Source organism: Suncus etruscus, chromosome 14 (assembly GCF_024139225.1).
Source record: "Suncus etruscus isolate mSunEtr1 chromosome 14, mSunEtr1.pri.cur, whole genome shotgun sequence".
In the NCBI taxonomy this organism is placed as follows: Eukaryota; Metazoa; Chordata; class Mammalia; order Eulipotyphla; family Soricidae; genus Suncus; species Suncus etruscus.
Genome location: NC_064861.1, coordinates 96,488,306 through 96,549,253, shown reverse-complemented (window position 1 = coordinate 96,549,253; position 60,948 = coordinate 96,488,306). Strand labels below are relative to the sequence as shown.

The 60,948-nt window shown below is 59.2% G+C and overlaps 5 protein-coding genes across 5 annotated transcripts; 4 read left to right on the top strand and 1 right to left on the bottom strand.

The window, feature by feature from the left end:
- The first annotated feature begins 1,593 nt into the window (after positions 1-1,593).
- Positions 1,594-7,657, top strand: DNAAF3 (dynein axonemal assembly factor 3). Its single transcript, XM_049787023.1, has 12 exons — positions 1,594-1,678; positions 2,111-2,253; positions 2,727-2,820; positions 3,571-3,728; positions 3,857-4,045; positions 5,030-5,155; positions 5,259-5,381; positions 5,549-5,678; positions 5,886-5,894; positions 6,049-6,160; positions 6,752-6,826; positions 6,914-7,657. Exons 1-12 carry the CDS (start codon positions 1,594-1,596, stop codon positions 7,545-7,547), a joined length of 1,878 nt encoding a protein of 625 aa, XP_049642980.1. The 3' UTR covers positions 7,548-7,657.
- Positions 7,658-8,540: 883 nt separating this feature from the next.
- On the top strand, positions 8,541-14,221 carry TNNI3 (troponin I3, cardiac type). Its single transcript, XM_049787645.1, has 7 exons — positions 8,541-8,551; positions 8,759-8,771; positions 9,660-9,701; positions 9,908-10,039; positions 10,594-10,683; positions 12,220-12,396; positions 14,102-14,221. The coding sequence occupies exons 1-7, from the start codon at positions 8,541-8,543 to the stop codon at positions 14,183-14,185; spliced, it is 549 nt and encodes a 182-aa protein (XP_049643602.1). The 3' UTR covers positions 14,186-14,221.
- Positions 14,222-17,302: 3,081 nt separating this feature from the next.
- On the top strand, positions 17,303-23,460 carry TNNT1 (troponin T1, slow skeletal type). The gene is given in 11 exon segments (XM_049787108.1): positions 17,303-17,335; positions 17,658-17,688; positions 18,014-18,038; positions 20,070-20,133; positions 20,314-20,430; positions 20,643-20,720; positions 21,258-21,371; positions 21,611-21,720; positions 21,992-22,082; positions 22,643-22,683; positions 23,415-23,460. Coding segments are annotated over 11 exon segments (750 nt in total).
- Positions 23,461-24,825: 1,365 nt separating this feature from the next.
- Positions 24,826-36,988, top strand: PPP1R12C (protein phosphatase 1 regulatory subunit 12C). Its single transcript, XM_049787123.1, has 22 exons — positions 24,826-25,176; positions 28,336-28,466; positions 28,572-28,690; positions 30,949-31,108; positions 31,211-31,355; positions 31,851-31,925; positions 32,520-32,590; positions 32,688-32,815; positions 32,915-32,988; positions 33,062-33,220; positions 33,289-33,356; positions 33,684-33,770; positions 33,920-34,010; positions 34,103-34,186; positions 34,261-34,321; positions 34,394-34,479; positions 34,568-34,608; positions 34,695-34,758; positions 34,859-34,963; positions 36,093-36,143; positions 36,273-36,323; positions 36,400-36,988. Exons 1-22 carry the CDS (start codon positions 24,826-24,828, stop codon positions 36,484-36,486), a joined length of 2,289 nt encoding a protein of 762 aa, XP_049643080.1. The 3' UTR covers positions 36,487-36,988.
- Positions 36,989-38,559: 1,571 nt separating this feature from the next.
- EPS8L1 (EPS8 like 1) lies at positions 38,560-52,115 on the bottom strand. The gene is made up of 21 exons (XM_049787644.1): positions 52,050-52,115; positions 50,879-51,023; positions 50,228-50,294; positions 49,045-49,085; positions 48,809-48,867; positions 48,405-48,566; positions 47,971-48,120; positions 47,027-47,109; positions 46,690-46,948; positions 45,990-46,116; positions 45,783-45,871; positions 45,608-45,682; positions 45,355-45,503; positions 43,379-43,520; positions 43,237-43,265; positions 40,596-40,740; positions 40,354-40,482; positions 40,101-40,209; positions 39,722-39,896; positions 38,877-39,009; positions 38,560-38,789 (listed from the first exon to the last, which is right to left on the bottom strand). Exons 1-21 carry the CDS (start codon positions 52,113-52,115, stop codon positions 38,703-38,705), a joined length of 2,421 nt encoding a protein of 806 aa, XP_049643601.1. The 3' UTR covers positions 38,560-38,702.
- Positions 52,116-60,948: the final 8,833 nt, after the last annotated feature.

Below are 60,948 nucleotides of genomic sequence, written 5' to 3'. Positions count from 1 at the left end.
TTTAAATTATTGCATTAAAATGAAATTTCTTCCAAACAAATATATGAATGTAAATAACTTTAAGGAACTTAATGATAGTAAAAACATTTGGAAGATGATGAATTTTGAGTGTATATATATATATATATTTGGGGGGGTCACACCTGGATGCGCTCAGGGGTTACTCCTGGCTCTGTGCTTAGAAGTCGTTTCTGGGGGCCGGGCGGTGGCGCTCGAGGTAAGGTGCCTGCCTTACCTGAGCTAGCCTAGGAGACGGACCGCGGTTCGATCCCCCGGCGTCCCATATGGTCCCCCAAGCCAGGAGCGACTTCTGAGCGCATAGCCAGGAGTAACCCCTGAGCGTCACCGGGTGTGGCCCAAAAACCAAAAAAAAAAAAAAAAAGAAGTCGTTTCTGGGGCCCGGAGAGATAGCACAGCGGCGTTTGCCTTGCAAGCAGCCAATCCAGGACTAAAGGTGGTTGGTTCGAATCCCGGTGTTTCATATGGTCCACCGTGCATGCCAGGAGCTATGTCTGAGCAGACAGCCAGGAGTCACCCCTGAGCAACGCCGGGTGTGGCCCCCCAAAACAACAACAACAACAACAATAAACAAACAAAAATGAAATTGTTTCTGGTGGGCTCGGGGGACCATATGGGATGCCTGGATTCGAACCAGCGTCCCTTGTGTTGGCCGCGTGCAAGGCAAATGCCTTACAGCTGTGCTATCACTCCGGCCCCTGAGTATGTATATTTTTATTTTTTGCTTGTTTGTGGGTCACACCTTGCAGTGCTCAGCAATTACTGGAGAGCTTGGGGAGCACATGGAATTCCGAGACTTGAACCTTGGTCAGTTGTGTGCAGAGCAAGCACTCGACCCACTGTCCTATCTCTCTGGCTCCTATTCTTTTATTGTAATGCAATGTGCTAAGTTGGAATTTTATTTTTAATAGTAAATTTCGTAAAAAAAATAAATAAAATTTTGTTTGGGAGCCTGAGCGATAGCACAGCGGTAGGGCGTTTGCCTTGCAGACGGCCTACCCTGGAATCGGGGTTCGATCCGTGGCATCCCATATTGTCTCCCATCCCTGAATGCAACCAGGTTTAACCCAAAAACCGAACCCCACCAAATAAAAATACACACACTCTAGTCTAGACAATCTCGCTTCATTTTGAATGACTCAAGCTTGATCCCTAATCTCACCAGCCCAGGCCTCCCCACATCTGCCACAATATTCCCAACTTCTTGCAGCTTGGTCCCTGCCAGGCCCAGCAGGTCGCCATAGCAACCGCGTCCACGCGCCCTCCGCAAGTGCCCGCCCCCAGCTGGATCTCGGCGTTCCTATTGGACAAAAGTTTGCTGGAGGCGGGCTTCTCCGCTCTCATTGGTCGGATGGCCAGTCCCTCGCGTTCCTATTGGTCGGCTGATGGAAGAGGGCGGGCCTACGGGCCGCGGTTGTGAAGCCGGAGCTGGAGGCTTGGCAGCCCGGCAGGGAGGTCGGGAGCCTCGTCCCGGGATCTTGGGAAGGAGGAAGGCGAGACGGGGAGACGGGATAGGCGGGCGGTGCAGGGGGTTCGGTTTCGGGGAGTCCTGCAAGTGTTTGTCCCTGCAGAGCCATGACCACTCCGGCGGGATCCGGCATGGGCTTCGGCGTGGTGTCCTGGTGGGGCCTGTCCCCGGCACTGGACCTGCAGGCTGAAAGTGAGTTTTTCTCCCCCCAAATGACATGAAATTAAATTTGAGGTCTCAAAAATTAAAATCAAAATATCTGGCCCAACCAACCCTGAGTCTCTGGGGCTAACGGGCGGGAGCGCCCTCTGAAGACTACATTTCCCGGGCCGGAGAGATAGCATGGAGGTAAGGCGTTTGCCTCTCATGCAAAAGGTCATCGGTTCGAATCCCGGCGTCCCATATGGTCCCCCGTGCTCGCCAGGAGCGACTTCTGAGCACGGAGCCAGGAGTAACTCCTGAGCACTGCCGGGTGAGACCCAAAAAAAAAAAAACACCAAAAAAAAGACTACATTTCCCAGAAGGCATTTAGGCAGCACAGTATCTTAAAACCGGATCCAGAGGCGCAAAGCCTGCTGGGAGTTGTAGTTCCCCGACTGGGCGCCAGTCCCATCCCTTTCCTAGGTCCTCCTGTGGATCCAAACTCCCGAGCTGATACCGAGCACGGTAGCCCCGAGTTAGATGTGCTGCTCTTGGGCTCCGTGGATGGGCGGCACCTCTTGAGGACCCTGGCTCGGACGGAACTCTGGCCTCCCAGAAGGATCAATGTGAGCTGAGATTTTTAGGGGTCAGGGGAGGTGCAGGAGGAAGATTCTGGGGGCCGGAGAGATAGCATGGAGGTAGGGCGTTTGCATTGCATGCAAAAGGGCTGTGGTTCGAATCCCGGCGTCCCATAGGGTCCCCTGAGCCTGCCAGGAGCGATTTCTGAGCGTAGAGCCAGGAGGAACCCAAGAGCTGCTGGGTGTGACCCCAAAAAACAAACAAATAAATCAATAAAACAAAAAAGGAAGGAAGATTCTGGAAGGGGAGGAAGGACATGGTTTCCAGGGAATTCTTGGCTTCCAATGGGAGGAAGAGATTCTTTGGATCTGTCCTGCTGGTGAGGAAGAGGAGGAGGCCAGGCTCGTGTTTGAAGCAGAGTCAGTCCAGTGGGAGGAGGGATCCCACTTTGCACCCTTCTGCCTCTCCTGCGTGCACAGAACACAGATCTCAGCCATTCTGCTATGGCCCATGATTTCAGTTCTTTGTGTTGGAGCATAACATAGAGGCCGTGGCCCGACACATACTCATCTTCTGCCTGGCCCTGGAAGAAACAGAGAAGATGGGGCTGCAAGGTCAGTTGCCCACGCTAAGGTCCCACTCCCCCCATTCCCAAATCCCAGTTTCCGCCCTGCTCTCTGAAGGACTTCAGGTATTTTGCTGGTGTGATGACAAGCTGGAATCACTATTTGATTGCCTAGCAATCTGTCTTAGACAAAAGTTCAGTTGTCCACACCTGGGAAGTGGACTAAATGCACTACCTCCTTGGACCGGGTCAGAGCATTTTCACTGTCTGAATCAGCTTGGACAGAGTAGAGGTGCGAATGATGGGGGAGAATGCCAAGAGATGCAGGGACTCGGTCAGTTAGTGAGCCCCTCCAGTGTAGTGAGGAGTTACCCAAAGGGGTCCAGCTCGAAGTCTCTCCCACTTCATGGTATGAATCATGGGAGTCTGGCGGGTAGGGTTTTTGCCTGCATGAAGCTGACCCGGGTTCGATATGGCGTTTCATTTGGGCCTCCGAACTTGCCAGAGGTGGTTTCTGAGCTCAGAGCAGCGAGTAACCCCTGAGCGACACCGGATGTGGGTCCCCAAAAACAAAACAACAAACCAAACAAACCTAGGAGTCTACCTAGGGAGGCAGAAAGAAGGAAGTGGAGACAGAAAATGGCCATTTCCCAGCTTGAGTGCTGGAGCCAGGCGGTCCAGGTTCTGGCTTTGGTTCCTCGTGGTTTCTGGGCGTTTTCGCATGGACAAAGTGGGGTCCCCCCGGCCGAAATGAAGCGCCTCTGCTTCGTCGCCCCTTTCCCTCCCCTTTCCCCCGCAGAGCGCACCGAGGCCTTCCTGGAGGTGTGGGGCAACGCGCTGCTGCGCGCCCCGGTGGCCGCCTGGGTGCGCGCCCAGGCCGAGCGCCTGGCCCGCCTGGTCCCGGAGCCCGAGCGCATGGCGGGCCGGCTGCCCTGGCTGCAGCTGGGCGCCCTCAAGGTGCGAGGCCCGGCCCGGCCCGGGGTGGCGGGGCGGGTCCCTGGGTGGGCTCTGGGGCCCCGGGAGCGCGGGGATCCCCGCCCCGGGCGGCGCCCCGCAGCCCAGCCGCCCTCCGCCCCGGCCCGCAGTTCCGCGAGCGCGACGCCCTGGAGGCCGTGTTCCGCTTCTGGGCGGGCGGGGAGTCGGGGCCCGGGGCGACGCCCTTCCCGCTGCGCCGCCTCTGGGACGCCCGCCTGCGCCACTACCTGGGCGCCCGCTACGACGCGCGGAGCGGCGTCTGCGACTGGGACCTGCGCATGAAGCTGCACGACCGCGGGGTAGGGCGGGGTAGGGCGGGGCATCCCGGGGGCGGGGTCTGCAAAAAATGGGGTGGAGGGGCGGAGCCGGGCCCCGGATGCGCGTGGGCGGGGCGGGGCCTGTGCCAAAAAAGGTATGGAGGGGCGGGGCCTGTCCCAGAAGAGACTTGGAGGGTTGAAAGGGCGGGGCCTGGGCAGAAAGCCGCTTGGAGGGGCGGGGCCTGTCCCAGGAAAAGCGTGGAGGGGCGGGGCCTGTGCAAAAAGAGTTGGAGGGTTGAAAGGGCGGGGCCTGGGCAGAAAACCGCTTGGAGAGGCGGGGCCTGTCCCAGGTAAAGCGTGAAGGGGCGGGGCTTTGCAAAAAAAAAAGGCTCGGAGGGGCGGGGCCTGGCCCAGGAAGAGACTTGGAGGGGCGGCGCTGGCTTGTCCGGGAAGAGGGTAGGAAGGGCGGGCCCTTGCAGGAAAAGTTTGGAGGGGCGGGCCTGTCCAGGAGGGGCGGGGCCAATACGGTGTGCTGGGGCGTAGTAGGGGCAGAGCCTGTTCAGGGAGAGTTGGAGGGGCGGGGCTTGAGCCAAAAAGGCTCGGAGGAGGGGGCCTGTCCCCAAAAGAGCGTTGGAGGGGCGGGGCCTTGCAGGGCGGGGCTTGTCCCAGGAAGATAGTTGGAGGGGCGGGGCCCGGACCGGGAAAAGAGCTGGAGGGGCGGGGCCTGTTCAGAAAGAGGGTAGGAGGGTGTGGCCTCTTCCCCAAAGGCCTTGGGGGCGTGGCTTATCCCGGTAGAGGGTTGGAGGGGCGGGGCTTGTTCAGAGAGGGGCTGGCCTGCTCAACGAGAGGCGTGTGGGTGTGGCCTTTCCACAGGGGCGTGGCCTGTCCAGGAGGCGGGTTCTTTCAGGGGCGTGGCCAGCCGGTCCATCCAAACCCTCTGCAGGCCTGTGTCAGGAGAGTCTGGGGGCACCCAGCAGATGGGACCCCCGGCAATGCCCCTTCTCCCTCCCCCCGGCCCCACCCCAGGCCCGAGTCATCCACAGCCGCGAGTACCGTCAGTGGAGGGACACGGGGGTGGCCTTCGAGCTCAGGGATGCCAGCGCCTACCACGTGCCCAACCGGACCCTGGCATCGGGGCGCCTCGTGACCCACGTGCGTGCCCCCTCCCCACGTTCGGGACCCCTTTGCGGGGAGCCTGCCTTCACCCCGACATTGTGATCTCGACCCTGTCCGTCCTGTCCCCCCACTTCTCCAGTGCGGGGAGCGCGTGGCCGCGCGTGGGTACTGGGGGGACATCGCCACGGGGCCCTTCGTGGCCTTTGGCATCGAAGCGGACGACAAGAGCCTCCTGAAAACCAGCAACGGGCAGCCGGTCAAGGTGAGGGGGAGCCGGGGTCCCACCCTCGGCCTCCCCTTGCCTGCCCCTGAAGCTAATTTTAGGCTGAGACTATCAGCCCGAACTCCTGCCCGGGGGGGGGGGGGACACAGCGGGCTGGCAGGGGCTGGCCAGCTGCCCAGGCCTGTCACTGCTCCTCCCTGGCTCAGACTTCAGGCCAGATCACCCAGCACAACGTGACGGAGCTGTTCCACGCTGTGATGGCCCATGGGCGCCTCAGAGCCGCCCAGGGAGACCCGGAGCTGGAGCGAGGACCAGAGGACCCAAGCCCCGAGCCAGGTGGGTGTCCCAGAGCACGTCGGTGACACCCAGCCCCCAGTCAGTGTCAGGTCCAGGAGCCTCGTGTGACAGCTTCCCTTTTTCTATTCTCTGGGCCCTTTTCATGGTGATGAGGACTTGGGGGGATGGGTACTTTGGGGGGCCACACCTGACTGTGCTCAGGCCTGACTCTTGGCTCTGCACTCAGGTATATCTGGTGATCCACAGGTCCCCCTGGTGGTTTTGGGGGGACGCTATGAGACACAGCAGTAGAGTTCACATACCCCCACTGAAATCTGGGGTACAAAGGGTGCCTGCCAGGTAGGTAAACCTGGGGTCCCCTGACATCAGCTGTGCCATAGCCAGCATTCACATCTGTCTCCTTCTGCAGTCGACTGCCCAGAGCCCTTCACGGTCCATTTCCTGCCCCTGGGTTCCGCCCAGACCCTCCCACTCAAGACCTGCTACCAGGGCCGCTTCCAGCTTCTCTACATGGCCTGCGGGTAAGAGGGCTGATGAGGTCCAGGGCTGTCTCCCCCACACCCAATTGGCGAGTCTAGGCTTCCAGCCCCATGTTCAGACACGGGGGTCAAGATTGAAGTCCCCAGGGTCAGAGCCATAACACAGCCAGGAAGGTGTTTGCCTTGCATGTGGCCGACCTGGGTTCGGTCCCTGACATCCCATAGGGTCCTCCGAGTCTTCCAGGGATGATTTCTGAGCACAGAGCCAGGAGAAACCCATGAGTGCCTCAGCTGGGTTTGGTGTGACCCAAAAATAAAAAAAGAAACAAAAGGGGCCAGAGCCCCGGAGCCCCGGAGACCAGATAGCACAGCGGTAAGGCGTTTGTCTTGCACGCGCCCAGCACAAGGAATCCCTGTTTGAATTTAGGCAATCCCATATGGTACCTCGAGCCTGCCAGGAGTGACATCTGAGCGTAGAGCCAGGAGTAACCCCTGAACACTACAGGGTGTGGCCCCAAAACAAACAAACAAAATAAACAAAAGATTGCAGCCCCTCCTCACTCAGTCTTTCGGATCCAGGCTGCACTCTCCTCCCTCAGACAGACCTGACATCCTCCCTCTTTCTCTCCGCAGGATGGTCCACCTGCTCACCCCTGAGCTCGGAGCCTGCGTGGCCCCCAGAGGCCACCTGACTGTGGAACTAGCCCAGTGAGTCAGGGCTGTGCAGGGCCAGGGATGTCCAGGCTGTGCTGGGGGCCTGAAGCCGCCCCCTGACCCTCTGATGGTCCTTCCCAGGTACATGGTGGACCTGCGGCAGGAGCAGCTGCAAAAGTTCTCGGCCCGGGTTTCAGAGCTGGCTGCGGCTGCTGGATTCACCCCAAGACCTGGGGCCGAGCCCTCGGAGACTTTCTCCCGTTTCTACAAGACTGAGGACTCAGCTCTGGATGGAGTTTCCCCCGGCCCACCCTCAGATGCCTTGACCACAGCCCTTGGGGACCAGGCCCTGCCCCCAGAAGCTCCGACTCCACCCTCTAGTGACCAGGCCTCACCCCCAGAAGGCCTGGCACCACCCCCTGGCAACCAGACTCCACCCCCAGAAATCCTGGTCTCACCCTCTGATGACAAGGCTCCACCCACAGAAGCCCTCACCCGCCCCTCTAGTGACCAAGCTCTACCCCCAGAAACCCTGACCCCATCCCCAAGTAACCAGGCTCCCGCCCCAGATGCCCTGACCCCACCCTCTGGGGACCAGGCCCAGTCTCTCGAGAGTCAAGCCTCCTCACCCTCAGCGCCCCTTCCGCCTCCCTCAGAGTCCCAGGCTTCCCTCTGCGAGGTCCTGTCATTGGCCTCCACTCACAGGGCATCAGACCCTCTTGCCAGTGAGTCTGACAGGAGCCCCAGAGACCCAGGGCCCCTCTATAGCTTCTAATGTCAACTCCTGGAACTAAGCCCCTTGGGCCTCTGAAGCTGCCTCTAGAGTTGTCGGTTTTGCTCTCAGAGCTCAGTCCTAGCGGCACCTGCGAGGCACAAGTAAAGAGACCGGCAACAACCTCCCGTGTCCCTGCGTCTTTTGTGCATGTGTGTGTGTGTGTGTGTGTGTGTGTGTGTGTGAGTGTCCCCAGAAGTGCTCTGCCTGGCAGTGCTCAGGGGACCTTCCATGGTGCTGAGATTCAAACCGGGCTCTGGCCCCTGATGCCATATGCAAGGCCACTCGCAGCCTTCCTCTGCGCCTGGTCCCCAGCCCTTATCTCCGCATCTTTCTTGCTCTCCAGGGCTGGGAGGAGAGGCCAGGAGAGAAGGCCACCGGCTTCTGGGTTCCAAAGGGCCAGGCCGGGCTCCTGTGAACCCTCTGCTGTGCACCTGAGCACCCCACCTGGTCCCCAATAAAATCAGAAGCTGACAGGGACCAGAGCAACAGCACAGCAGCCGACCTGGATCTGATCTCCGGCATCCCAATAAGCTCCCCCAAGCACTGCCAGGAATGACACCTGAGCACTGCGGGTGTGGCACAAACACCAAAACGAAAAACCCAACTACCAACCAGCAGCTGACATATCTTGGGGCGCTGAAAGTGAGACTTGGTAGAAAAGATTGACAAGCTTCCTTTGTAGAGCAAACAGGAACCACACTAGGCCTTGAGGGAGGTGGGGTGCAGGCCTGAGCTCCAGGCCACCCTGTGGAATGGTCCAGCTGGAGCCCAGCCCAGCTGAGGGCAAGGGGTGCGTCATACGCCCCTTTATCTCCGTCGGGCCAGGGGGAGGAGGCAGCCGCAGTATATTTAGTCTCTGTCCTCCCCTTTATCTCAGTGTCCTCCGCGAGGCTTGAGCTGCCCAGAGGGGTCTAAAGCCTGGGACTCCCAAGGTCACCCCGGACGCCCCTCGCAGCCGACCCAGCACCCCTCAACCTCTGACCTGACCTCACCATGGGGGATGAGTGAGTGTGGGATCCAGGCCTGGGTCACAGCCACGATAGGATGGGACAGGCCTTGGGGGTGCCAAGGAAGGGTTGGGAAGCCGAGTCCTCGGACCCGAGGGTACTAGTGGGTACTAGTGGGCAGGCCCTTCTGGCTGCAGGGTGCCTGGGAGATCTGGGTCAGTTTGAGGCCTTGCCCTGACCCCTCGCCCCTGTCTTTCTCCCCAGGCGCAGTGTTGCGGTGAGAAGCAGGCATGGGCTGCACCATGGGCCAGGACAGCCATGCAGGGGACCTTTGGGGGCCGGGGAGGGCCTGGGGGCCAAGGATCAGGCTTGGAGAGGGGCCGGGTGGGTCAATGGGGACGCGGCCCAGCCTCCACCCTGGCAGGATGCTGCGCTCTGCCAGGAGGACCATTCCACTGAGCCTTATAAAGGGATGAGCCAGCTGTGGGCGGGGCCAGGCACACATGGGCGTGGCTTTACACATGAGGTGGGTGGAGCCAACGTCGTGGAGGGGCAGAGGCAGACCTCTGTGGGCGTGGCTTGGAAACGACCTTTGCAAACGAGGTGGGTGGAGTCAAGGCAGTGGATGGGCGGAGTCTGGTTAGTAGGCGGGGCCATACGTCTATGGGCGTGGCTTGGACAGGACTTTTGCGTGTAAGGTGGGTGGAGCAAAAGCCAAGGAGGGGGTGGAGTTTTGCTCATGGGCGGGCCCAAACTCCATGGGCGGGGCTTCATGCAAAGCTCTAAAGGTGAGTTGCCTGTGGGCGGAGCTTGTTGGGGAGGAAGGGCGGCGCCTAGCTAGTGAGCCACTCCGATTGGTGGATGTGCTTGGGGGCGTGGCTTCCATGGGAGGAGGGAGGTCCACATTTAGTCTACAGGATTTTTATTGGTGGGGGAGAGGGATGGAGGGAATTTTGGGCCACACCAGCAGCTCTCAGAAATTGCTCCTGGCAGTACTGGGAAGGGGGACTCTGCTATGGGATGCCAGGGATCAAACCTGGGTCGACTTCATGCAAGGCAAAGTCCCTCCAAGCTGTGCTTTTGCTCTGCCCCCTCCCCATAGTCTACACTTTTCTTGGGGTCTCCTCGTCCCTGATCTTTCCTTGCTCCTTCACACCCTCCACAGAGAAAGTCTAAGATCTCGGCATCCAGAAAACTACAGTTAAAGGTGCGGATGCGTCTGGGGTGGGCCCCAGGGTGCCTGCAAGGGGATGGGGTTGGTCATGGCATTAGGGGCCTGGTTCCCCCATTATCATTGGAGGAGCTGGAGTGCTGCCCTGGAGTGCTGGGCGTGCAGGGATGCACCTTGGGAAGACCCGGGGGCCCCAGGAGTTTTGGGGTCCTCACCTGGCGCCCCTGCGTGCCCTCTTGCAGACCCTGATGCTGCAGATTGCCAAGCAGGAGCTGGAGCGGGAGGTGGAGGAGCGTCGAGGGGAGAAGGGCCGAGCGCTGAGCTCTCGCCTGCAGCCTCTGGACGTGGCTGGGCTGGGCTTGGCCGAGCTGCAGGTACCAGCAGTCTGCTCTTGAGTCCTGGCCAGCTGGGCCCCACATGCTGTCCCTGGTCTCCCCCCTGCTCCGGGCCCTGGGGTTCAGTCTCTGGAGCCCAGCAGGTCAGAGTTAGAGCTCCCCTCTGCCACCTAGTCTCAGCCCCAGAGAGTCATCCCATAATTCTGAGCAATTCTTTTTTTTTTGTTTGTTTTTGTTTGGCGGTGCTCAGGGGTTACTCCTGGCTCTGTGCTCAGAAATCCCTCCTGGCAGGCTCCGGGGAGCCGGGCATCAAACCCAGGTCTGTCCCAGGTTGGCATTGTTCAAGACAAACGCCCTACTGTTGTGCTATTGCTCTTGCTCTGATTCTGAGCAATTCTCACAACTCCTGGATTGAGATTTCCGCCTCTTGGATTGCCTGACGAGGTCCCCAGTCTTATATCCATCAGATCCAGGGCTAATGGCTCCAGGTCTCTGCCCTCAGACCATGAAGCCCAGAGCCCTAGCCTCCCCTATCAGACTGAGGGGTTCAGGTCCCCAGCTCTCTCGCTGCACACACTCTCCTTCCTTCCCAGGACTTATGCCGGCAGCTGCACGCCCAGATTGACAAGGTGGATGAGGAGCGTTACGACGTGGAGGCCAAAGTCACCAAGAATGTCTCCGAGGTGGGGTGTGTGTGTGTGTACCAGCATCTGGGGTCCTTCAGGCTGGGGAGAGGACTGGGGCTGAGGCTTCAACCCAGCCCCTCGCGGCTGCTTGCAGTGGAGACACTGGACTCCTATACGGCTGTGAGCCTGTGTGAGGTAGAGGATCAGACAAAGATGAGAAGGTTCCTGAGGCCAGCTGGAGCGAGAGCACAGAGGGAGGGTATTTGCCTTGCACGTGGCCAATCTGGATTTCATCCCTGGCATCCCATAGGGTACCCGCACCTGAACCTGCCAGGAGTGATTCCAGGAGTAAACCCTAAGCACTGCCAGGTGTGACTCTCAAAAACAACAACAACAACAATAACAAAAAAAAACAAAAACAAAAAACAAAAAAACAGGGCCCGGAGAGATAGCACAGCGGCGATTGCCTTGCAAGCAGCCGATCCAGGACCAAAGGTGGTTGGTTCGAATCCCGGTGTCCCATATGGTCCCCCATGCCTGCCAGGAGCTATTTCTGAGCAGACAGCCAGGAGTAACCCCTGAGCACCGCCGGGTGTGGCCCAAAAAACAAAAACAAAAAACAAAAACAAAAACAAAACAAAACAAAAAACAAAAATAAAATAAAAGTCACACACACACACACACACACACACACACACACACACACGGAGCCGAGTGATAGCACAGCGGTAGGACAAATATTTGCCTTGCAGACCTACCAGGATGGACCCGGGTTCGATCCCTGGCATCCCATGGAGTCCCCTGAGCCTGCAGGAGCAATTTCTGAGCGTAGAGCCAGGAGCAACCCCTGAACACCGTTGGGTGTGGCCCAACCCCTCCCCCCAATTTTTTTTTTGTTTTTTTGGGCCACACCCGTTTGATGCTCAGGGGTTACTCCTGGCTAAGCGCTCAGAAATCGCCCCTGGCTTGGGGGAACCATATGGGACGCCCGGGGATCAAACCGCGTTCCGATCTTTCCTTGGCTAGTGATTGCAAGGCAGACAGACACCTTACCTTTAGTGCCACCTCGCTGGCACCCTCCCCAAAATTAAAGAAAGAAAAGAAAGAGAGAGAAAGAAAGAAAAAGAGAGAGAGAAAGAGAAAGAAAGAAAAAAGAGAGAAAGAAAAAGAAAGAAAGAAAGAAAGAAAGAAAAAGAAGAAAGAAGGAACGAATAAATAAAGAAATAAAGAAAGAAGAAAGAAAGAAAGAGAGAGAAAGAAAGAAAGAAAGAAAGAAAGAAAGAAAGAAAGAAAGAAAGAAAGAAAGAAAGAAAGAAAGAAAGAAAGAAAGAAAGAAAGAAAGAAAGAAAGAAAGAAAGAAAGAAAGAAGATGATTTTAGGCTGAGGGAATGAATGGCACACGCCTGCCAAGCTGGGGCAGGGGACAGGTGGCTGTCACACCTAGAGCTGATTCTGGGGTGTCCCAGAGACAGATTGGGGAGAGAGAGATCAGGATCCAGTTCCCTGCCTGAAAGGGTCCGATGGGCTGGAAGAGAGAGGCAGGGGGAAGCAGAGGGCGGCAGGGGTCCCCACAACTTCCATGTCCCACCCCAGATCGCCGACCTGACCCAGAAGATCATCGACCTTCGCGGCAAGTTCAAGCGGCCCACCCTGCGCAGGGTGCGGATCTCGGCCGACGCCATGATGCAGGCACTGCTGGGCACCCGGGCCAAGGAGTCCCTGGACCTGCGGGCCAACCTCAAGCAGGTGAAGAAGGAGGACACGGAGAAGGTGAGCGTGGCCGGAGCGTGGAAACGGGGTGCTTTGGGATGGGGGAACGATGTGGTGACAACATGCCAGGGGCCAGTTGCAGGGAGAAGAGACCCGTAAGGAACTCAAGAGAAAGTTCAGGGGGGCCAGAGTGATAGTACAGGGGGAGGGGCTTTTGCCTTGTATGCTGCCTATGAACCTGCCTAGACAAACCCAGGTTCAATCCCCGGCATCTCATATACCAGGAACAATTTCTGAGTGCAGAGCCAGGAATAACCGCTGCGCACCAATGTGTGTGGCCCCCCAAAAAACACCAACAATATGGGGCCGGGCGGTGGCGCTGGAGGTAAGGTGCCTGCCTTACCTGCGCTAGCCTAGGAGACGGACCGCGGTTCGATCCCCCGGCGTCCCATATGGTCCCCCAAGCCAGGAGCGACTTCTGAGCGCATAGCCAGGAGTAACCCCTGAGCGTCAACGGGTGTGGCCCAAAAACCAAAAAAAAAAAAACACCAACAATAAAAAAAGAAGAAAAAAGGAGAAGTATGGGGGAACCTCAGGAAATGCAAGGGAAAGGCAGGAAGTGAATAGAGAAGACAGGAAGAAGCTTGGAGCAAGGACTTGGACTTGGGGACCAGAATGCAGCACAGTGACAAGAGGTTAAGAGAGAAGAAGGGGAGACAGGAGACTAATAGGGAGAGGAAGGAGGGAAAGTGAGGAAGTGAGGCAGAAAAGTGAGCTTTGGGGCCAGAGAGATAGCACAGCACAGCGGTAAGGCATTTGCCTTGCAAGCAGCCAATCCAGCATGAATGGTGGTTCGAATCCCGGCATCCCATATGGTTCCCCGAGTCTGCCAGGAGTGATTTCTGAGCGCAAAGCCAGGAGTAACCGGGTGTGACCCCCCCAAAAGTGAATATGCTAGGAAAGGTAGATATTTGCACGCAAACAGGAAGTGCAAAGGGAGATAGAAATTGTGAATTGGACAGGAAGTGTGGGGAAGTGAGTGGAGAGATGAGAGGTGTGGAAATAGGAAATGTTTGGGGGAGGTGGAAAGCATGATGGAGGGGCCGAAGAGATAGCATGGGAGTAGGGCGTTTTCCTTGCATGCAGAAGGATGAGAGTTCGAATCCCGGCATCCCATAGGGTCCCCCGAGCCTGCCAGGAGCGATTTCTGAGCGTAGAGCCAGGAGGAACCCCTGAGCACAGCCGGGTGTGACCCAGATACAAAAAAAAAAAAAAAAAGAAAGAAAGAAAGAAAGAAAGAAAGAAAGAAAGAAAGAAAGAAAGAAAGAAAGAAAGAAAGAAAGAAAGAAAGAAAGAAAGAGGGAGGGAGAGAGGGAGGGAGGGAGGGAGGGGGGAGGGAGGGAGGGAGGGAGGGAGGGAGGAAGGAAGGAAGGAAGGAAGGAAGGAAGGAAGGAAGGAAGGAAGGAAGGAAGGAAGGAAGGAAGGAAGGAAGGAAGGAAGAAAAACAGTGGGTACTTTCAGAGATACAAACAGCCTACTGGGGTTCAATCCTTTGGGAATGATCCCTGAATGCAGAGCATGAGTAACCCCTGAGCATGGCCCAGTGTGGCCCCCAAACAAACCCAAAAGACTCATTTCCAGAACCAGAGCTGGGCAGGCAGTGGAGGGGAGCTGCCTCAGACTGGGCCATGCAGCAGAAGTGAGATGAAGGAGAGCACTAGCCCAGGAGAAGCTGGTAACCCTGCACCCCACCCTGTCCCCTCAGGAGATCCGAGAAGTGGGGGACTGGAGGAAGAACATCGATGCGCTCAGTGGCATGGAAGGCCGCAAGAAGAAGTTCGAAGGCTGAGTGCCTGCCCTGGCTGTGTTCTCTGCAGAATAAAGCTTCTCTCTCAGCTTCTGAGCCTCGTATTGGGGTGCCAGGGCACGGGGAGGTGGCGCTGGGAGGGACACCCCCAAAGTCATAGCAGAGTAGAACCAAGTGGCCTCCCTATGTCATATTCTGAGCCCCTCTAAGCCCCCTCTATGGGGTGATATGAACACTGAGGCTGAGAAGAGAGCACCCCCAGGGGTCAAAGGGGCATCACGGGGTGTCAGGGAGACCCCCAGAGACATGAGCCCCGGGGAGACTAAAAGGACGGAGAGACACAGCTCCAAAGGGTGACTCGGAGACATGAACAGCATAGAGAGACCCTGAGACATGTGACAACCTCCATCGGGAAATGCAATAGGAAGGACCCAGGTTCCATCCTGGCATCCCATAGGGTCCCCCAGCACTGTGAGGAATGACCCCTGAATACCGCCAGGTATGGCCCCCAAAACAAAGCAACAACAATGAAAAAGAGCGACCCCTAAACACCACCTGGTGTAGCCCCAAAACAAAACAAACTCAGGTCAGAGCAATATAGCACAGCAAGGCGGGCTTTTGCCTTACACGCGGCTGACCCAGGTTCGATCCCTAGCAACCCATAGGGTCTCCCCCTTAGCACTGCCAGGAGTGATTTCTGAGCACAGAGCCAGGAGGAACCACTGAGCGCCACGGGGTGTGAGCCAAAAGCAAAACAAAACAAACAAAAAAGAACAAACTGGGGCCAGAGCGATAGCACAGCAGCAGGGCTTTTGCCTTGGATACGGCCGACCTGGGACAGACCTGGGTTCAATCCCGGGCATCCAATATGGTCTCCCAAGCCTGCCAGGATTGACTTCTGAGCACAGAACCAGGAATAATTCCTGAGTTCTGCTGGGTGTGTCCAAAAACAAAAACAAAAACAAAAACAACCAAACAAAAACAAAACAAGGAAACTGTTGGAGAGACAAGCAGGGTGGATGAAGAAGAGGTGTGGGGAGAGGCAGAGAGCCCCAGACAGACAGACAACCCGAGGTGCAGAGAAGCATCTAGATGGTGGGCTGGGGACAGTCTGAGAATCTAGCAGGCTGGCACCCGCCCACCTTACCAGAGAAGCTTCAGACAGAGCAGCTGCAGGCATGGGGCGGGTGTGTGTGTGTGTGTGTGTGTGTGTGTGTGTGTGTGTGTGTGTGTGTGTGTGTGTGTGTGTGTGTCACACTCCATCCCCTCCCCTCCTCCAAACACCTGTTTCCCAGCTTTAGTGCCTGTTGTCACCAGGGTGAAATCTGGGGTAGCAAACAAAGGGGTGAGGGCTGGCGGGGAGGGGGGAGACCCAGGGCATGTGGCTGAGACAGCTGGAGGGAGTCCTGGCACCCTGGTTCTCAGCACGTCCCTCGAAATGCCAGCATGCTACAGCAGCGGGGTCCCCAAGCCCAAGCTCCATGATGACATGAGGGGGTTGGATCAGAGCAGCCGGAAGGTGGGGTAAGGGGGCAGAGAAAGGGGCCAGAGATAGCCCTGTCTGGCTCAGACAGGAATGTGGGTCCCGCCCCTCGCTGCCTTCCGCCCCTGGGGTGGAATATAAAGGGGTGTCAACTCCCCTGCAGACTGGCCACACCTCAGCCTCTGCGGACACAGCATTGTTAGGTAATGAAGAAAGATGGGGGGTACTGGGAGGGGGAACCAGAGTCTGGAGTTTGGAGACTCAAGCTGTAGGGGAACGATGGAGGGAAAAGCACAGGATTTGGGGGTGTCCCTGACAGTTCCAAGGGGATCTCAGGAAGGAGAGGAGGCTGGTCTTGGCCGCCACGTTAGAGTGTGGGTGTCAGGAAGAGCTTTGCAGTTTGGGAATAGGGGACTTGAGAGCTGAGGACTTGTGAGTGAGAGTGCAGAACTCAGGGTGTATTAACACGGGGTGTCGTGATCTGGCCCCGAGTTTGGTGTCTGGGCCAGGTTCTTGAGGCTGATTCAGGGTCTAGGAGAGGCAAAGACAGAAGGGTCAAGAGCTCAGAGGTTCCAGCTGTCAGGGAGTGCATTATGGGGAGCCCTTGACTGGAGGGGTGAAGCCTTGCCAAGTGGGAGATTCATCACACAGTGTCATTGGCACCTGGGATAATCTTCAAGAGTGGAGCTGGGAGTAGCCCCTGAGCTGTCTGGGTGAGACCCCAAAACAATAGATACTCCAAACCAAGAATGAGGGGCTCAGCGTCAGAGATAGGAAGACTTGCTCATCCTCAAAGCAGGGATCATCACAAATAGCCTTAAAATTTGGGGGTTCGGGGCCAGAGAGATAGCATGGAGGTAAGGCATCCAGAAGGTCGGTGGTTCGAATCCCGGTGGTTCGAATCCCGGCATCCCACATGGTCCCCTGAGCCTGCCAGGAGTGATTTCTGAGCGTAGAGCCAGGAGTGGCCCCTGAGCATTGCTGGGTGTGACCCAAAAACCAAAAAAAAAAAAAAAAAAATTGGGGGGATTCATGGGACCAAAGCAATAGCATGGCTGGGAGGGTGTTTGCCTTGCAAGGTTCAATCCCTGGCACCGCATAGGGTCCCCCGAGTCCACCAGAAGTGATTCCTGAGTGCAGAGCCAGGAGTAACCCCTGAATGCCACTGGGTGTGGCCCCAAAACAACAAAAAAAGCTTTGGGGATTCAGCCTGGGGGCAGGAAACTCAGAGATTGGGGGTCCAGGCAGTAGGATAAAGGTCTGAAGGTGAGGCGTGTGGAGACATGGGGGGTGATGGGCTGAGAGGGGGACTGATGCTCCTGGTCACTCCCCCAATCCCTTCTCTCTCGGTGTCCTCTATGGCACCATCTGTGACATCCCCCCAGAATAGCCATGGGGGTGGGGCGGTTATTGTCTCAGGCCACTGTCTGTCCCCACATGCCTTCTAATCACCCCAGATCAAGTTCTCCAGTCATCACCAGATTGAAGGGGACAGCTGGGGAGCAGGGACTATGCCCCACTAGACTTTAGCGCCTGGCCTGGGTGGAGACTTGGGGGTCCCTCAACTCCAGCTGTCAGAGCCCAGCCTCTTCTCCCAGACCCAGCTGTCACCCAGCTTCCTCCATCAGACCTTCCCCACCTTCTTCTCTGCTCTCTGACCCCCGAGATCCTCCACCATGTCAGACTCAGAGGCTCCAGAATTTGAGTGAGTGATGGGGCAGGTGGGTTGGGGGTGGTCGTGTAGAAGTGGGGACCCCCATCTCACCCCATCTTTCTATTTTCCCCATCATCTCCAGGGATCTGTTGGAAGGTAAGTGGTTCATGCGCTGGCTGGGGACCCCAATGAGGCGTGAATGGCTCTTACCAGCCAAAGAACGAGTTTGAGTTTTGTGCTCCTGGCCCCTGTGAGGCCAGGGGAAAGCTGCCCACGGTCCCCAAAAGATGTGGCTGTGCCTTGGGAGCTGGCCATCCCCAGCATCCCGTCTGAATCCAGTGGCAGCTCCTGACCCTTCTCTTCCCTGCCCAGCAGAGGAGGAGGAGGAGGAAGAAGAAGAAGAGGAAGGTGAGCTCAAAATGGCAGGGCTGGGGGCTGGGACCTCTTATCCTGGGCTGAGGGGTGGGTGTGGGGACTAACCTAGGCTCCTCTCATAGCGTCTCCCCTCCCTGACACTCCCAAATCCTTGCCTCTCTCCCAACAGAGTGAGGTGAGCACGGCTGCTTTTTTGGGGGACCCGGTCTCCTCATCTCTTTCCCTTCTGGCCATAACCCATAGAATTGAGCAGCAGGGGGAGTCTGGGGTCATTGGGGTGTGTATACCCAGGGTTTGGGGTTCCTTCCTTATTGCCTGGCAGAGCTCTTGCTAATTCTCTCTCTGTACCCCCAACCAGAGGAAACTCGGCGCCCCAAGCCAAGGTGAGAACCAGAGGCACCGGGTCCCCCCACATGGGTTCCCCTTCCAGAGATGGGTTATGAGAAAACAGCAGATGGGGAGATTGAGACCAAGACCAGCACCTTGGGGCCTTTTTCTGACACACGCTCCCCAAACCCCACCAATCTACCCCTGGGCTGGGTACATTAGAGCCAGGCTGCCGTGGCTTGGTATGGGTAAAACAGACCCAGATCCGGTTGGTCTGTGTCCTGGGCTATCAAGGCAGGCTTCCTGGGAGAGGTGCTGCCCCCATTTCCAGGTCAGAGGAGGAGGAGGAGGTCAGGGTGTGGGACCCCTAGTTTGAGTCTGGCTCCTCCATCCCCCCCTAGGTGAACTTCTCCTTGAGGGACTGAAGAGTCAGCCTCAGTGGCAGAGCACGTGCCTGGGACACATAGTTTAGCACAGAGCCAACCCACCAGGAGCCCCGAAACCCTGAGGGGAGGGGGCCAGGCGGATTTTAGGGGGAGGACACAGGCTTTGCATGAAGGATACCTAGGTTTGGTCCCCAAGCACCACTGAGAGCCCCTCCCTCCCTTCTGCCAGCAGCACTGCAGAGGGTGGTCCCAAAACCCCCAAACTGAAGCAACAGCCCCTCTAGAAACAGACCTGAGGGTACTTCAAGGTGGTAAAATATTTGCTGTGCAGAGCAAGGCCCCGGGTTCCACCCCCAGTACCGCGAAAACACAACTTAAGCAATAGAACAATGGCAGGACGTTTGCCTTGCTGACCCAGGATAGACCCAGGTTTGATTCCCTTCATCCCATATGTCCCCCTGAGCCTGCCAGGGGTGATTTCTGAATGCAGAGCCAGGAGTAACCTCTGTGGGCTGCTGGGTGCAGGCTTTGCAGGTAAAGGCTTGGATTCCATCTCATGTACCCTGTGGTCTCCTGAGCACTGAGTCAGGAGTAACTCCCAAGCATCTGGGGAGGGCTCAGCAATAAAATATTGGGGAGAAGCTTGTCTTGTGCATAGTCAACCTGGGTTCAATCCCCTGCATTCCATATGGTCCCCCAAGGACCACCAGGAGTAAATTTTCTTTGTTTTTGGTCACTCCCAGCGGTGCTCAGGGCTTCCTTCTGGATAAAAAAATCTTGGACAATAAAAAAAAAGAAAGAAAGAAAGAAAGAAAGAAAGAAAGAAAGAAAGAAAGGATAAAAGAAAGAAAGAAAGAAAGGAAATAAGAAAGAAGGAAAGAAAGAAAGGAAAAAAGAAAGAAAGAAAGAAAATAAAAAATAAAAAAAGAAGTTTTGCTCAGTGTGCCCCAAAAACCAAAGCAAAAAAGATAAAAATTAAAATTAAAAAGAAACAAGAAGGAGAAGAAAAGTGTCCAGGAGCTAGCCCAAGGGGTGGGCAAGTCGGGGTCCACCCTCACCTAGCGAGTCAGGGGTCCTTCGTGTCCACAGAGGCCGAGCCTTGCTTAGCACCCACCCCCAGCTTCACCCCTGAGAGCAGGTAACAGAGGAGAGACAGTCACAAAGATGCTCCCAGTTATTTTTTTAAAAGTAAATTATTTATTTATTTATTTATTTATTTATTTAATTTTTTGGGCCACACTGGGTGTCGCTCACGGGTCACTCTTGGCTCTGCGCTCAGAAATCGCACTTGGCAGGCTCAGGGGACCATATAGGATGCTGGAAATCGAACCCGGGTCCCTTGTGGGTCGACTGTGTGCAAGGCAAATGCCCTACCGCTGTGCCATCTATATGCTTTATAAGGAAGAAAAACTTTATGTTGTTGTTGTTATCATTATTATTATCTTGGTGCCACAAGAGGTGCCACACCCGGCACCTCTCAGGGGTCACCCCTGACTCTAGGCTCAGAAATCTCTCCTGGCAGGCTCGGGGGACCATATGGGATGCTGGGAATCGAACCCGTGTCTGTCCTGGCTTGGCCACGCGCAAGGCCAACGCCCTCCCGCTGTGCTGTCTTTCCAGCCCTGATGCTCCCAATTAATGGGGTACCCAGGGATGGGGGGTGTTTTGGACCAGCCCCTGACCCTCCACTCTGCCCCGCAGCCGCTCCCTGGTGGCCCCGCTGCTGCCCCCCAAGATCCCTGAAGGGGAGCGCGTGGACTTCGACGTGAGTCCGGCCGAGCATCCTTCGCGTCCCTCGCTGTGGTCCTGATGAGGGCGCGGCGCCGTGCTGTCCACTGCTGGACGCCCCGCGCAAGTGCATGGTCCAGCGCGCATCCTGGCTGGGGGGTGCCCGGGTCCCGGGGCGCTGGCTTTTGGGGGGTCAGGACTGGCCCCTCCGTTCCAGGACATCCATCGGAAGCGCGTGGAGAAGGACCTGCTGGAGCTGCAGACGCTCATCGAGGTGCACTTTGAGCAGCGGAAGAGAGAGGAGGAGGAGCTCATCGCGCTGAAAGATCGCATCGTGAGTGGGGTCCGGGGGTCCCCAATTTGCTCCCGAACCCCGTCCTTCTCTGTCTGGTTTGTGCTGAGGTCTTGGAGGGGACTCCCCCTGTTGTCCAAGGGACAGAGTGGCTCAGCCCCCCTGCCTGGCTGGGCCCCATCCACCCAGGAAGGGTGGCGGGCAGGTGGGGTGACCGGGGCCTGCGCCCCTCACTCGGTGGATCCCAATTCCAGGAGCGGCGCAGGGCGGAGAGGGCAGAGCAGCAGCGCGTCCGGACCGAGAAGGAGCGGGAGAGGCAGGCGAAGCTGGCGGTGGGTGTCCCCGGCCCCCAACCCCTCCCAGTCCTTCTGCCACTAGGCACCCCTGGACCAGAACTGTGTACCCCTTCACCTGTGCTCCCCTCACCTGCACCCCTCATCTATACCCTTCACCTGTGTCCATCCCTTTCATCTACACCCCCTTATCTGCACAGATGCCCTAGTATAAATTGGGGGGGTCTCCAGATCAGCCCACAGTTTTGGGGGAACTACAGATTTAAGTGTGGCAACCGGCATCCACACCTTAGAGCTCCCCAGTTGGTTCTTCCTCCTGGTCCAGACCCCGAAATATCTCTGGCTGCTCCAGGCTTCTCCCAGCTCCCCATTACTCCTCTTACCACCCTCACCCACAAAAACTGGCACTTGGGAGCAGGGCGCAGTGGCCCTCCCAATGCTGTGTGGTGCCACCATGTGCCAATCGCCAGAGGAGCGGGGCTGAAGGTGGAACTTGCTGGTCTGATGCTGGGCCCCCAAGACCCCCCGAAGTCACACCCGACTCAGGCAGCAGGCTGGTGACCCCTTTTCCTGCAGGAGGAGAAGATGCGGAAGGAGGAGGAAGAGGCCAAGAGGCGGGCGGAGGACGAAGCCAAAAAGAAAAAGGTCCTGTCGAGCATGGGCGCCCACTGCGGGGGCTACCTGAGCAGGGTGAGTTGGGGGCCTGGTCTGGGGGGAGGCTGTGGGGACCCCCTGGCTGCAGGCGGAGGCTGGGCCTGGAGCTCCTGATCTGGGGCAGGGGGCTGAGGCCCGGCGTCTGGTCTGAGGAAGGAGGCCGCGGGAGCCCCTGGCTGAAGGAGCCAGTGGTCAGGAGCACAGACCTACGTCCCGATCTGGGGCGTCCTTTGGAGGGGAGTACCCCCTGTCAGGACACCCCTTCGTTCTCTCAGGCGGAGCAGAAGCGGGGCAAGCGCCAGACGGGGCGGGAGATGAAAGTTCGGATCCTGTCCGACCGAAAGAAGCCTCTGGACATCGAGCACCTGGGGGAAGAGCAGCTCAGGTAGGCCCGTGGGGACTCGAGCATTCGGGGACACTCACCCCTCGGGGGTGCTGTGGGGTGCCCGCTTTTGCCGCGCTGTGTGGCTTTGGGCAGTTGTCTGTCCTTGACTGATGCTTGAGATAACCTAGGAACACCTTGGCAGGTGCAGACACGTGGGGGTACGGGGCAGGCAGACAGGGGCGCCCCTAGAGGGGAGATGGGCCTCACAAACCTTGACTGTGGGGTCACACGCCCCACCGGCCACCCACCCCTCACCCCTCACGCCCCGCAGGGAGAAGGCGCAGGAGCTGCTGGGCTGGATCCACCAGCTGGAGTCCGAGAAGTTTGATCTGATGGAGAAGATGAAGCAGCAGAAGTACGAGGTGGGCGGGCGGGGCCGAGAGGGGGTGGGGCCTGAAACTGGGCGTGGCCAGAGAAGGGCGTGGCCTTCCCTGGACAGGGGCTTGTGATAGGATGGAGCTTGTTGTGTGGGCGTGGCTTCTGTGGGGCGGGGTTTCCTATTGGTATGTGTTTCTCTGGGTGGGGCTAAGGACGGGGCGTGGCCAGCATGGGCAGAGCTTGAGATAGGGCGGAGCTTGACATCTGGGCGTGGCCTCGTTAGGACATAGCGCCCATGGGGCGTGGCTTCTATGGGCGGGGCTAGAAGAGGGCATGGTCTTTGCTGGGCAGGGCTTGTGATAGGGAGGAGCTTGACACCTGGGCGTGGCTTTGTTCAGATGGGACTTCTGTGGGTGGGGCTTTCATATGGGCGTGGCTTCTCTGGGACATGGCTCAACGAGGGGCGTGGTCAATGCTGGGCAGCGCTTGTGATAGGGTGGGACTTGCTACCTGAGCGGGGCTTTGCTGGGGGCGTGGCCTGTGGCTGGAAGTGGCGCTCTGGAAGGGGCGGGGCCTCCCCAGCATCACATTCTTGTTTCTGCAGATCAACGTGCTGTACAACCGCATCAGCCATGCCCAGAAGTTGTAAGTGTCTGGAGCCTCAGCCCCAGGGATTACTCCTGCCTCTGTGCTCGGGAATCACTCCTGCCACACTCAAGGAAAATGTCCTCACCGTTGTACACTGCTCTAACTCTGAGTTTTGCCGGACACCGCAGTTGGCCAGTGCCCAGCAGTCTTAGACTGGCCCGTGTCTGTTTTCCTTGTGCATTGGTCTACTACCCTCTTGAATAGCAGTTGCTGGAATGCTGAGGAGTGGAAAAGCCGGCCTACAATTGCACCTCTAGAACTGAACCCCTGTAAATGCGCTCCTAACTGCGCTCCTGTAAATGCAACCCTTATAGCTCCACTCCTCCAACTGTCTCTCTCCATGTGCCCCGTGACTATACTCCTCCCTTATAAGCACAACCTTGCAGTTCCTGCCAAGGTCAAAGTCTGTTTCTCTGCTGCAGCTCTCTTACTCATCTGGCCTCTCTGGCTTCTGTCTGTGGCCTCCCTTTTCTGATCTTTTTCACTCAGCCTTGCATTCTTGGATTAATCTATCAGCCTCTTATTCATTTCCAACCCCAACCCCCAGCCCCTGGCCATCATGCTGACCTGCATCCCCATGACCATCGGAAATCACCCCAAATACTGAATCCCCCTAAGGTCCACTACCTCACCTCTAGGTGGGCGGGTGTATTTTGGGGGTGCACTACTTGAACTGGGGCAGGCATAGTTATTGGGGACTAACTGACACCCAATTTCTTTTCCTGCAGCCGGAAGGGAGCAGGAAAGGGCCGCGTTGGAGGCCGCTGGAAGTGAGGATTCCCAGCAGACCTCAGGGCCATCAGAAGGTGCCAGAGCCTGGAGTATTCATCCCATCAGAAGCTTCAAATAAAGGCTGCGCCATAATCTATCTGCACACAGACTGATCTTTTATTTTTTGGGGGAGAGTTTGGGGCCACCGCCAGTGGTACACACCACTGACTCCCAGCTCTTTGCTCAGTGTGATCTTAGTGCTGCCTGTGGGAGCATATGAGGTACCAGAGACTGAATCCAGGTTATTTGTGTACAAGACAAACAACCTACCTGATGAACTGTCTCTCCTATTCCCTTCTCTTACCTTTTTTTGGGGGTGATGGTGTTGTTGCTGTTGTTCTCTACCTTGTACCAAATGAGTCTTTGGCCAACTGAGGCCAGGGACCTGCTTTAAAATCCCCAGCGTGCTTTGAAACTATTCCCTGTGTCATGGCCTTTGAGCCTTAAACCTGGAGAGCATGCTCTAGGTTTGGCTGTGGGTTTGCACTGAATTTGGGATTTCAGACTCAGTTTTGCACACCGTAGGAGTCCTTGCATTTATTCATTCATCGATTCACACTTTCACTCTGAACCATTTTCCATCCGTATCATGGGGCTCAGTTATCTACAGGCACCCAGAAGATCAAAACCAAACCAAAACAAAAGCAAGCAAACAAACAAACAAATTAAAACAAAAGCAAAAACAAAAAACTCCCTATATTTTCATGCTTATGGTGGCCTGGAACAGAGTTTGCAAACTTCCAGGCTAATTTTCACGAGGCGAAGAAAACCGACTAGGCTGCAGCCTGAGCGATAGACAGCCCAGAAGTCTGCACGCAGTAGACCCAGGAGGGGTTCTATCCTTGACATCCCATGTGCTCCCCCACCCAGCAAGCACCGTTAGGCTCGAAAGCACAGCCAGGAAGTAAATAAAGAGACTTGAGCATCGCAGGGTGCGGCCCACCCCCTAAGAAAACAAACCAAAAAAAAAAAAAAAACCCCAAAGACATATTATTCCCCGTAGCCGCTTACTTATCATTCTATCCCTATTCATTTCTTAATTCGTTCCTTTTTGCTTTATTTATTTAGGGCGCAGAGCCTTCCAAATCCTTTCCCTTCCAGGACCTATCTTTTTATGCGCCACCGCCTAGAAGGGAAGACAAGGCGAGCGAACTACAACTCCCGGCATGCTCTGGGCCCGGAGCGCGCGGCCATTGGCCCGTCGTCCACCGAAAGGACTACAAATCCCGGCGTGCCCCGCGTCCGGGCGGGCGCGGCGTGATGACGCGACACGCCGGGCGGTGACCGGGAGGGAGGTTTCCCTGCGGGGCGAGCGAGGGGCTCGCTGCGGGCCGGGCCGCCCGGGCGGGCGGGCGGGCGGGCGGCGCGATGTCGGGCGAGGACGGCCCGGGGGCGGCAGCCCGCGAGCGGCGGCGGGAGCAGCTGCGGCAGTGGGGGGCGCGGGCGGGCGCCGAGCCGGGCCCCGGGGCGCGGCGGGTCCGCACGGTGCGCTTCGATCGCGCCGCCGAGTTCCTGGCGGCCTGCGCGGGCGGAGACCTGGAGGAGGCGCGCCTGATGCTGCTGCAAGCGGCCCGGCCCGAGGCCCAGCCCCAGGCCCGCAGCGATGCCCAGCCCGCGGCCCACGTCGGCGCCAACCCCGATGCCAGCCCCGGTGCCAGCCCCGGTGCCAGCGCCGTGCTCGACTCCACCAACGCCGACGGCATCAGCGCCCTGCACCAGGTCAGCGTCGACCCCTCGCCGGGTCAGCACCCCTGGACCCCGGCTCTCCGGCCCCGGCCGCCGCCGCCGCCGCACCAGCTGCACCAGCTGCGCCAGCTGTGCCAGCTGCGCCCTCCCGGGAGCCCGCCTTGGCCGCCCCGGCTGGGCTCGTCCGTGCCACTTGTGCTCTGCCTCCGAACGCTGCCGCCTCTTTCCGCGACGCCCTGGCCGGCTGGGCCGCCTCTGCTGGCCATACTGTGTCACCCCCTTCCTCCTGTCGCGCTGGCTTGCCCTGCCAGGCAGGTACCGCTTCTCTCTCTCTCTCTTCTCCTGGAGACACTGACGCGGCCCCCCTGCACCCCCCAAGCCCAGCCGGGCCCTGCCTTCACCCGCACCATCACCCCATTGCAGCAGCAGCACACCCGGCCTTCTAGCCTGGCTGGGCTTCCCCCTTTCACACCGCCATCCAGATCCATCTCCTATCTCGCCATCTGCACCCCATTTTCACACCACGTCTTCACCCTGGCTTCCCCACATCTGTCGCTGTTTTAGGGACACGCTGTCCTCACTGTCGCTTCTTCCGTGTCAGGTGGGGTGGAAGGGGATGGGAGGGGGGATTGGAGCCACAGTTGGAGCTGCCCAGGGTGGCCCCTGCTGGCTCTGTCCCCAAGGGATTCACTCAGGCTCTGTTCTCAGGGATCACTTCTTTTTTTGTTTCGTTTTATTTTTTGTTTTTGGGTCACACCCGGCAGCGCTGAGGGGTCCCTCCTGGCTCTACACTCAGAAATCGCCCCTGGCAGGCTCTGGGGACCCTATGGGATGCCGGGATTCCAACCACCATCCTTCCGCATGAAAGGCAAACGCCTAACTTCCATGCTGTCTCCCCGGCCCCAGGGATCACTTCTCTGCTCAGGAATCATTCCTGGCTCTGTGCCTAGGGATTACTCCTGACTGCCCAAGAATCCCTCCTGGCCCTGTGCTCGGGGCTCCTCTCCTGGTGGGTCTCGGGGGACCCAAAGTTTGGATATTTAACTCCACTCAGTTGCCTCCCCCTCTGCTGTCTCGCCCATCCCTGTGCCCCCTCGTTAGGATCTGCACCAGCTTGTGCCCCTGATCCAGGCGTTCCTTCAAATGAGGACACCCTGTACCCTCTTAATTCTCAGCTCCTTTCCTTCTCCCAGGCCTGGGAGGGGGTGATGTCCTAGCCCTGCTGCTCCTGTCCAGCTCCCGTCCTCCGTTCTGCTCTGCCGCCCTCCGACTGCCCCTTCTTCCTGGCAGTCGGTGCACCTGTGTCTGGCTGTGGGCCAACCTCTCGCCTCTGCCTGCACCCCGTCACCTTCTGGGGGCCTGGCCGCCTCTTGTGGTCTGCTCTCTTCCCTTTCTGACCCCTGTCCACTCCCACAAAGGGGCCTGGCCTCCTCCGGATGGCGCCTTGTGTTGTGCCCCAGAATCTGGGCTTATCTGCCAGAGACTCAGACACCACTCCTCCCTGCCATGCCCTGATCCCCCACACCCCTGGATCCCGTTTCAGATGGGGTGTTGGGGATGGTGGCCACAGGCCTTTGTCAGAGCCCGGGAACAGTCCCTCCACGACATTGTGTCCCACTGAGGTCTTTTGTGCTCTGTGCCTCAGTTTCCCCATCCCTAAGGCAGGACTGTCATCAGCCCCTCCCTGGCAGGGCATGGTGGAGAAGGGGCGCATGTGTGTGGGAGGCCATTTCTAGGTCCTGGTTTGTGGCCCCCCATGGTCCTCTGTTATTGTTTCCCACCCAGGAGGGTCTGTACCCTGGGTCCTTGTTCACCTGCCTGTTCGGGGTACCCCATCCAACTTTGCAGGTGGCCTGCAGGTTTGGGGGGGGTTGAAGCTTCAGCAGGGCCTGGGGTGACCTGCTTTGGGTCACTGGCCACTCGCTGACTTTGTTTTATTTCCAAGACTCTGGGACACCAGGGTCCGTGCTCAGGGGATGAGTGTCCTTGCTAGCCCCAGCCTGGCTCCCCTGGTCAGCTGGGCAAGAAGTGGGGCGGTGCGTGCGGGGGACAGTGAGCAGAGTCGAGGGCCAGAGGTCCTCCCGGGAGGCCTGGGCAGCCACAGGCCCTAGAAAGGGAAGGCCGCCCCCCCACCCGTCGCCATGCCGACCGCGTGGAAATAAACGGAGCCCAGAGTTCATCGTGTTCCCAGGGCACGCGTGCCCCCCTCCACCGCGAGTTTCCATGACTTCATGTTCTTGGCCCTCGTCGCTTCCTCCCCCTTCCCCGGCCGGGAGAGGTGAAGGTGTGGGGGGGGGGGGCGCATCCCTCCCTCGGGGGACCTGCCCCGGGGCTCCCCAGCTTTGCTTTTCCCCGGAGCTGGAGCCTGCCCGGGGCCTGGGTCTCTGCGACCCGGGCTTGATGGGACGGTCCCGGGAGGCCACTCCCGCTGTCCCTTTTGCTCGCTGGGCTCCAAGGTTGCGGGGGTCACTTGGGTGGGGACTGGGCCTGCCAGCCCAGGAGATGCCCCAGCTTCGCCCGCTGGGTCCAGAGGTGGATGGGGGCGGATTCTGGGCCCTCCTGGGCATCGCTGGCATTTCTGGCTCTGCCCCTTAGGGGGTCAGGCTGCCCTTCTGGCCCCTCCCACCGAGGGCGGGGCTTCACTTACGGTTCCTCTCATTGGCAGGACTGCCCCTCCTGGCCCCTCCCTTTAAGGGCGGGACTTCACCCCTACGGCTCCACCCATTGGCAGGACTGGCCATCCTGGCTCCTCCCAATAGGCGAAGACCTTTTAGCCCCTCCCATTGAGGGTGGGGCTTCGTACGGCCCCACCCATTGGTAGGGCTGACCAATCGAACTTCTCCCCATAGGGAAGAACCTTTTGGCTCTTCCTGCCGAGGGTGGGGCTGTCCTTTTGGCCCCTCCCATTGAGGGCGGGGCTTCTCCATACACTTCACTCATTGGCAGGCTGGCCATCCTGGCTCCTCCCCATAGGGAAAGGTCGTTTGGCCTTGCCCACTGTGGGGCAGGGCTTCCCTTCTGGCTCCTCCCACCAAGGGCGGGGCTTTCCCATACGGCTTCACTCATTGGCTGGGCTGGCCACCCAGGCTTCTCCTCATAGGGCAGAGGTCCCTGGCCCCTCCCACTGAGGGTGGTGCTTTCCCCTTTGGTCCCTCCCACGGAGGGCGGGGCTGACGCTCGCCCCGCCCCCAGGCCTGCATCGACGAGAACCTGGAGGTGGTGCGCTTCCTGGTGGAGCAGGGCGCCACGGTGAACCAGGCGGACAACGAGGGCTGGACACCGCTGCACGTCGCTGCCTCCTGCGGCCACCTGGACATCGCACGGTGAGCGGGCCGGGGGACTGGGGTCCAGCCGGCGGCAGTGGGGGCCAGATCGGCCCTGCTGACCCCTGCTCCCATGTTTCCCCTCCCCTCCCCTCTGTGCCCCAGGTACCTCCTGAGCCACGGCGCCAACGTGGCCGCCGTCAACAGCGATGGGGATTTGGCGCTGGACCTGGCCGAGGCCGACGCCATGGAGGGGCTGCTCCGCGCCGAGATAGCCCGCCGAGGTGGGCTCCCGACCCCGACCCCGGGGTGCGGGTGCAGGGTCCCCCCGAGAGGTGTCAAGCCAGGCCCGACTTGCTCTGTCAGCGAGGCCAGCTGGGAACTCGGGGACCCACGGGTGACAGTGAGGCGGGGAGTCCTCACCTGCCTCGAGCTGGATGGAGTGCAGGGATCATAGGGACCCCCGAGGACGCCCTGAGAGTGTGCCCGCTGGCCATCGAGCACTGCCAGGACTGAGCACTGGGCATTTGACTGGCTTGAGCACCACCAGGGAGGGTCCTTGTCCACGCAGAAGTGGGCACAGACGGGCTGGAGCGATAACACAGCAGGGAGGGCGTTTGCTTTGAAGCAGCTGACCTGGATTCAATCCCCCAGCGTCCCAAAGGGTCCCCTGAGCCTGCCAGGAGTGATTAATCCCTGAGCGCCTCATTTTTGGTGTGGCCCCAAAATGACACATATACAAACACACAAAAGTGGGCACAGGGATTGCTCAGTGGACTGAAGCACTGGCTTTGCACGTAGGAACCCGAGGTTTAGTCCTCAGTGGCATGTGGTCCCTGGAGCACTGGGCTGGGAGCAGTTCTGAGCACCACTGGGGGTGGCCTAGACGGGTGAGACAGGACCCAGGTTCCATCTGTCCAAGTGGCTGTGACTCTACTAGACTCTGGTAGATCAGTGGCAGAGGAGGTGGTTAGGGGACTAGGAGTCCATCACAGGGTCCAGGGGCTGGATGGTAGGTTTAACATGGACATTTGCCCCCATTTAACAAATATGACCAGCACCCCACAGTCGGGTGGGCTGCAGGCACAGCCTGATCCGGGGGCCTTGTTGCCCTGTCATGCTCTAGGGCTCCTTTATCAGGCATCCAGCAGCTGAGCGTGACCTACCCTTGGCACTCACCGGTGGCCTGACTAACCAAGCATCGTTCTCCAGACCCCCATCACAGTCAGAGCCTTTCACTGCAACCGGGAACGCTGCCACCCTGAGCTAAGCCAGACACTAGTGGCTCAGGGATGTCCATGGAACTGTAGCAATGCAGGCAGAGGGGCCAGGTGACAGCCCTGGTCATTGGGCCTGCACTCGTGTCCAGCTCTGAGAAAGGGGAGCAGTGCTTGTCTTTAGGAACTGGGCAATCACGAGAGGCCTGCTCATCGCTGTGGCCGGCCTGACCCTGCCAAACGGGGCCTGCTTGGAAAATGCCACCTGCTCGCTGGGACCCGCCCAAGCAAAGGGTTTACAAACGGGTCCTTCCGGGACTGACCCAGGGACAGGAAGGGGAGTGAGAGTGGGCGAGGCCGCTTCCCCAGGATGGGGTTCCCTGCGGCGCCGAGGAAGTTGGCAGTTGGATACCTCCAAATGAACAAGGGCAGTGGTGGGCAGTGGTGAGCTTGGGCGATGGGTACCCTCGCAGCATTGCCTGGCCAGGTCCATCCCAGTTTCTCCGGAGGCCCCGAGGAAGTGGCTGGTCTGGGCTCTGGTGCCAGCAGATGGCGCACCTGTCCCGCCTCACCGCTTACCTGGGCAGAAGGTGGCACTCTGCCTTTCCTGGATTCCCTGTCACCCCGTGGACAGCCAGTGGGGAGGAGGGTCAGGCTGCAGAATTGGGGGAAAGGCCTGCAGCCGGCCTCAGTCTGGGCACTTGGAGGGCGATGCGTGCCCTCTGCTAGACCCCTACCGTGGGCAGCCCTGGGCCTGGCAGCCATCAACTTCTGGGGAGGGCAGCCCCCAAGGCTGGGCTGTACCCGGTGACTCAGGGGTCATTCCTGCTGCGCATCACCCATTCCCTAGTGAGTCCAGGCCCGGCGTGTGGCTTCCTGAGCACTGTTGGGGTGTGAGAAGAGTGTGACCACTGCAGCCCCACACTTCCTTCCATTCCTGGCACCAGGTGGTCCCCCCGAGCCTCGCTGGACGCTCATGACCCAGAGGGCCGAGAACTGCCCCTGGGATTTCCCAAGAAAAGACTTTTGGGGGCCACACCCCGCTCTGTGCTCTGGTCTTGCTCTTGGCTCTTCTTTGTGGGCTTGGGGTGCTTGCCCGCCCTGGCCTGGGCAGTGCCTGCTTGGCTCTGAGTACCTGGGAGGGGCCCCGAGGCCCCTTCTGTGCCGGCGGAGGCTTTGACAAGGCCCCTGGGGGAGGCGTGACCCAGCTGCCGGGTGACAGCGCTGCTTCGGTGGTCGTGGGAGCTGGTGGCGCCTCGCCCAGGCACGGTGACGGCACAACCCCTCCCCCGGGCGGACCCTGATGCCCCCGCCCGCGCCCCCAGGGGTGGACGTGGAAGCGGCCAAGAGGGCGGAGGAGGAGCTGCTGCTGCGGGACACGCGGTGCTGGCTGGACGGGGGCGCCATGCCCGAGGCCCGGCACCCCCGCACGGGCGCCTCCGCGCTGCACGTGGCGGCCGCCAAGGGCTACATCGAGGTGATGAGGTGAGCCGGGCCGGGCCGGGCTGGGGGTCGGGCAGGAGCCCCCCTGTCAGTGAGCCCAGCGGGGACCGTCCTTGCGCCTGCCGGCCGCCCCCGGGCCCCCAGGCTGCTCCTGCAGGCCGGCTACGACCCCGAGCTGCGGGACTGGGACGGCTGGACCCCGCTGCACGCCGCCGCGCACTGGGGCGTGGAGGACGCCTGCCGCCTGCTGGCCGAGCACGGCGGCGGCATGGACTCGCTCACGCACGCGGTGAGGACCGGGCGGCCCGGGGGCGTGGCCTCGCGGGAAGGGGCGGGGCTTCGGCGCTGCGTCCGCTGGCTCTGGTCTCACGGTGGGCGTGGCCTCGCGGGAGGCGGGCAGTGGGCGTGGCTTTCCTGATAGGCTTCTCTGTCGGGGAGCTGGGCGTGGTATCGTGGAAGGTGGGCTTGGGGGCGTGGTCTCGCTGGTGTGGGCGGGGCTATGAACTTGCTCTAGGAGAAGTTGGATTGGGCGACACCTTCCAGTGGGCGTGGCCTTGGCGCACTCCCCGAATGTGATGGAGGGCGTGGCCTCTCGGTGGGCGTGGTTTACGAGGGGGCTGTCTTGCTCAAGTGGGTTTGCATTGGGGCGTGGCTATGCTAATTTGGGCAGTGGAGGCGTGGTCTCACCCGTGTGCAGCTGTCCAGGGGTTCCCCTGGTATATGTGTAGTAGGAGCCGGGACCCCCCCCATCCCACATATCCAGCGTCACCCTTTCGACCCCCAGGGCCAGCGTCCCTGCGACCTGGCTGACGAGGAGGTGCTGAGCCTGCTGGAGGAGCTGGCCCAGAAGCAGGAGGACGTGAGTGCAGCGGCTCCTTGGTGGGAAAACCCCCCCCCCCCCAACACACACACCACCCATGGCTGCACCCTGTGTCCAGCTGGGCAGGGTGGGACAAGGCGGGCCCAGCGCCAAGCCACCTTGGGTGGACCGGGGGTTGGTGTATGAGGTTTGGGCTAGGCATCATCACCCTTGGACCCTTCCCTCACACGACCTCCAGCGCAGGTCCTATTGCCGGGTTGCAGAGGGAAGGGCGGGCAGCGAGGGGTGACTTGGCCCTGCCCGGGTGCTCTGTGTCATCCCTAAAATGGAGACCTGTCCATTCTGAGCAGCTCTCGGTAGTGGTGCGGGAGCACCTCGCCCTGTGTCTCAGTCAGTGCCTGGAGCTTCCAGGAGGACCTTGAGCTGGGCAGTGACCTCTGGGCTTGGCTCTGACTTGGGGGGACTCTGGGCAAGGCTGCAGCAGGCAGGTTCCCAGCCAGTGCCCTGTGGAGGGAATCCGAGACCGTGAGAACGGAGATGCATGTGCCCTCTCTAGACTGAAGGGCTTTTGCAGGGAAACTGAGTCACAGCTTGTGTGGCCTGTCCTCCCAGCACACCCCTGTCCCCTTGCAGCTACGGAGCCAGGACGCCTCCCAGAACCGGGGCCAGGAGCCCCAGGGGCCCGGCGGCATGAAGCACCGAAGGTGGGGCCGGTTTGGTCGAGGGTGGGGGAGCCCTGGCGGGTGGACGGGTGGGTGGGAGTGGGCCAGCCGGGCATCACCCCCTGCCCTCCCCTGCCAGGAGCTCCGTGTGCCGGCTCAGCAGCCGCGAGAAAATCTCCCTGCAGGATCTGTCCAAGGAACGCAGGCCCGAGGGGGCTGGGGACGCTTTGATCCGGGACGATGAGGAGGGGGAAGAGGGACCAAAAGGTAGGGGTACAGCCAAGACTCCCAGGTCTGAGGGATGGAACTCCAGGTCTGAGGGAGAAGGCTGGCCTTTTTTCTGACCCTCCGTGTTTCCACCCATAGGGCCATCTCCTGCAGAGTCCAGAACCCTCAATGGTGTTTCCCCCGTAGCTCCTGCAAGCCCCCAGAGCCCTGTGGTGAGTTTTGGTGGCAGAGGGCTCCGGGGTCGGGGTGCCCAGCCCCTATAAGTGTTTGACCCCCCTTCTTCAGCCTCCTCTCGAGGCCTCCCCCTCAAAGCGCTTTGGCCTTCGGAAGACGGGGAGCGCAGGGACGCTGGGACTCTCGGACCGGACGGGCGTCTCGGACATGCTGGGGACAGGCCTGCAGCGCTCAGCCTCATCCTCAGGGCTGGAGACGAGCCCGGCTCAGGTGAGTCGCGGGAGGGGGCGGCCGGGTCTCCAGGGGGACACCTGCCTTTCCTCCTGTCTTCTCCGCAGGCCAGGGAGCCCCGTGTGGCCAGAATCTCCCCGAGCCCTGCCCAGAAGGAGCAGGAGCCGTCTGCCCCGTGAGTAGGAGCACGTGGACCCGAGTCCCTCCATGCGGTGCATCGGGCCCCCACATTCGGCCTTGGTTTGCTCCCATGGCTCAGTTTAGAGCTCTGTGAGGCCCCAGGCTCTCTGCAGTCTCCACACACCCCACCCAGGGCTGTGCTCCATGACACTTCCTCCAGGCAGCCTCTCTGACCACCTCTGTGTTGTGTGGCACGCACAGCCCTGCTCCCCAGCCTTGCACTCTGGTGGCCTGTGATGATATTGGTCTTGACTGGGGGCAGGTGGGTGGCTCTGGAGACTGCGGCCCCATCTTCTGACCCCACTTCCTTCCCCTACCCCAGGACTCCAGAACCCGAAGCCCCAGCAGAGCAGCCAAACATCCCTGCGGCCGCCCCAGCACCCTCAGCGGACTCCCGGGACCGGTGGAGGTGAAGAGCCGGCCCCCCAACATATACCTTGTCTTCTACCCCAGGCATCCCTCCAGGGCTCAGTGGTCTGCTCCTAAGGGAATGTCCCCACAGGGTGGAGGGTGTTCCCGAGGCCCAGTGACCCCCAGACTTTGGGGCTCCCCCCACAGGTCCTACCAGATGCCCGTCCGGGACGAGGAGTCTGAGTCGCAGAGGAAGGCTCGGTCCCGCCTCATGCGCCAGTCCCGGAGGCCCACCCAGGTGCCAGAGCTTGGTGGCAGCGGGGTCTTGGGGGGACGGGGCTCCTGTGGGCCGGGCCTGGCCTGACTGCTCAGACGGTCTCTCCCATACAGGGTGTGACTTTGACCGACTTGAAGGAGGCGGAGAAGGTGGCCTCAAAGGCCGCCGAGCCAGACAAGCTGAGCCAGCAGAGCGAGGTGAGTGGGCAGGGCGCACCCAGCGGGGTGTGGGTGCTCGAGGCCGCCTACTCTGACCCTGCGGTTGCCCACAGGACCCCTCTCGGCGGCCGCGAGTGCCTGGCCTGGATGTTTTGGATGGCCCCAACTGTAGAGGTGAGGTCTGGGTACCGGGGCATGTTTGGGGGACCCTCCACCACCTTGGCTGACCCCACTCCTCCCCTGCAGAGGTGCCCGACGGCCAGGGCCAGGGACCACAGGCTGGCAAGGAGCAGCAAGAGGGAATCGGCAAGGACTGGAGGGGGCCTGCGGAGGTGAGGGGTGGCCGGACATAGGGGGGCTGGCCAGGGCAAGTGGGGTGGACCCCCGAGGGCTGACCTGCTGTCACCCCTTCACCTGCAGGGGGAGGAGGCCCAGCTGGCCCGAGACGGCACCGAAAGCAGGTAAGGGGCATGCATCGGGAAGGACTGGTGCGGTCCGAGTCTGGTGGACGACCCTGCCCGCCTCCACCCGGCCTCTCCTCCCGCAGGCAGCCGGACCCAGACCCCCCGGACGCCCAGTCGGAAGAGTCTGATGCAGAAAGCTTCCGGAAGGTTCGCCTCCCAACCCCGGGGTGTCCCCAGAGGCCTTGCCCTGTGCGGCTCTGCCTGACCCCGGCCCCTCCGTTCCCTTCCCCTCCCCTCCCGTGCCCAGCTGTATGTGGAGCTGCGCCTGGAGAACCAGCGCCTGCGCGAGGCCCTGACCGAGACCACCCTGCAGCTGGCCCAGCTCAAAGTGGAGCTGGAGCGGGCCACCCAGGTGAGGGGCGCGGGGAGGGCAAGGACTAGCCAGTGTGGGTGGACTACTCGATAATGGGTGTGGCCTCCTGCTGACCAGTGCCCTTTCGGGGTGGACCCATCAGTCAGGGGTGGAGTTATTTGATGGCGGGTGTGGTCTGTAGCTGACCACGCCCTTCAGGGGGGGGACTAACACTAGTAAGGGTGGAGCGATCCAGGGAGGGTTGGGGCCTGTCACTGGTTCCTCCCTTTTAGAGTGGAGGTCTCCGTGAGGGGTGGGGTTTGTCCTCAAGGTGCACTGTCCTGGATTCTTTTGTTTGGTTTTTGGGCCACACCGCAATGCTTAGGGGTTAGTCTTGGATCTGCACTCAGAAGTTACTCCTGGTAGGCGGGAAGACCATACAGGATGCCAGGGTATCGAACCTGGGTCGGCTGTATGCAAGGCATTTAAATGCCCCGTCCTTGGGGCCAGCAAGGTGGCGCTAGAGATAAAGTATCTGCCTTGCAAGCGCTAGCCAAGGAAGGACCTCAGTTCGATCCCCCGGCGTCTCATATGGTCCCCCCAAGCCAGGGGCAATTTCTGAGCGCTTGGCTAGGAGTAACCCCTGAGCATCAAATGGGTGTGGACGAAATAAAAACAAAACAAACAAATGCCCCATCCACTGTGCTATTTTCTTTTTTTAATTTTTTGTGTGGCTGGAACGATAGCACAGCAGTAGGGCATTTGCTTTGCATGCAGCTAACATGGGACCGACCCTGATTGGATCCCTGGCATCCCATGGAGTCCCCTAAGCCTGCCGGGAGCAACTATTGAGTGCAGAGCCAGGAGTATCCCCTGAGCGCCGCCAGGTGTGGCCCAAACCCCACCCTCCCGATTTTTTTTTTTTTGTTTTGTTTTTGTGCCACACTTGGCATTGCTAAAGGGTCATTCCTCCTGGCACTGCACTCAGGATTTACTCCTGGCGGTGCTCCAGGGACTAAAAGGGATGCCAGAGATCGAACCCCAGCCAGCCATATGCAAGGCAGCTGCTCGCCCCACTGCATTCTCTCCCCAGCCCTGACACTGATGGGTTCTCAACAAGGCCGCCTTGTCCCCCTCTGGCCTTTTCCGGGCCCTCTGACCCTTGGGCTTTCTTTCTTTTTTTTTCCAGAAGCATGAACGCTTCGCAGAAAGGCCGGCCCTTCTGGAGCTGGAGAGATTTGTGAGTCAGGGCAGCTGGGAGGGCCTGGGGTCCCCCCCCCCCCGAACAGCCACCTAGGCCTGGCAGGGGTGGGGGCAGCTACTCTGCCCTTCCCCGCCCTGACTGCCCGCCCTCTCCTGTCCACTGCAGGAGCGCAGGGCCCTGGAGCGCAAGGCGTCGGAGCTGGAGGAAGAGCTGAAGGTGAAGAGGAAGGGGGTGCTGTGGGCCTGGGGTCAGCCTGCCCAGCGCCCCCCGCTGACCCCCTGCCACCCCACAGGCCCTGTCCGACCTCCGGGCTGACAACCAGCGGCTCAAGGACGAGAACGCAGCCTTGATCCGCGTCATTAGCAAACTGTCCAAGTGAGCCCCGAGGGGCTCCCCCGCACCCCCTCTTCTACAGCTGCTTCTGCCGCACGCACCCTTCCCCCCGCTGGACCACCACGAGGGTCGGGGCTGGGGCGTCTTCGAGAAGCCATACCTCCCCTTGGACCTTGAAGCTGTGATGGGAAGAAGCCCCCCCGGGAGCCAGGGGGGTCCTCCGAGGCCCCGAAGGAGGCAGGAGACTCCAGGTGGGGTCCCAAGGTCGGAGGCAGGACCAGGAAGTGCCAGGACCAAGCGGCCGCCCGCCCAGAAGTGCCCCTTCACGTGTGATGCCACCGTCCCCCTCCCCACCCCGAGCAGGGATCCGAGAATGTGCCAAGAGTGCCGCCGGCCTCGGCCAGTGGGCCGACGTGGGTCCAAGTGCAATATGGGGGTGCCTTTCTATTTTTGCTGCCCCCTGCCCGCCTGCCGTTGGGGCAGGGGGAGAAGGTATTTTCAAGACAAAGCACGGGCACCGCCAATAAAAGTTGTGAAGTTGCCACCTAGCCGCTCTGTCCCTACTGCTGTGGAACGCGCGTGCGAGTGTGTGTTTGTGTGTGTGTGTTTTGGGGGGCAGGAGTCCTGGGGCAGGCCGCCAGGATGTCTCAGAGGCTGTACGGGACACGCTGGGGAGAGGGGGCCTGGCCTTGATGTTTAGGAAAGATATTGGGGTCAGCCGCCGAAGTTTCAGATTTGAGGTCATATCTATAGAAAACCTTGGGATTTTTCTTCTCTTATAAAAGGGGGGTCCAAAAAAAGGGGGGCCGGTAAGGTGGTGCTAGAGGTAAGGTGTCTGCCTTGCAAGCGCTAGCCAAGGAAGGACCGAGGTTCAATCCACAGGTGTCTCATATGGTTCCCCCAAGCCAGGGGCAATTTCTGAGCGCTTAGCCAGGAGTAACCCCTGAGCATCAAACGGTGTGGCCCGAAAAAAAAAAAAGAGGGGGTGTAAGGCTGGAGAGATAGCATGGAGGTAGGGTGTTTGCCTGGCACACAGGATGGTGGTTCGAATGAACCCCAGCATCCCATATGGTCCCCCGAGCCTACCAGAAGTGATTTCTGAGTGTAGAGCCAGGAGGAACCCTTAAGCACTGCCGGGTGTAGCCTCCCCAAAATATAAAAAGTGGGAGTCTGAGTGATAGCACAGTGGGGAAGGCATTTGCCTTGTATGCAGCCAACCCGGGTTCGATCTTTGGTATCCCATCGGGTGTCCCGAGCCTATCAGGAGTAATTTCTGAACACAGACCAGGAATAACAACCCCTGAGCACTGCCAGGTGTGGCCCAAACCCTAACCCCCCAAAAAAAATGGTAGTTGGAGAGATTATGGGACTTATTCATCTATTGACTCAATTCATCTATTGACTCATGTACTTCCACTATCCATTATCCATCCACTCATACTTATCCATTCATCCACTCATCCTATTCCTCCATCCTATGCATCGTCCATCCACCCATCCTTCTCTCCATCCTCATCCATCTGTCTGTCCAAAGCTACCTCCAGGCCCTGACCTGCCTGCTGGTGCCACGGCAGTGAACCACATAGCTCAAGGCTGATCGACTCTGGAAAAGGTAATGAGGGACGGACGAAGACCTGCATTCTAGTGGCCGGTGGGGCACAGGGATGGCGGCGTGCTGTGTGCACAGATTTGGCACAGGGTGGGTTCTAGTGGAGTCGTCCTTGCAAAACCGGCACTGGCAGGTGCTGGAGCAGCAGTCCAGCACACGAGGCACTTGCATCCCTCCAACCTGGGTTTGCTTCCCAGCACCCCATATGGCCCCTGGGGTACCTCCAGGGGCGATCCCTGAGCACAGAGCCAGGAGTAGACGCCGCAGGGAGCAACCCCCGATGTGCTCCTCACTAGAACCCAATGTGGGGGGCTCTTTCTCTCAAGCCATAGTAAGAAGGAGGGTCCCCGGCACCCCTTGTGGCCCAGCAGGGAGGAGACAGCGGTTGACATGGCTGGAAAGAGGCTGTTTATAGATAGATATCAGCGGTGTCTTGGGGCTCCGGGGATGCGCGGCGAGCGCCTTCCCCCCACTGTCTGTGCGCCCCACTCCCCCTCTTGGACTCCCATCCATCCGTCTTGCTCGGGAGCCTCCAATGGGGGGAGAGGCCAGCTTGTCCACCGGGCGGGGCCAGGGCCAGTCCAGGCGGGGCTCCTGGCAGGAGCGGGCCTCCACTTCTGCAGAGTTCGTGGTCCCCAGAGGGGCGCCGGGTGTCAGATGACCCCCGCCTGCATCTCGCTCTCCACCTTCCTCTTCTGCTTCTCCATCACGGCTTCCAGTTCGGACACTTGCGCTCGGTCCTGGAGGCCCAAGGGCGGCGGATCAGTGCCCGGCCTCTGCCTGCCGGTGCAGGGGGTCCGGGGTGCGATCTCCCGCTCCGGGCTTACCTCCAGCAGCGCGCGCTGCACGGTGAGCTGGCTGAACACCCGCGCGCCCTCCTCGGGGCTCACGGCGCGCAGCTCGTCCTTCTGCAGCGAGAAGAGCTGCGCGCCCGTCAGCACGCCCAGCGCTGCCACGGTCCTGCGCGGGAAGGCGAGGAAGGGGCGTGGTTTGGCCATGCCGGTCGGCCAATCGCGGCGCCCGCCGCTAGCAGCTCAGCCAATCAGGCCGCGCCTGTCTGAGCATCTCGTCCAATCGCAACAGCGTTCTGGACTAGGAGGCGGGGCTTGAAACCCCTCGGCCAACCAAGCCACGCCCTTCTAAGCGGCTCGTCCAGTCGCAACAGCCTTCTGGCTTAGGCGGGGCTTAAGACCCCCGCCAATCACGATACGTCTCTAAGCAGCTCGTCCAATCACAGCAGCGTTCTGGATTAGGAGGCGGGGCTTGAAACCCCTCGGCCAACCAAGCCACGCCCTTCTAAGCGGCTCGTCCAATCGCAACAGCTTCTGGCTTAGGCGGGGCTTAACCCCCTCCGCCAATCACGATACGTCTCTAAGCGGCTCGTCCAATCGCAGCAGCGTTCTGAATTAGAAGGCGGGGCTTGAAGCCCCCTCCGCCAATCACGGCACGCCTACTTAAGCGGTTCATCCTATACAACAGCCTTTTAATTTTCTGGCGTGGGCGGAGCTTGAGCTCCTCCGCCAATCACGACACGCCTACTCTAAAGAGGGCGGGCATTTCTTGGAACCGCCCACGTTCCGGTTCTGAGCCAATCCCGACTGCCCTGCTCGGCCACGCCCCCTATCCGAGCCAATCAGAACGCTCCGCTCTGACAGCTGCCGTCAGGACTCACCCCGAGCTGAAGCCTTTGGCCTGCAGCCACGCGCGGACCTCCGCAGCGTCCGATTGCGGGCTGAGCTGCGGCTCCGGGGCGCGGGGTCCCGGAGCGGCGCGGCTGGGGCCCGAGCGACCCTGGGCCAGACGCGCTTGCAGCTCTTCGTTGATGCTGAACATCTGGCAGAATCTCTCTGCGGGCGGGAAATCCCCAGTGAGCGGATTTAGGGCCTGGGGCGGGGAACCACTCCTGGAGACCCGATGGGATACGGGATGCTGGGGATCAGCCGTGTGCAAGTCCAACAAACAGCCTCCCTGCTGCACAATTGCTCCAGCTCTTTCTGAGCCTCAGTTTCCCTGCTTGGAGCCTAAGGACAGGACTTCTCGGGCCCACTCACCCTTTTCGCTGGGGTCCAGACTGTTGAGACTGTCACAGCTGTCCCAGTGGGGCCGCCCCCCTGCAGGAGCCGAAGCCAGGGCTGGTGGGGGCGGGGGCGTGCAACTGTCCTACGGTGGGAGAAGAGGATGAGTCCCAGCTAGAGACACACCTGAGCCCCGAAACCCGCCCTCTGCCCACCCTTGACTTAGGCAGCACCCAGCACCCACTCTGTCACCCAGAATCTGCACCACTTGTCTGCCAGCACTCACCACGTTGTGGGCAGGGCTTTGGCTGCGGCCTCCTGGGGGTCCTGGATATGGTGCCAGGATATTATAGGGCACGTAACCCTCCTGGCCCTGCGGGTCTCGAACCTTCCACCACTTGCGCTTGTCATCCAGGACCTGGAGGAGGGGAGAGAGGGTCATGGGGGCCCAGTGTCTGTTTGTAGCCAGGGCTGAGCATACTCCAGGCCCCCCAGGCTGCCCCTGGCCTGCCCCCTACCTCCCCCTCTAACCTCCAACACATCTTGATGTTTGACCGACAACTCGCTGCTGTTCCGGGCCTGGAAGTCGTAATTACACAAGACCCACTTCCCAGTGGGCTCCACCGTGGGCTCGGGCTCGGGCTGGGGTTCAGCCTCTGACTCGGGGTCTTGGTGACTGAGGAGAACGGGCAGGGTTGGGGGGTAAGGAGGCAGCCAGGCCATTGCTCTGGCTTCTAGGGTTGGGGTTACACGCATGCAGGGGACAAGGCCGGGCCTGGTTAATACTGTTAGCAGAGATTTAAAACAAGACAGGGAACCGGAGCGATAGCACAGTGGGGAGGGTGTTTGCCTTGCATGTATTTGACCCGGGATGGACCCAGGTTCGATCCCCGGCATCCTGTATGATCCCCTGAGTCTGCCAGGAGAGATTTTTGAGCACAGAGCCAGGAGTAAGCCCCGAGTGTCACTAGGTGTGGCCCCAAAATAAATAAAACAAGACAGGGAGCCAGAGTGATGAGCATAGCGGGGAGGGTGTTTGTTTTGCACATGGCTGACCCGGGTTTGATCTCCATCATCTCATAGGGTCCTCCTAGCTGTCCAGGAGTGATTTCTGAGGGCAGTCAGAAACCCCTGAGCGCTGCTGGGTGTGGTCCAAAAACAAACAAACAAACAAAGAAACAAAATATCAAGGTTTAAGTCTCCTGAGTTCTCCATTATCTATCACCTGAGGATGCTCTTGGGGTTCCCTGCACTCAACAGACTGGCTTGGTCCTGCTCCAAGACAGGCCAGATGGCCCAGCTAGGGACATCTGCAGTTTTCAAGCTCATGGCCACAGTGGAAACAGGAGCTGACACACAGCCAGCAAGGGCCTCGTGTGTGCGGGTCTGAGGACCCTAATATGCCATCAGCTGATTGGGGTTCTGTTAGGCTTGCAGCAGCAATGGGGCCACCGCCCACTTCCTTCCCCTCTTTATCTCACTTAGCAGGAGGGGAAGTGGAGGCAATGCACTGCAAAGGGGTGTGGTTTGAAAAGTGAGTTTGAAAAGCTCAGGGGATTAAAAAACAAAGAGGCGCACTGCACTGAAACAAAGGTCATTCCCTCACCCCGGAATCTCTGATCTCTTTTTTTTTTTTTTTTGGTTTTTGGGCCACACCCGGTAACGCTCAGGGGTTACTCCTGGTTATGCGCTCAGAAGTTGCTCCTGGCTTGGGGGACCATATGGGACACCGGGGGATCGAACCGCTGTCCATCCAAGGCTAGCGCAGGCAAGGCAGGCACCTTACCTTTAGCGCCACCGCCCGGCCCCATCTCTGATCTCTTTGATCTCTTTTGCCGGGCCAGGCTATGGCCCTGAGTTCTGTGCCAGCTTAGAAACTGCTGTTCTCTTCTCTGTAGAAGGCGGTAGGGCCCCCCCCCCCCCAATCTTTCCTGCCCCATATCAAGAATATGGTTTAAGGGCCTTTGCCTGGGATGAGGCCGACCCAGGTTCCATCCTGGCATCCCATAGGGTCCCCCAAGCCTGCCATGAGAGAAGCCTGAGCTCAGAGTCAGGAGTAACCCCTGAGCACAGCCTTGTGTAGCCCCCCCTCAAAAGAATATGGTTAAAAACTGGGGGTGTTAAGCAGAGGGAGCGGGATAGAATTATTCAGGACTAGACAACTGGGGAGAGGTGCAAGACAAAGCGAACAGCATTTTGGCTCAGACCCCTCTCACGCCCTGCAGCCCAGATCAGGCCTACCTTTGCGAGGGAGAGGGGGGGTCTTCAGGACCGCGGCACCCCCTGTTGGGGCCAGCAGCTCCCCGCACGCACGCTGTCCCTGCTGAGACCCTCTGTCCCGGGACCTCCCCCAGGCCCACCCGCCTCATTCCTTCTGCTCTCGTGTCCCTGTGGGGTCCCTCTACTTGCTCTGCTGACCACCCACAGACTGGAGTTGCCCTGACCCCTTCCTCTCCAGGATCTGTACCCCATTATATGGGGCGGCTGTGAACTGGGTGCTTCAGTTCTGTCCTCTCAGATCTCCACCCTCTGGGACTCTAGGCTGAAATGCAGCCTCAAGGATCACCCTAGGGGGGCCAGAGAGATAGCATAGTGGGGAGGGTATTTGCTTTGCACACAGCTAATGATTCCTGGCCTCCTATAGGGTCCCCTAAACCTTACAGGAGTGATTCCTAAGTGCAGAGCCAGGAGTAAGCCCGAGCACCGCTGGGTGTGGCAAAAGTAATTGCTCTAGAATTTTGGGGTGCAGCCCCTTCCCAGCTTTCCTCCACTACCCTAGGGCCCCAGGTCCAGAGCACTAAGCTGAACCTCCTCTTCTAATCCTAATGCCCCGTCTCTAGTCTCTAACCCCTTCCCTCCAATGCCAGGGGGGACCCCGGTTGGGCAGAGAACTTCCTGCATCTGGAAATGCAAACTGCTCTCCGGGGACCCCTCTCCCCTCCCTGCTCCCTAAAACCCTGGAACCCGGCCGGCCACATCCCTCCCTCCCTGCTCCTCCCCCTCTCCCGGCCCCTCCCGCCTCACCACCTCACCCACCTGGGAAGAATGAGGGAACCGGAGGCCGCCGAAGGAAAAAGAGGGGAGAGGGGAAGGATGGGGTCAGCTCCAAGAGCCCCGCAGGACTCGTCCCTCCAGGAGGACCCCATCTGTTCCACCCCTGGCCCAAACTCACCCATTGACAGCGGCATGGTGGGCGCTTTGCTGTAGGACGGGAAAGAGAGAGCAGCTATGAGACAAGGCCAGACCCCAAATTCACAGGTAGGTCCCTGATATTTGGGGGCCAGTTTTCTGCCGCCCCCAAGTCTCAGCCTCACCTGCCGGCGCCGCCGCTCATGCAGAAGCTGTTTCTCCACTGGGTCTTCCCAGGGCCGGCCCTGCGGGTCAGTGGCTGGGGGTTCCCAGCCGCAGTAGAACTCGGGTCTGTATGCGGGGCCTTCCTCAGGGGCAAGCTCCACCCTGCAACCAGGGGAGGGGGGTCAGCTCAGGATCTAGATCCAGGTCCTGACTGAGCTTTTGGCCTTAATTTCACTCTACATTGGCCCCTAATCCTCAGTCTTTTGCTGATGTTATTATTTTTATTTAACACTTTTTTGCATTGCTAGGGATTGAACCTAGGTTCCCAGCAAATACTATTTATGTATTTTTGGGGCCACACCTGGTGGTGCTCAGGGTGTTATCCTGGTTCTCAGAAATCAGAAATCACTCCTGGCTGGCTCAGGGGACCCTATGGGATGCTGGGGATCAAATCTAGGTTGGCCGTATGCAAGGTGAACGCCCTACCTACTGTTCTATTGCTCAGTCCCAGCCAGCAAGTACTTTTTACATTTTATTTTTTACCACACCCAGGGGCGCCAAGTGGGTTACTCCTGGCTCTGCACTCAGGTATCACTCCTGTAGGGATCAGGGCCCATATGGGATGCTGGGGATTGAACCCTTCCTTGCAAGGCAAATGCTGTGTTATTGCTCCAGCCCTTCTGGCAAGCACTTTAGAAGACCCGATGCCAACTATTCAACCTCACCCCGTTCCTGCCTTTGAATTCCTCCCCCTACATCAGGCATTTTTCTAAAGGCACTGATTGCAATCTTGTCTCGGATTCCAAGCCCTGTTTCCTCCTCTCTCCCCTAAATCTAATCTCTGTCTCCCTCTACCCTCTACCTACGCCTGGAAACTCTCAGGCTCCGCAGACAGATCCGCCTCCTTTCCAGTCCTGCGGGTCAAACCTTGACTAACTCCTGCCCATTCAGCACACACCCTGCCTCCCCTTCAGTCTAGGGCCTAGACTCTAGGCTCTGTCCTGGCTCTAACCTCTTTCCTCCAGTCACCCTGGCATCTGTCCCATCTTGTCTTCAGTTTTGGTTTGTTTGTTTTTCTGGGTCCACACCCGGCAATACTCAGGGCCCACTCCTGACTGAGAGCCCAGGAATTCCTACTCCTGCCTGGTGGTGCTCAGGGGATGCCAGAGATGTGTGGGATGTGTGCCAGGGATGTGGGTCGCATGCAAGGCAAGAGCCTGCTGGGCCGTATCTCCGAACCCCACATTCTTCCATTTCTTGGACTAAATCCTCTTACTCCAGTTAACCTTGAACCTTTCAGGCCCATCATCTTTCCTAGCAACTTTGCCCCCATCCAGACTTGGGTCTAAATCATACCTTGGCTGTGGCCCCGCCCACCAGAACGCCACGCCCCCACTTGGTTACGCCTATCAAATGCCAGGATCCTGATCTGGCCCCGCCCACCACCAACACATCTGCACTGGTCCTGCCCACCAGAAAAATCACATCTGTACTAGCCACCTCTACCAAACAACACGCCCCTATTTGATCCCACCTATCACATGCTAGGCTCCTGGCCTCGCCACGCCCACAAAAAAAACACATTTGCATTGGCCACGCCCATCAGATGACCACCAACAAAGCACATCTGTGTTGGCCACGCCCACACAACAAACGCCCCTATTTGGTCCCACCTATCAAATGCTAGGCTCCGGAGCTGGCCACGCCCACCAAGAAAATATTTGCATTGGCCCCACCCATCAGATGTTACCCTGGAAACGCCCCGCCAAACACCACGCCCCTGCCTGGCCCCGCCCACCGGCATCCACCAGCTGGCTTGACCCCGCCCACCAACACCATGGCCCGGCATGACCACGCCCACAGCACGACACGCCCTTGTCTGGCCCCGCCCACCAAGCTGTAGACGTTGCACGGCTATGCAGTCAAACAGCGCGTGCGCGAACTGGCCCCGCCCACCAGCACCGCAGGCCCCGCCCCAGCCGAGCGCTTGCTTTACCCCGGGCGGGTCCACGCGTCTCCCAGCGAGGTCCAGAGCGCCTCCTCGCGCGGGGTGACGTTCTCCCGCAGCAGCGTCACGGCCTCGGCGGTCAGGTGGGGGCGCCGCACGCCGCTCGCGAACTGGGGGCCTCCCGACGTGTCCACGATCTGCCGGGGGAGCGGGAGGGAGGGAGGGAGGGACCAGGTCAGATCGGACCAGACCCCTGGGGTAGCAGCCCCGGGCGGGCATCGTCCCGGGCGCGGGTCCTCACCATCTGCAGAGGTCCGAACAAGAAGTGCAGCAGCTCCGGGGAGGACGGGTTGGCGATGTTGCGGCGCAGCCGGGCCTGCGAGCGGGGAGGGCGGGCGGCGGGTGGGTGAGCCGTGCGGGGTGGGGGCGGCCAGGCTCCCCCGACCCCGGCCCCGGCCCCGACGCCCCGCGCTCACCAGCAGGCTGAAGGCGTACTTGATCTTCTGGAGCACGTCGGTGTACTCGGCCTCCGAGGGCGGCTTGGCCCGCAGCGTCAGGAGACCCTCTAGGGAGGAGACAGGAGGCGGTGCTGGGCCTTCCCGGGGACAGGCGCGGGGAGGGAACCCCCGCTGCCGATCGCATCCTCCCAGGCGCCGCTCCCGCTGCCGGCCCCGCTCGCTCACCCCCGGCGGTGCGGCGACGCGTCCTGCGGCCACGCTCCCGGTGCTCCAGCACGCGCGCCGCCTCCGCGGACTTCTGCAGCCTCGACACGAAGTTCTCCACGTCGTCGAACACGTGGTTGAGGATGTCCTGGGGGACGGGGCGGGGCGGGGCGGGCGGGCAAGACCCCTTAGCCCGCAGCCCGCGCACCTGGGAGCCTGCAAGCCCGCTCGCCTAGAGAAGGCCGGGCCCACCGGGTCGACCCCCGCGCCGGGAACCGGCCCCGCCCCCAGGACCATGACCACGCCCACGAAGGAGCCTGGCTTTCAAAATGCCCCATCAGGAGTCCAGCACGTCCCAACAGACTCCGCCCAGAAGATGGCCACGCCCCCTATAGACTCCACCCGGAAGTCTGATGTGCTCCTAATAGGACTCCTAGAAGTCTAGCCACGCCCACGAAAGCTCCACCCAGAAGCCTGACCACGCCCCCAATCGACTCCACCCGGAAGTCTCACTGTGCTAATAGGACACCTAGAAGTCTAGCCACGCCCACGAAGGCTCCACCCAGAAGCATGACCACGCCCCCAAGGACTCCACCCGGAAGTCTGACCATGCTTTAAACGGGACACCCAGAGGTCTAGCCCCGCCCACAAATTCCACCCGTAAGACTGACCACGCCCCTAGATCAGCCCCGCCCACAAGAAGCCCCGCCCACTCACTCACCACGTCCCGTTCCGCCTGCAGCCCCGCCAGCTCCGGGCCCCGCGGGCCGGGGGACACCGGGTTCGAGGCCCGGTCGCCGCCGGGAGCCCCCCGCGCCTCGTCCGCCTCGGGGATGGGGTCCACCTGGGGCCGCTCGCGCCCGCCCGCGCCGGTGCCCGGCCCCGCGGTGCTGATGACGGCGCGGACGGACGGGCGGCGCTGCAGGGGCGGCGATGGGGCGGCGGCCGACGGGCGGCGCTGCAGCTCCTCGCGGGTGGCCCTGCGAGGGGGGAGCGGAGGCGACTGAGACCCCTTCCTAAGGCGCGGGGAACCCGGCCCGCCCGCCGCTCCTCCTCACCTGAGCGCCGCCGCCCTGCGCTCCCCGCGGCCCGAGCGGTAGCTGTGCAGCGCGCCCTGGATGTCCTCCCGGATCAGCTCCGCCTGCCGGTGCGCACGCTCGGGTTGGTCCTGGGACCCGGGCCCGGCCCCGACGGCCCGCCTCGCCCGATCCGGGCCCGCACCCGGAGGTTCCTCCGGGCTCTAGGCCCTGTCCATTCTGAGTGCTCCCCCAGACCCTGTCTCCGTTTCTTGGGGTGTCCCACCCAGCGGCGCTCGGGAGTGCCTCCGGGTTCTGCGCTCAGGAATCGCTCCTGGCGGGCCCGGGAGACCCTCTGGGATGCCGGGCGTCGAACCTGGATCCCCGCGTGCAAGGCGAACGCCCGCCCCGCCTGCTGTCCCTCCAGCCCCGGGCTCTCGATTTGGGGCTCAAACTGCCTTCCACCCTTCCAGGAAAGTCGGTCCAGGCCCTGACCCGGTACACGCGACCACGTAGCGCCACCAGGGGGCGTGACCACGCAAACTACGCCCTTATAGGCGTGGCTATGTAAATCTCCCCTTAGAGGAGCAGCAGCGTACCCACGCCCTTGTGGACGTGGCCACGCAGCACATTCGTACAGGATCATTTGCATAACTCCGCCCTGCCAAGCGTGGCCACGTAACCCCGCCTTTCCCTTAGAGGAGCAGTAGCTTAGCCCCGCCCTTGTAGGCGTGGCCACGCAAACATTCTTACAGGTGGGTCATTCGCATGACTCCGCCCTTGGAGGCGTGGTCACGCAACCCCACTCTCAGCGGAGCAGTCTCGTAAACTCCGCCCAGAGGCGTGACCATATAACCACGTACCTATGGGCGTGACCACACAAAACCGCCCCCTATGGGCGTGTTTGCGTAACCCCGCCCGTGGGCGTGACCACAGACCACGCCCCGTGACCACGCCCACCCTTTTGACAGGTCCCCGCGGCTCACCCCGAGGCTCCGGCTCTGGAAGAAGTGCACGTCGGGCTGAGCGCGCTCGGGCTCCTGGCACACCAGCAGCAGCAGCGCGCGGGCCCGGCCCGGCGGCAGCACCGCGTCGCAGCGCACGATGGCGCTCAGCGGGAACGACTCCAGCTCCTCCTGCGGAAGACAGGGTCCGGCTGTCACCCCGCGCCCCGCATCGCGGGCGGCCCCGAGGCCCACACTCGCACCCGAGCCACAGGACAGCGGGGACCACCTTGGCCTGGCCCTGCTCCGCCCCAGGCGTCCCATGATCCCGGAGCACTGAGCCAGGAGTAAAGACTCCTGAGCACTGTCGGGTGTGGCCCCCAAGCGAACAAAGCAAGCAACCACAAAGGCCCACATGGACGGGACTCCCCCTCAAACCTCCCAGAGGGTGCCCGGGGACCAGGCTACACCCCAACCTTGGAGACGGGGTCCAGCAGCGTCACGTGGTCCGGGGACACTCGCAGCAGCATGTCCTGCACCCAGACGCGGCCCTGGCTGTCCATCACCGCCAGCTTCCTGGAGGCGTCCTCCACCGTGTGCACGCCGTCCTCCTCCCCCAGGCAGAAGGTCACCAGGTGCTGGCAGGGCGCGGGGAAGGCAAGGTCAGGAGGAGGACCCCCAGTTGAAGACACCCCGTCCAGCAAGCCGGCCCTGCTCACCACCACTTCCTCCCTGGGGGATTTTTTTCCTCCACTTGATCAGGCACATGAAGGTTTCCCACCAGATTGCAGGCTCCTGTGGGCCTGGTCTGACCCCCACCGCACCCCCTATCGTCCACTGTCCAGCCCCAGAGTCTGAGGCTGCCTTCCCCCAGACTCACGTTGACTGGGTACTGGGAGACGTCGGCCATCACCACGGTGGAGTAGCGCTTCCTCTGCTCTGGGGGTCAGGAGGACAATTGGGCATGAGGGCCTGGCCCTGCCGCCTCCCTCAGACCATGAGTCCAGAAACCCCACTCCTGGCCTCCTCCCTCAGTCCCAGGGGTCCAGCCCCCAGGCCTCCTCCCTCAGATGCGAGTTTTTCTCACACAGGGTTTCTTTGCTCCCCCAGACTCACCATAGATGGACTTGGCGCTTGGCTTGGGGGCAGCTTCCGGGCTGTGGAGGGAAGAGTTGGGGGGCTCTGGGGACTGGGCAGAATGGGGCATTTGGGGGGATCCCCACTGTCCTCACACCTGGCTTTGGGCCCTTGCCAATGGCTCCTTGCCTTAAGCAACCTTCCCCTCTCCTGCTGTAGCTGCCCTTTCTGTGGGTTTGGGTTTTGTTTTGGGGCCACACCCTGCGGCACTCAGGGGTTCCTCTTGGCTCTGTGCTCAGGAATCGCTCCTGGCAGACTCACTCAGGGGACCCTATGAGAGGCCGGGATTCGAACCACAGTTGGCCCCGTGTAAGGTAAATATCCTCTCTGCTGTGCTATCACTCTGGCCCCAGCTTCCCCTTCTGAAAGTTGGGGTTCACCCCTTGAAGCAGGGCCCACTGCATAAACAGGAGCACCTGAAGCAGCCTAAGCACGGCTCTACTTAGAAGTTTTCAGCATTCAGGGACCCCTTCGTAGAAGAGTTCCCAGCTCTGTCCTTCCTTCCTTCCTTCCTTCCTTCCTTCCTTCCTTCCTTCCTTCCTTCCTTCCTTCCTTCCTTCCTTCCTTCCTTCCTTCCTTCCTTCCTTCCTTCCTTCCTTCCTTCCTTCCTTCCTTCCTTCCTTCCTTCCTTCCTTCCTTCCTTCCTTCCTTCTTTCCTTCTCCTGGCCTTGGGGGCGAGGACTCAACTATCCATTAGACACACTCTCCTCTCTCTCTGGGGAAGGAGCACCCCCTGCCGAGTCCCTGCCATCCCTCTCTCCCCTCCCTGCTGTCAGCCACACAGCCCTGCCCCCCCATGCTTTCTCAGTGTCACTGTGGCTGTCCCCGCTCCGTGCTCAGGAGATGCTCCCAGCTGTGCTCGGGGACCCCGCAGTGCTGCGACAGCAGGTGCTGTCAACCCCACCACGCCCCCCGTTTCACCTTGTTTCACCTTCTTGTTTCACCTTCTCTGGGCCCCCAGCCCGGCTTCTAATCTGAGTCAGTGTTGAGGGAAAAAAAGTGGGGTGAGGCAGCTCCTCCCTCACTGGGTTCTGGTTCTCTGTCGAGTCCTGTGTCTGGCCTCCCAGTACTCAGAGCCACCCCGAATCAGAGGAAGGAGCAGGGGACCAGCCACTACGAGTGTGGGGCCGCCCTGAAGTGGGGAGGTAAGACAGGTACTTACCCTGTGGGGGTGCCCATGCTTGGGGTACTCATGGTGCCGAGAGGGGCGCTCAGAGACTGTAGGTGTCCTGGAGGCCAGAGAAGGGAAGGAAGGGCCTGAGTTGGTTTGCGCCACTCTCCAAGCCTCCTCCTTCAGACCCAGGAATCTCCAATGCCTCCTCCCTTAGACTTGAGTCTCCCAAACCCTTTTCCCTCAGACCCTGGGGCTTCTCTATCCCCTCTTTCTTCAGATCTGGGGGTACCTCAGGCTCTCCTTTCTCAGGTCAGAGAAGTTGAGGCCTCCACCTCCTGCCTCAAACCCAGGATCAGTCCCCCCAGGCCCATCTCGTGTAGGAATCCAGGCCCCCACCTCCTCCCTCTGACCCCCCATCTTGCTGCTAGCTCCCTCTCCCCCATTTGTCTCCCTGCTCAGGGCCCAGGAGCCTCCTTACCTGCTCTGGGTCAGGCCTGGGGTTCGGGTTCAGAACTCCTGGTTCCGTGAGAGCCAAGAGGAGACACCCGGGCTTCTGACGGGCACCTCAGCCGGCCCCGATGGAGTTTAGGGGCCCTTGCGCTGCTGCTTGGGGCGCGGCGACTGTGGCTCTGCCCTGCTGAGCTCGCGCCCCACCTTCTCTCCTCCTCCCGCCCGCCCTCCGCATACCTGAGGGCTCACCTGGCCCGGGCGGGGCTGGCAGGGACCCAGCCGAGGGGGCAGACCCGCTGCCCCCCGGGCCCCCACGCAGGACTGGCACGGCTGGGGTGCCTGGGTCCCCACCCTTAGGCGCCCCCACCCGCCCAGAAGCTGAAGGTTTGGTTTTCTGTCAAAGAGGAGGGACCTGCCCTCTGGGGTGCCAGGCGCTTGGTCTATTCTGTGCATCCCTGGGCTCCCATTTCACCCCTTGGGCACGCACCCCTTCTCCCCACCCCCATGTCCTCCTGACCCTGCGCTCAGAAACGGCTCCTGGCAGGGCTCAGGGGGACCATATGGGATGAGGAGGAGATGGAACCCCAGTTGTCAGCCAAGTGCCAGGCAAACGACCTCTCTGCCGGCTGGGCTATGGCTCTCAGGCCCCTCCGCCCATGCAGATGTGGATTCAAAAAATGGTTTTTGCATTTTCTTCCTTTTTGGTTTTTGGGCCACACTCAGTGGCACTCAGGGCTCACTCCTGGCTCTGAGCTCCAGAATCACTTCTGGCAGGCTTGGGGATAAAACCCAGCTCTGTCCCGGTCAACCGAGTGCAAGGTGGGCCCTATTTGCTTTTATAGGATGAAACACTTTATTATTATTATTATTATTATTGTTATTTTGGTTTTGGGACCACACCCAATGCCCCTCAGGGGCTACTCCGGGTCTGTGCTCAGGAATCCCTCTTGGCGGTGCTCGAGAGACCCCAGATGCTGGAGATCGAACCCAGGCTGGCTACATACAAGGCAGAAACCTGGCCATCTCTTTGGTTCCTTTCTGTTTTGTTTTGGGGCCACACCTAGCTGGGCTCAGGGTTTCCTCCTGGCTCTGCACTCAAAAATCACTCCTGGCAGCTATTTCTGAGCAGACAGCCAGGAGTAACCCTGAGCATCGCCGGGTGTGGCCCAAAAACCAAAAACCAAAAAAAAAAAAAAAAAAAAAAAATCACTCCTGGCAGGCTGGGGGGACCATATGGGATGCAGGGAATCGAACCAGGGTGGTTTTTGCATCGTTTAAGGCCACAACCAGCCAGACTCTGGGCTACTTCTGGCTCAGTGCTCACGGTTACTCCTGGCAATGTTTGGGGGGCCCTGTGTGATTGGGGAGTTGACACCTTCACCCCAGTACTCTGGCTCCACCCAGCCGGTGCCCCCGTGACCTGATTGGCCACCAGGCCGGGAAGAGGGACCAGGCGGGCCTGGGGCATGAGCAAGGACTTAGCCATGGTGCTGCTTGTGCAAACTTGAGTCCGCATGCATCTCTGCATCCTTTCAAGTGCCTTTGATTTCCCCAGTCTCCCCACTTTACATATGGGGAAACTGAGGCAGGCACCAACGGCAGCATCAGCGCCTTCCCTCCGGCTGTGCATCTCTAAGGGAATGTCTTAACCTCTCTGGACCTCAGACTGAGAGGTTCCACCAAGGTGGAAGGAGCACTCAGCTTGGGACCTGAGGGTCTGACCCCGAGGGAGCTGGGGGAAAACTAGGGAGAAGCTGGTCTCCCCACATGGTCCCCCCAGGGTGGACACAGAGTTCACTGCAGAGTGGTCACACCAGGCAGGCTTCTTGGAGGAGGAAGGGAGGCAGGTGGAACCTGACCGGCCAGTTCTGCAGCCCAAGGTGGCCTTGAGGAGAGGAGGGAGGAGTGTCAATCTGGGAAGGTCCTCTGTGTTTCTGGGGAGTTAGTTGGGCTCTTGGGGGGCACCGCGGGGAGAGGGTCCCACAGATCTGTTGTGTCCCGGAGCATCCCTGATGGGCCTTCAAGGCTGGTCCCTCTCTGGTGGGCCCGTGGGAGAGGGGGAGGCAGGGCCCCAGAGCAGTGACTGGGACACGCAGGCACCCCGGCACCCGGTGGGGAGGGTGGACCCCGACTCTCTGCAGGTGGAGGACGCACCTCAGATGGCAGTGGACCACCCCCTGGGGGTGAGGGAGAGAGAGAAGGTGAGCTTGCCGGGTCTGTCCTGCAAGGTCAAAAATTGTCTTGGGGGGCAGCACAGTCGGGAGGAGCTGGCTTTGCACGTGGCTGAGCCCCGTTTCATCCTCAGCACCCCATAGGGCCCACTGTCCCCAAAGAGCCCTGCCAGGAGTGATCCCTGAGCACACAGCTAGGAGTCAGCCCTGAGCATCATCCAGGCGACACTCGCCCTCTTGAACAAATAAAACGAAAGATTTGCCAAATGAAACCCAGTGGGGCAGTTTCTTCTTTCTTGGGGCTCAGGCCAAAAAGGCAGCCCAGGGCTTGGGGAGGAGGGCTGGGTGCCTGGGTCTGATGGAGGAGGTTTGTGGTCTGTGGGAGCAGGGGATGGGGGTGGGGCTCTCTCCTCTAAGGGAGGAGAGATTGGGGTGTCTTGTTCCTGTATCTGAGGGGAGAGGCTGGGGGGAATCTGGACTTCTGGGTCTGAGGGAGGAGGCTGGGGGGGGGGGGGCGTCTGGCTACTGGTCTGAGGGACCTGCCCTCTGCAGCTCACGGGGAGCCAGACGAAAACCCGAAACCTGAGCCTCCACCCCAGATTCAGGGCTCGGCCTCCTTCCTCCTTCCTTCCCAGGGCAGCCGCAAGGTGCCACCGCCCTCGCCCTCTCGCCAACCTTCAAGTGGGTTCCACATACCAGCCGTTCCACAGCCTGCTTCGGGACTGGCCGGAGCCCCACAGTCGCTGCCCGCTGACACCACCTCTGGCGAACCTGGCCCCCCACCCCCAGCCTTGTCATTGGGGACACTGCTGGCTTTGGGGTTCTCAGGCACCCAACAGATGACACTGGGGTGAGGGTCCAAACCCCACATTGTAGTACCACACTCACCCCATTTTCACGGCTCTCTCCTCCCAGTGTCAGGCTTGTGGGAACCCCTGGGGCCAGAAGGGAGGGGCAGGTGCCTGGGAAGGCGGAGGCAGAGCTGGTCCCTGGGGAAGGGGTGCCAGGGAGGGCCAAAGGGCCAGGGTTAAGTGTCCCTCAGGCATCTTTACTGTGACTTTAATCAAAGCTCCCGTGGCCTACCCGTTAACCCCGAAAAGAGAGACCGATACAGGCTCCAATCCACAATTCTCATGGGTGCTTTGTTTTGTTTTTGTTTGGTTTTGGGCCATACCTGTCAGTGCACAGGACTTTCTGTTGGTTCTGTGTTCAGAACTCACTCCTGGCAGGCTCGGGAACCCTATGGGATGCTGGGACTTGAACCCTGGTTGGCCACGTACAAGGCAAATGCCCTTCCTGCTGGGCTATTGCTCTGGCCCGGGAGGGGCAAGTGTGTCGGTGGGGGTGGCACGGTGTCCCCATGTGTCTCCGGAGCAGGTATACTGAGGTGTGGGGGGCAGTCCTAGAAGCAAGCCTCCCTGGTGCTGGAGGGGGGGTTCTGAAGGGTGAATAGGAGTTCACCAAGAACGAGGGAGGAGGGTGTTGCAGTCATGAGTAATGTTCAAGCCCCGGGCTGATGCGGCAGAGCCCACTGTGTGCAGGCACGTGCTGACAACAGGGAGAGCCCAGTTCCCTGACCTGTGCCCGTGACACCCCTTGGGTGTGGTGGGGGCACCCCGAAATCAGCAGACACACAACAGGTGAGTAAGACACCAGACACTGAGGAGGAGCTGATGGCTGGCAGGGAGAGAACCGGGGTGGGCGGGTCCCCCACGGCCTCTGGAAGGTGGTGGGTGACCTGAATCTTGGAGAGCCCGGAGTGCAGAGAGGGGTTCTGGGGGAAGTGCGGGGTGAAGGCTACAGGGGTGGCCCCAAAGTGGGGGTGCAGAGTGTTCTGAGCCGGTGGTCACTGTGCCTTGGTGGACCCCAGGCTGTGAGAAAACCCAGTGGGTGTCCCCAAGAGGGGTGTATGCCCAGGAAAGGGCCTGCTGTGGGGCTATGACAGTTGGACCCTGGCTGGCTTGAGTGAGTCTGGAGCTGGAGAAACAGTCCAGACGGGGAGGTGCTCGTCCAGTATGCGGCAGGCCTGGGCTTAGATTCGGGAACATATGGGGCCCACTGAGTCCTGCCAGGAGTGAGCCTGGAGCGCAGAACCAGGGGTAAGTCCTGAGTAAAAAGCCTGGAGTGATCCCAGAGCACGGAGTCAGATGTCAGCCCTGAGCACAGAGCCAGGGGGTGAATCCCGGACATAGCCGGGAGTTAGCCTGAGCAGAGCGTCAGGAGTGAGCTCTGAGCACTGAGCCAGGAGTCAGTCCTGAGGACAGGGTCAGGTGTTAGTCCTGAGCACAGAGCCTGGAGCAGGCCCGAGTGCCACTGGGTGTGGCCCCAAACCCAAACCAAACCAATAATGAAACAAACAAACAAACAAACAAACAAAAAAACCCAAAAAAACTAATGAACAAATAAATGAAGGTGGAGACTCTCCAGCTGGCAATGCCCTTGCCTGGCAAGTTCCCACCCCAGGTTCGATCTCCAGCTTCCCAGAGGGTCCCCAGCACTGCCAGGAATGATTCCAGAGTGCAGAACCCTCAGCACCCCAGGGTGTGCCCCCCAGCAATGAACAAAACCAACCAACCAACGAAACAGAAAGAAATCTTAGCTCTGGGCTGCGGAGCGGGAGGGGAGGGTTGGCACCGAGACAGAGGCCAAGGCCCACGGGATTCCTGAGAGCAACCCGAGAAAGGCTGCCTCGGGGTGGCCTCCTCGGCCCACGGGGTAGTGGGAACGCCCAGGGTGTGTGTGGGAATGAAGTGGGACGGTCCCTGGAAGCACCTCGCTGAACAACTGAGGTGGCGGTGGTGGCAGCCGGCAACATGCGAGTATTTTCTAGCAATTTCCATGGGGGGTGGTGGGCCCTGTCCACCACATCACTGCCCTGTCCATGAGCCACACACCATGCCGGCTGCTTGCTTGGGGGGGCTCTGCTGTGTGATCCCTATATCCGTTTCCCCAGGAGCTTTCCCATTTCATCTGCAGCATCATTTTGGGGGGGGGTCACTTTTTTTTGGTTTCTGGGCCACACCGGTGGCACTCAGGGGTTCCTCCTCGCTTTGCGCTCAGAAGTCGCTCCTGACAGGCTCTGGAGACCATATGGAATGCCGGGGATTGAACCTGGGTTAGTCCTGGGTCGGCTGTGTGCAAGGCAAATGCCCTACTGCTGTTCTATCTCTCTGGCCTTGGGGGCCACACTTAACAGTGCGCAGGGGATCCTGTGCAGTGCTAGGAATTGAACTGGAGTTGGGCCATGTGCAAAGGAAGTAGTTTCCCCTGGACTCACTCCCTGGCCATGAGATCTTTCTCTTAGAGGGTTTGAGAACAAGGTGCTTATTTTGGTTTTTCATTTCAGGGCCACACCTGGTGGTGCTCAGGGCTCATTCCTGGCTCTGCACTCAGATCACTCCTTGTAGGTTCAGGGTACCAGATGCAATGCCGGGGTCTGTTGTGTGCAAGGCAAGTGCCCTCACCGCCATGCTATCGCTCTGGCCCTGACCTGGGTGTCTGCTGATGACAGATGCAGATGGAAAGGGACAGTTTCCTGTCACCAGCCTTTTCCAGGGGCACCCGGTCCTCAGCACCATCCTCCCTGGGTTCTGGGGCCACGAAGACAAGCATGGGTGGGAGGCTGGGGCCCAAACGCCTGCTGCGTCTGCTCACCTGCCTCTCTTGGCTTCTGTTTCGTCACATCTCTGCCAACCTGGGTGTGATCCTGTCTGCCCTGCCAATCTGATAGTGGAGGAAGAACAATACAGGGTCTTTAGCCTCGTTTAAAAAAGTTTTTTCTTTTTTTTTTTTTTTTTTTTGGTTTTTGGGCCACACCCGGTAACGCTCAGGGGTTACTCCTGGCTATGCGCTCAGAAGTTGCTCCTGGCTTGGGGGACCATATGGGACACCGGGGGATCGAACCGCGTTCCGTCCAAGGCTAGCGAAGGCAAGGCAGGCACCTTACCTTTAGCGCCACCGCCCGGCCCCGGCTCGTTTAAAAAAGTTTTAAGCCACAGCCGGTGGTGCCCCTGCGCTCAGGAATCACTCCTGGCACCTTATGGGGGACCCCTTGGAATGCCTATAGGGTCCCCCAGGGAGTCAAACCAGGTTAGTTGTCTGCAAGGCAAAAACCCTCCCTGCTGGACTATGGCTCCAGCCTGGTCCTCATTTTTTTATTTTTTATTTTTTTGAGTCACACCTGGCAGTACTCAGTGGCAACTCCTGGCTCTGCACTCAGAAATTACTCCTGACAGGCTTGGGGGTCTCTATGGCATGCCAGGGATCAAACCCAGGATCCCCAGATTGGCTACTTGTAAGGCAAGCACCTTCCCTGCTGTGCTATGGCTCCGGCTCCTATTTGTCATTTATCTTAATGAAATCATGTGTTTGTTAACTTTTTCCTTCGCAAAAGGCCCCCTGTCCTTGGCTTGTGCTTCTCCATGCTGGTTGGGAAGAAGAAAAAAATCCTTTCTTTTATTTTTCCTTATCTTTCCTTTTTTGGGGGGGGGGCATACCTGGCACTTCTCAGGGGTTACTCCTGGCTCTGTGCTCAGAATTTGCTCCTGTCAGGCCTGGGAAACCATATGGGATGCTGGGATTCAAACCTGGGGTCCAACCCGGATTGGTCGGGTGCCAGGCAAACACCCTACTGCTGTGCTATCTCTCCAGCTCCTAATCTTTTCTTTTCTTTTCTTTTTTCTATTTTGGTTTTTGGGTCACACCCGGCAGCGCTCAGGGGTTCCTCCTGGCTCTACGCTCAGAAATTGCTCCTGGCAGGCTCGGGGGACCCTATGAGATGCGGGGATTCGAACCACCGTCCTTCTGCATGCAAGGCAAATGCCCTGCCTCCATGCTATGTGTCTGACCCTTCTATTTTTTGGGGGGGATGTGTGGCACATTTGGCAGTGCTCAGGGCTTAGTCCTGGCTCTGTGCTCAGTCAGGGCTCACTGTTGGTGGAGCTCAGGGGACTTACAAAGGATGTTGAGATCAAACCTGGACCATGTATGCCTAAAGCCAGCACTTTATTCGCAGTACTATTTCTAAGGTCTCTTACTGATTTTGAAGAGCTCTTCAACATATTGAGGACATGACAGAACAGGAAGTGGACCTTTGTTTGTTCTTCCTTTGTTTTGGAGCCACACCCGGCGATGCTCAGGCATTGCTCCTGGCTCTTTGTTCAGGGATCACTTTTGGTCGGGGTTGGGGGACACATATGGGGTGCCAGGGATTGCTCATGAGCGAGTCGTATGTAAAGCAAACACCCTCCTCTTGACTGTGCTCTTTCTCCAGCCTCAGAGGAAGCCAACTTTGAGAGCAGTTTGAATGTTGTTGCTTGGAGTATACCAGGGATCTTCAAACTTTTTAAAGTGGGGGCCGGATTACGGTCCCTTAGAGAGCTGGAGGGCCGGACTATATGAGCTACTAATTCCTACTCACACAGCACATATCTTATATAAATAAAATGAAAACCATTTATAAATAAACAGATCACGCACCAGTATTTCAATGGGAACTGTGGGCCTGCTTTTGGCTAAAGAGATGGTCAATGTCTGGTTCCATATTTGTCACTGCCAGTCATAACAAGTGATGCTTGATCTGGTTGGAGATTGCAGATGTTTCATTATTGAAAAAGTCTGTTCACAGGCATAAGTGCTACCAAAGATGGTTACCATTTTGAGTGCATGGTTCCTGATATTTGGATATACATTGAGTATATATGCTGGCAGGTATCTTGGCAACCAAACAGCGCTCACTGCTGGCGGGCCGGATCAGACTCCTCTGCAGGCCGCATATGGCCCACGGGCCCGTAGTTTGAAGACCCCTGGAGTATACTGTATGGAATGCTGGGGATCGAACCCTGGTTAGCATCGGTATGTAAGGCAAACTCCCTCCCTGCTGTGTTATCGCTCTGGCCTCAGTTTCTAGGTCACGACAGAGACAGGACACACCTTTCTAGGAAAACACAAAACAAAACAAAGCTTAGCTGCAAAGTGCACAGGTTACATTTTCATTCCACGTCTCTGAGACAAGCATTGCGTCAGCTTCATGATCAAACCAGAGATGTTTGGAAAGGTTTTATGTCACTTCATAAGAATTAATTGTCTGATCATCAGTGTAGACAGACACAATCCGATTGTCATCCAATCATCGATCAAATAGTTTCCAGGAAGAGGAGAAGCAGGTTTGCAATGTTTTCTTTTACTGTTTTTGGGTCACACCGGCAGTGCTCAGGGGTTCCTCTTGGCTCTGCGCTCAGAAATCGCCCCTGGCAGGCTCAGGCGGCTATCTGGGATGCCGGGATTCGAAGCACCATCCTTTTGCATGCAAGGCAAACACCCTACCTCCATGCTATCTCTCTAGCCCTGCAATGTTTTCTTTGATGAGCTTCACTATGGCCTCCTTTGGCGGCATCAAATCGCTCTTGCTAGGTGAGTGCAGATGGGTTTGGACAATGATGCCCTGTCTTGTAAATACAAATAGAAATAAAAAATAAATCCAGGACTTGGGTAAGGCCTCCCAGGCACCATGTTTCTAACCCCCTAGGTGTTTTTTATTTTTTATTTTTTGGCCACACTTGATGATGCTCAGGGGCTCTGCGCTCAGAAATTGCCCCTGGCAGTCTCGGGAGTCATATGGAATGCTGGGGATCGAACCTAGGTCCTTCCAGGGTTGGCCGCATGCAAAGCAAATGCCCTACCGCTGTGCTATCTCTCCGGCCCCTCTAACCCTCAGGTGGATGGATCTGATGAAGCAGGGTAGCAATGGAGAAATAATACACCAAGCCAATGAGTTAAAGATTTATTGGAGGGGCCAGAGCAGTGGTGCTAGAGGTAAGGCATCTATCTGCCTTGCAAGTGCTAGCCTAGGACGGACCATGGTTTGATCCCCTGATATCCCATATGGTTCCCCCAAACCAGAAGCGATTTCTGAGTACATAGCCAGGAGTAACCCCTGAGCATCAATGGTATGGCCCCAAAACAAAACAAAAGAAAAAAAAGATTTATTGGAAAATAAAAAGATTTATTGGAGTTAGTTTGCTTTTTGCCTCATGGCCTTTCTTTGCCATGTGTTTTTTCTCTCTCGAGCCCAAAGCCAGACCCTTTTTTATTATCCTGAACCCCATTGATCAAGTTGGGAGGAGGCCCTGTAATCCTGGTGGGCTTTTCTATACCCAAAGAAGTGGTTAGGGAAACAGGAAGTTTAGGCAAGGGTTCACTTTACACATATGAATCAGGTTGTCCCATCCTTGGGACTGTCACTTCCTGTCCACCTGCTCCTACATCCACCAGTTTCTTGTTTGTTTATTTGTTTGTTTTTGGGGACACACCCGGGGGTGCTCAGGAGTTACTCCAGGCTCTGTGCAGGTTCAGAAATAGCTCCCAGCAGGCTTCAGGGACCATATGGAATGCTGGGACTCGAACCCAGGTCGTCCTGGGTCTGCTGCATGCAAGGCAAATGCCTCACTGCTGTGCTATCTCTCCGGCCCCACATCCACGGGTTTTCACTCCACATTCCAGCGTCACCTTCCCAGACTGCCCTAAACTGAATGCCAGCTCATCTGGCTTCCTTCTCCCCGAGCCAGGGGCTTTTATTGAGGGGTTAGTTGGGGGTGCAGAGTTGGGGACCACACTTGGAGGTGCTCAGGTGCTTCCCCCTAACTCTGACTCAGTGCTCACCACTTTCTGGCAGTGCTCGGAAGACTCCATGCAAGGGGGGATTGAACTGGGGCTGACCAGAGCTCAAATGCCTCAAAAGTCTGTGTTTTTCTTAACAAGGGGTTTTTCTGTTTTTATTTCTGGGAGGGCAACCTGGTGGCACTCAGGGGTCCCTCCTGGCTCTGTGCTCAGGAATCACTCCTGGCAGGCTCAGGGGACCATGTGTGATGCCGGGGATCGAACCTGGATCAGCTACTTTCAGGGCCAGCTCCCTCTTGACTGCGCTCTTGCTCTGCCCCCAGGAGGTGGCTTAGTTTGGAGCTGGGCTTGAAAGAAAGAATGGCATTAACTCACGTGAGGTCACAATGACTCACCTGGGCCCCGAATCCAGTCTGGAGGAAATGTCCTTCTGTCCTCTGACTCAGGAGCCAGCCCTGAAACTCCGGAACCAAACCCTTGTACAAATAGACATTTTTGTTTTTCTGCTTTGGGGTCACACCTAGAAGTACT

Bases quoted from the DNA above. Each gene is read 5' to 3' on its own strand.
- DNAAF3 (XM_049787023.1), top strand. From the start codon at position 1,594: ATGACCACTCCGGCGGGATCCGGCATGGGCTTCGGCGTGGTGTCCTGG. The intron at 2,254-2,726 runs GTGAGCTGAGAT...CCATGATTTCAG, and splicing joins GGCCTCCCAGAAGGATCAAT to TTCTTTGTGTTGGAGCATAA. The intron at 4,046-5,029 runs GTAGGGCGGGGT...GCCCCACCCCAG, and splicing joins TGAAGCTGCACGACCGCGGG to GCCCGAGTCATCCACAGCCG.
- TNNI3 (XM_049787645.1), top strand. The intron at 9,702-9,907 runs GTGCGGATGCGT...GCCCTCTTGCAG, and splicing joins CCAGAAAACTACAGTTAAAG to ACCCTGATGCTGCAGATTGC. The intron at 10,684-12,219 runs GTGGGGTGTGTG...GTCCCACCCCAG, and splicing joins TCACCAAGAATGTCTCCGAG to ATCGCCGACCTGACCCAGAA.
- PPP1R12C (XM_049787123.1), top strand. From the start codon at position 24,826: ATGTCGGGCGAGGACGGCCCGGGGGCGGCAGCCCGCGAGCGGCGGCGG. The intron at 32,989-33,061 runs GTGAGTTTTGGT...CCCCTTCTTCAG, and splicing joins CAAGCCCCCAGAGCCCTGTG to CCTCCTCTCGAGGCCTCCCC. The intron at 34,964-36,092 runs GTGAGGGGCGCG...TTTTTTTTCCAG, and splicing joins AGCTGGAGCGGGCCACCCAG to AAGCATGAACGCTTCGCAGA.
- EPS8L1 (XM_049787644.1), bottom strand. From the start codon at position 52,115: ATGGCTAAGTCCTTGCTCATGCCCCAGGCCCGCCTGGTCCCTCTTCCC. The intron at 46,949-47,026 runs GTGAGGAGGAGC...CCCCCCTCGCAG, and splicing joins CGCAGGGCGGCGGCGCTCAG to GGCCACCCGCGAGGAGCTGC. The intron at 39,897-40,100 runs GTGAGTGGGCCC...TCCCGCCCGCAG, and splicing joins TCTGGACCCCAGCGAAAAGG to AGAGATTCTGCCAGATGTTC.